General features: G+C 38.4%; 1 long non-coding RNA gene across 1 annotated transcript; it reads right to left on the bottom strand.

Moving 5' to 3' along the window:
• Positions 1-33,969: 33,969 nt before the first annotated feature.
• On the bottom strand, positions 33,970-55,534 carry LOC140251301 (uncharacterized). The gene is made up of 3 exons (XR_011903399.1): positions 55,411-55,534; positions 41,703-41,803; positions 33,970-34,103 (listed from the first exon to the last, which is right to left on the bottom strand). It is a non-coding gene; the product is annotated as an uncharacterized lncRNA (long non-coding RNA).
• Positions 55,535-72,089: the final 16,555 nt, after the last annotated feature.

The following is a 72,089-nucleotide window of genomic DNA, read 5'->3' as shown; positions in this document are numbered from 1 at the left end:
AAATGTGAACCCTGAAAGAACAGTCTATTATGTCAAATTACAAATTATATTATAGGGTTTTAAGTAATTGTTTGCTTACTGTTGTCACGCACATGTGGTTTATTGAAAGTTGATGTAATCATTTTGGCAAATTTCCACTGGCAAGAATCAGGCGGGGTTAACTCTGGAATCAGCTGTCGTGGGGGCTCGCACCAGGCAGTTAATGGATGAAAGGCTGCCACAGACACCCTTCAAAGTTAATTTGCGCAGACCCATTTTAGAAATAGTGCACTATGGCCCAACTGTATGAAATGTATTGTGTGTGTATTAGTATTCATAAAATTCATTAGAACCCTATTAGTTCAAATGAAAGAATTGTGCTGCTTTTGTACTATATAAATGAAATTCTTTGTGGCCAGCAAAAGGATATGAAGTGTACAGAAAATACATCGAAAATGTGTTTTGATTTTCTTGAGATGTTTCAATCTGACACAGTTTTCATCTGTCAGGAAGATTTCTGCTTCAATCAGATGTCAATTCAATTAAATATGCAAGACTATTCCAAAATAACCTTAACTTAATGGAATGCGTTCTCTCACCAGGCTGCATAAACATGGGTACACCCACATTTTTTCTTTCCCTTTCTGTGGTCCAAAACATTTATGTCAGACCCTGGAACATTTCAGTATGATGCAATGAGGCAGCTGGCATTTCTTTTGCAGAAAGTTTCTAAATTAGAAAATAGTAATAACTGGACTGATACTGAAGCATGGTACTCTTAACACATACAATTCTTTTCCAAACATAACTGTGTAGACCTTTTAATGGAGCAAGCTGCAGGTGTTATGCACATATATGAAGTATGTGTTTATGTACATGTAGAATTTTGAGAGAAACAAGGAGTTTAGTGAAAAGATCTTAACACTAGCTTTTGTTTATAGCTGACAGTAAGCTCCACCTTCTTTGTTGGTGGGAGCATAAGGATGGAAGGAGCCTGCTGAATGAGGTATCTATGAGCATAGATGAGTTTATGGTTTAATTCCAGCCAAATATTACTGAATCTAGATCAAATTTGGAAACTCCTTGGTGGAAGCTCTTAGATGGACACTCCTAGATCACAAGCATGTCTCACATTCGCAGCTGATAATATTTTAAGAGTTTAATTTTTTGAAGTTATAGCCTATATCTTTCAAAGTTCTGTTCACATTCAGTTTCCAATTTTCACCTGGGTCAAACAGCCCTCAGCCGTGACAAGCAGCTGACTCGCTAGTAATTCAACATGGTTATGGCCCATAACCAGGACTTCAAGCAGACTTTGTTCTCGTAACCATGCTTCAAGCTTCATTTCAGTACATTAATATCTGACAGTTCAGGATGGTTTGATTTGTTTGTACCATCAGGGAATGTGCTGCACTCTCTTTGGCATCAATAGGCAGAAAGGGACATAGAAGTCCTGTACTCGTGGGCTCACCTGGACTGGATACATTAACTGATTTGACTGCATCTGAAAAGTCCACCTCCCAAAATATCTGCCACTGGGCCAAATTCTGCTGTCATCAATGAATACATGGGGAACACAAGACCTCACTTTTAATATTATAGTTTTTTATATTACATGAATGAGAGAAGCCATTTCTCACTGTATGGCTCATGACGTGTGCCAGATTTATGTACCATTTGCCAAAGACAAATGTAACAGGGGAAATCATTTTTATAAATTGATTTGTTTCCCTGAAATACAATAGAGGTGTTTGCACTATAATTGCAACAACTCAGATGAAGGAACTTATCTTTTTTCAGAAAGAAAAAAAGGAATATACACGTATATGTATATAATATATATAAGAGCCTGAGCCTTATCTGTGTGAAAATGAAGCCAAAATGATTGGTTTATATTCTCAAACAAGCTATATACCTAGTCTCATGATCTGTACATTTAGGAAATGAGAAGCAGTCTTCATAGTCCTTTAACTTTGACAAATCTGATCGTTACTACTTCTCCAGTTACTAAGTTTAATTTATGATGCCCCCAGACCACAACAGAAAACTGGCTATTTTTAACAGATCTTCTGCAATGCATGAATTCTGAAATTAGGAGCTGAGAACTCTGGAGATTGTCAGGTTTCCATGATATGTATACACAAATATGGGGGTGAGTAAGAGGGAGAGAAAAGATGCCTCTAACATCTCATGGTTAGCATTAGCATTTTGCAGGACAACCAACCTACTGTAAAGTCTATTTGCAAGATCTGTGGGGTTCTTACCTAACGTTGTAAAACCATGGAAGCCTGACATATTTTAAATGAAATCCATGCAGCGTGTATTTAAAATAAGAATAATAACTACTCCAAAAAGAAATATATATATATAATAAACTGAAAATGAGCCTTAAAATGAAAACCTATATAAATTTTCATATGAATCCTACAAAGTCACTTTGTTATCAGACAAGTGCTAGTAGGCATCATTGTTCCAGACGTCCTAAAAAAGTTCCACCAAGTTACTTTTTGTTGAAAATTGAAAAAAAACATACCAATTCATGGTAGTTTTCAGTTCTTAGGCTCCCAGTTGGTATGCCTGCCTTGCTATGTGACATATATCATTTCTAACGGCTGGCTTTGTGTCATTATGCAAAATTGCTTTCACAGGATTTTGGACTGCCCAGACAATAACTACCATCTCCCTACAAGCAATGAATTTTACTGATGACAACAGCAACTGCATATGCAACCATGAGCACTGTGCACACAAATAACAGAAGTAGATACATACCATACTATTGTGCTGAAACCCGATGTTCCCAAACTGAGTGTATATATATACATTAATTTCCATACACTTATTAAAAACAACAATGGCAGCAAAACAAAACAAACAAGCAAACACCAGAGAAGAAGGGAAGACATACACATTAAAAACACATAGTAAAATCTATATAATGCATAACATAAAAAAAGATTAAAATGAGAGTAAGAGAAACACAGAAGCAGCATTAGCATGTATTAATTTTTGACTGTGAATATGAACATGCAAAATAATATGAGATTGGGAATAATGGAAAGAATCCACTGTTGCTGGAAATCTGACCACAAGCAGGACCACAGAAGTGAGGAAGGGATCTTTGGAAAGGGGATAGTCCAGCTGAATTTGAACATCAGCATACAGGTGGTAAAGTACAAAGAGGAATATCTGGGAAATAACAAGTGATGAACTTTATGGGTAGTGGTGGGAACAGGTTTTTAGGAAAATAAGTGTGGAAGAGAGGCAGAAACAAAGAATGAGGAAAGAAAATGGGATATGTGTCAATTCCATTCTTCTTTGGACTACACTTAATAAATAAATAAATAAATAAATAAATAAACCAAAAGATCACCTGGAAAGGACGTGTAAATGGAATACAACATTATATTAACAATTTTCTAGTTCTGTTTTAATCCATTTTCACAGATTATACTTACAACTGGAAGAATAGAAAGGTAGAAATGCAAGCAATATCTGCTTCTGCTCTAGTAAGGGGATTTAAAGACTCAGGAGAAATTCTCACATGCAATCCCCTGTACAATTACTTTTCAGAAAACTAACAAGATTTTGCATAAGCTCTGGTTAGAATAACATGAGCATTTAAAACCCTTTCTGTGCTCCTGAATCCCTGAAAGTCCAAACATTAAAATATTGAAAGCCCAGGAGAAATGAGCTTTCAGTTCACTCTACCCAGCAGCCTGGACACCTACATTAATAAGAAAAATAAAGCTTTAAATATCAGAGCAAATATCTCTGTGCAAACTGTGAGAAATAAAAAGTCAAACATTTTTTCTTGATGTATCTGCAATAGTCTACTTTTTGTCATCTTAAAGATTTATAGTTATTAGCATATCAATTATTGCAGGTGAAGGGATTTTATGATGCTCATCACAGAGCAGGCTCAGTCGTTGTCTTTCCATTTTGTGATGAAAAATAACTTTACTTAAGCATTATGCAGTCTTCATGCTTGTTACCTAGAACCATTAGGATTTCATCACTGTCCTTTTCTCAGTGTATCAGAATAAAAAGCCAATGAGTGGCTCTTGTGATTGTCAGAGGGAAAAAATTCAGTTCTTTTGCAAATGGTGAAGAAGAAACCAAATGTATATTCCAGCTAACTGTGAGCAATGATATATATGCCAGGTAATCCTTAACTCCTTAAAACATATTATGAGAAGAATATATAGATTTAAATGAAATAACTATTTAATAAAATATACATATTTAGGTAAGAAATACACCGTACTTGTTACATCTCTGTCCCACGGCGTGCTGTAAATAACTTGGTTTTTGCAAGGTTGCAGTTGTAGGGATTGGCAGACAAATTCAAGCCTGAAAGCATACAGCCTTAAAGTTATCTCCCAGTCCCAAATATTTTCCTTGAAGGGACCTTGCTTCTGAACACTGTATACTACATAAGGCAAGTGTAGTGCACATATTTTACAGCTGATACAATCTGACTTTGCTTCCCAAATTGATGACTGAGGCAGTTCTTTCAGCCATTTTTTTTTTCCTGCTATATCAAGTTAATACTGAAAGTGTTTGATACACTCTGTTATCCCATAAGAATCAAAGAGAATTACCCTTAAGGTACGCATTTTTGTAACGGATTGAATCTAGAAAGAAATAGGATTGCATTTGTTAGTTTGGCTTCTAGTTTGTGCTGGTTGAACAGATCCTGAGAAGGAATACTTCTTTCCCAATTAGCTAAACATTTTTTCCTACCCAGTATGAATTTCACCATACTTTATAGCATTGTTATGGCATACAAACACTAAGAGCAACATCTGTAGTAGAAACAGAGAATACCTACATAGCTAGATATTAATTTCTACCCCAATATGGAAAATACATATGAAAAGTCTACATAGAAGTACTGTTCCTGAGATTTCAGGGATTGTTTTTCTTTTCCTTATACCATGGTACTTCATCTAAATATCTTACTCTCCCTTTTGTTTTATCAAATGAGTTGCTTTTGCTGCTTCTCTACTGTTCATTGAGATGATTTCTGAAATGGCTTCGAAGTATTTTATAACTGTGCATATATAGACACGTACAGATAAACATTTTAAAATAGATTATTGTCTGTTTCTATATATTGTTGTTGTAAAACTGTCTGGCCAGGAACCACCTCCCACCAAACTTCTGCCATTCACAGTGGGTGCCACACTTGTGACTTTGTCCTTTGTAATTGTGCTGTTGCAAAGGAAAGTGGATTCTCTGGAACAATCAAGAAGTCCTGTGAACAGTTTTTATCCAGTCTAAAACTTTGGCCTTGGCATCATATTTCATGAGAATCCAAGAGAGACCAAAGCACTATTGGAGTGCTAGTTGGTCTGCTGCCTTTATAACTACGCAAGAGATTTGCTATGTCGTAAATTCAGTTTTGAATTTAGGGGGTCAGCTGACCAGCAAATAGAGTCCTTGGAGTATAAACAAAAAAAGATTTCAAAAAAGTACTGGGGAAGACGGACATTTTTCATGACCCTGCGCAGAGCAGGAGGGTTGTTCTGCTGCTGCAGGCTGGCTGGTGCTGGGAGCCAGGACATATGGGGCTCATTAAGTTCCAAACAAGTTACGAAAGTTTTAAGCAGGAAAGAGCTCTGTTTGAGGAAAGAAACATTTGCAAGGAGCCTCCGAGTCAAGAAAATGCTTTCTTCTGAAGCTTTTTGCTTTGTCACTTAGTACAGCCAGGAAAGGAAAGGAAAGGAAACTCAGGAAGTAAGTTTACCTAGACTAAATGTACGTTGTTAACAGCATGAAATTCTTCAAAAGATGGAGAATTCAGCCCTTGTTGGAGGTGGAATCTATTAGAATGTATGAATCATGGCATATTTCCTGTATAATGAACTGCCCGAGATATTAAAAGAAGAAAAAAAAAAAGTAGAAAATGTCAAGGTTTGTCTTAAATTTGCATGAAGAAGCATATGTATATAGGTATGTGCACATGTGCATATATAAATATATATATACATACATATAAACAATGATAAGTTTTATATTTCAGATGGAAGACTGGTTTCCGGTCTTCATCTCAGGTCTTCATCACAAGAAGAATAAGTAAATTAGTGAAATTAATATATTCATGAAAATGCAGCTGCTTAAACATTTTTGTACAGTCTTGTTCCCATCAGAAGATGTTGTCAGAAGCAACACATTGGCACAAAGAGAAAAATCAGACTTGATAATCAGCATTTTTCAAAATATATGTCATTAAACTACTCCAGAATCACTGCATTTATGAGAAGCAGAAAACCAGGGAACAAGCTTTAATTAAAGTAATTTTCAATCAGGATGGAAAAAAACGTCACAGTGTAGAAATATCCCAACAGCCAAAACACCTCACGAGCTGGCTACAGCCTAACATGTACAAATGATCAGGAGAAATGAAGGACATTTAATGCTTGACTAGTAGTAGCCAGCTCCCATCATCTCAGTCCACATAAAAGTCAAACCTGGCAATAGACAGTGTGGGGGAAAAAAGCCACAAAGTGGCCCAGTGTCTTCTCGACCAGCCTAGAGTCTTTGGAGTGATCCATTTGTGATAACTGCCATTACTCAAATACTACTTTAGGAGCTCAATTAAAATAATTTATTCCTTGTCAAGTTTTAACAAGAGACTTTCATTTTTAGTAGCTTCACTTTTTAAAAATCAATTATTTATATTTCAGATCAATTCCAAAAAAGCATCTGCATTATCATGATAAAAAGTTAATTCCCACAATACAGGCGAGTCCTGCTCATGCATCCCAAGTACTTCCAGCCTTACAGTTCAATTTCTATAGGCTGTTAGAACATCCAATTTTTGCTTATTATATTTCTGTGAAACCTAATAGAATATGACCCAGTTTCTTCCTGTACACTGATATACATTACCTCAAGGAATAAGTTGCCTGTAACAAAAACATCTTACACACCTCCTTGACAAAAACAAGCAATCTCTACGACTTCATTTCTTTCACTTGTAAGGTCCAGCCAAGAACCCACTCGGGTTCAAACATCTCTCAATATTGCACAGATTTAAGTACATCATTTACACAGAAGTCACATACATATAATTTCTTTCAAATTCCAACTTTTCAACAACGTCTTATTGATTTGTAAGAGAGGTATCTGACCTGAAAATCCACTTTGTTCCTCTGTGGATGAGATGAATGGCAGATTAAAAAGTAATAATTTCCTTAGAGAAAAACACACAGCTAATGGAGAACTTCTTGTAGATTTGAAGACTTTTGTTTTACCTCCTAGGGATAAAAAGAGAGAGAAAGAGAGAATTTATGAGAAAATATATTAACAAAAAGAATAGATTTGAGCAAAAAGTAGGACTTGGAATATATTGCTGGAATTGATTATTAACTCTGTTAGTGGGTATGATCTTAACTTTCTGTCTTAAATTGTGTTATAAAGCAGTTTCCTGGTGAAATGCTAACAGGGAAAATCTATCTCGAGTTATTCTCAATACTGTGGAAAACCATAACAAATACCAGTGCTAGTAATGGTAGTAATGTATATTAGTTGCTTAATCATATATTATATGGAATGATCTGAAACTTTGGCTAAACATAAATGTTTATTTACCTGTTACTTCTGAACATTGCATGCTCTTCCTCACCTAAAACTACCCTTAATTCTTTGGTTCTGCAATTTTGGAGATTTGCTGACAAAACTCTTGTCCATTATGATTACCTTTTCTGTAGGTAAGGGTATAAAACTGAAATATACATATGCAAAATCAGAAGTGCACAGAAGTTGATCTAAAAAATTTCATTACTAACTAGCAATGAAGCCAGATAAGTAACATTGGTTTTACAAGTTCATCTGTGCACTCAGGTGGACATTTATGACAAAAGTCAACTGAATGCAACAATTTTGTCTACACCAGAAATTTCTGCACATGGCATACATATGTATGTGTGTGCATGTATAGATAGATATATACATATGCATGCAGAGCAATTTTTGCTTTGTACATTGAGCTGTACCGCACAGGGCCTGCTGGAGGAAGCAGCCATTTTATATTCAGCTCGGATTCATTTTTTTATAGATTCTTAATTGTTGTCTTACAGTAAATTTCTCAAGGTTTTTCCTGGTTATTTGTTCTCTGCTTATCAAATGTAAAATAACACTGGTCTACAAAGGTACACATAGCTCATGAAACTTGAAAGGTTTTAAAACTATGCAAGACATTTCTTTTTTGCATTCTGGAAATGCTGGAACACATAAGAAAGATGTTTGAGTTGTAGAAAAGCATTCAAAGTGCCTGACATGGCAGAGGATGTGTTTATGCTGTTCAGGTACAGGTGGGTAAGGAGGGAGTATGTCTGCATACTCATGGCAGGAATACACAGCTTATCACAATGAGTTAGCAGAGTTAGCATCACTGCAGTTATGTCAAATAAAATAAAGAAAATGGCAGAAAAAGTCTAGTTCACAAATAACTATATCTCAGCTTCAAACACCAGTGGTAGATTTATGAAATGCGTACCTTTTGTTAAGGAAATAGTCTTTGAACCCGCAGTTTGGGACACTTAAGAATCACTGAGAAACCAGCCAATCTTTTCTGGAAATTACAGAACTAAAAGTAGACTTGGGTCAAAGTTCAAGGACTTCACAGTCTGCTAGAATTTGGACAAGATCTTGAATTAACCAGCTCCAAAAAAGAGTGAAAGCTCTGTGCGTCACTGAGCTTGTAAGCTTAGTCAGATTCATGAGCAGCGATTTTACTTCACCAGTTGCTGTGCCCTTTGTAACAAGGGGCCACAAAATGGCAAGATTTGGGTCTCCCCTGGGCCCCCAGGCTGGCAGAGAAAAAAGGAAGGAAGAAAACGAGAGCGCGGGCAGGAGAACCTTTCAGATTGCATGCAGCTCTCATGCAGTGTATTTGACTTATCTCAGTGGAGTGTGCACTGTAGGAAAAAAAACATGTCACTGCTCTAAAACTGTCTTTTCTAATTCAGTGCATCCATGTATTGTTATAAATCGGTTTCCCAAACACTGAAAGATACCAAGACAGGAGAGCAACTTTGACTGTTAGCCATCAACTCAGATAACGAAAACTTTCTTTCAGCATTAAGCTTCCAGTGTACAAAGAAAAAATAAGACTAAAAATATAAATAAATGCCTTCATATTTTGCCTAGGAGAGGGTTTCTTCTAAGTGCATATAGGAATGAGACATTCGCATTCATCCTGGTTCTGTTTCCAAGGGAGTTTTAAAAGCATCTGGAAGTCTACAGTACAAATTGCTGTCCTTTGCATTTCTATATTTCTGAGTCCTAATTATAGGATTGTTGGCAGATGAAGCTGTCAAGACAGTCAAGCTTGAGTACTTTGTATGCTAGTTTGGGTTTTGTTAGAGGTTAACAAAGAAGCATATTGAACACACTACATACCTTACACTCAAGCATCATATTTCAAAACATATTACCTATAGGTGCACACATTTCAGCAGGTATGCTGGCAGTTTTACTATAAACATCTGTCATGATGAAAGAAACAGAATAATTATACTATATTTGAACATTGTACTTATCCCAAGGTCAAATATATAAGCAAGGAAGTTTTGAATGAGTAGAGCATTTACAGACTCTGAGAAATGCTTCCTTCCTACATATACCTGTCCATATTAGTTTGTTTGCTGTAAATTCTTGGTCTTTCAGGATGAAGAGTTATTAGCACTGAGAATATAAACGAGTCTCACTTTGTCACCATAAACAAAATGCTACTATCTGTAAGCACCGCAGGGAAACAATAGGTACTGTCCTCATATTAGCATCTCCACATTTGACAGCAAAGATATATTTTGCCACATGGCTAAGTCTCGGGGCAGACAGCTTATTTATATAACTTTGGCTAACCAGTTTCCTTCATAAAGAATGAAACCTTCTCTAAATGATAATCTTTTGACCTCCAACAGGATAGTGATTTACAGAGCCGCAAAAACAACACTGTGTTTAAAAGGCTTTAAGACGCCATTTAAAGCTTTTACAGTGCAACAGCGCTTCTAATAATACACTTAGTGCTCCAAGTTGAGACATCGTGCTGAAGAAAGAAATACGTCTTTTACTTTTTAAAATGAAGTACTTACTCATGATATAAATATATTTTACTGCAACCTGTGGAAAACAGCTTGCAAAATATAGCTACATTTTCATAGTATCTGGTAATCAAACAAAGAGCAGCGAGGGCAGAGTGGGAGGAGAAAGGCTGCATGAGAAACCCCTGGATGTCTGATGGGAGAGAAAATGACATCCTTGATGTAAAAGCACTCTAACAATGTAAACTAGAAGGATGATGTACATAACCATTCTAGTGTAACGCACATGATTTTCACTTGGACAGATATGTTATTTAGATCCTGTCACGAAATGTAAGTCTTCATTTTCTTTATACATCCAAGTAACTAGATTTTCCACTCAGCAAAGCAGCACCGTTAAGTCAGCTAAAGAAACAGCATCAGATGTTCAAAGTTTAAGTATCCTCTCTGTTGCGGGTCTGTGTTATACTCGGCCAGATGGTTGTGGTACATTTATTTCTAGAATACATTACTCACTTTTCTTGTGATCATTTCTCCGTAGAAGCTGGCATCTACTCCAGTTTATCACCTTTTGTGTTGGAATGAGGAGGAAGCAGGACTTTATACTGACGAATTTCTTTATGCTAACAGCCAGAGGCAAGCATTTTATTTGTTTGTTTGTTTAATGTGGGGAAAGTTGGTTAAGATTAGAACAGGGCAATTCATTGCATAGGAACATCAAGCTCTCATTTTTAGATGGTTAAGAGCCTCACCCACAGATCTATAAAGTCAGGTGAAGATTTGTCTGGCTTGAATGTTACTCAGATCAGTGTAACAGAGAAGGAATTGTTTGTCACTACATCAAAATGGATTTCTTGAACCCGAGCTTTTTCCCTTTCCAGTGGAAGATATTATTTAGATTCTGACAGGAAATAAAAGATTTCAGTTTTTTATATGTTAAAGTAACTAGATATTCTGCACATTGCCTCACTTTGTGGACCACTTTCCAGGACATTTTCTCTCCCAGCTGTCAAAATATTTAATCTTTTGAATTAGCATTTCAGTGAAGTGCTATATTTTGTTTCTGCAGTTTTGAGAAGTCATACCTTGGTCATGTAATAGCAGATTTCTGTGTTTATCCCAGGTTTCTGGGATAAACCATGGCTTTATTCAGGGTACTCAAAGCCCAAAGTTCTGTGATTTTCAAAAGTGCACTGAGGAGCTCTGGCTGTAAGTTCACCTTCCTATGTTGGACATGTGGATGGAATTATCGCTTTCAAGCTCTAGCTGTGCCTTTTGGGAAGAGAATGAGAACGGATGAAAGGAAAGAAAAATACCTTGCCAGCTGGAAAGAAAGAGTGGGTGCAGACATGGGGATCAGCGGAGCTCAAAACAAGAGCAGTTAAGGGAAAGGGAAGAGCCACTGTTTGGTGGGTCACCTCCAGCTTGTGCATTTTGAAACAAAACTGTCCTGAGGCAAAGAGAGCAGGAGAAGAAAACAATGATGGTAGCTATCAGGGTGTTGCAGGTAGCCAGCAGAAAGGGGTTCCCGCATCAGCACTCAAGACCAGTGAACAGAGAGCAGCAGAAGCTGGGAAGAAAGCTGCAGGGGGATTGATCTGCTGCTGGTGCTAGCTGGAATAGCAAAAAGAAGGAGAGAAATCCCTGGAAGCAGCAGGAGAGTTGAGCTTGGCAGGACAGGAGGAGAAAGGACTTGATAAGAAGCTGGAGCTTTTCCTTTGCTTTCCTGATGAGTTGAGCTCAAAGCAGCAGCACACTTCTGCTGCAGATACTTTGAGATGTAAAAGCTTACTGAAGTCAACAGACATAAAACAAGCCTAACAGCATGATGCAATTTTTGTGTTCCAGCTAGAGCTGGCCGTGACTTTTTCAACTAATTATAATTTCAGCAAAATATGCAGTTTCACCTAAATTAGTAATTTTGGCTGCAGAAAGAGTATCTGCTCCAATCTACTTCATTTCTCAAAACATCTGCAAGATTTTCATTCTATTTCACTTTCTTGCCAAATGGAAGTAGACTATTCTCAAAAATTTTCATGCATAGGAATTGCTGTCAGAAGACCAAAAGAAATCCAGTTCCCAGACCTTAAGTAATGATGTTCAAAAACTTTTATTTTGTTTATTCTTATCTGCTCCCTTCACCCCAGTGCTAGGAAAGGAGCACCTGCATAAATTAGCACTGCGTAGTGTTGGCCAATGAGTGGGTAAATTTGTCATGGAAGGGAGCAAGGAAAACATGGCTACTCTCCTACACTTGGCTGAAAGTCTATGAAATAGAAGCATGCAAAACTGAAGAAAACTAGAAGATGGATTGTAGTTGTGGAAGAGCTTCTGTAATTTGTTTTCATATTGATTTATCAGTACATAATATTCATTTGGCTATTGCTAATCTCATTTCCCTAGACTCCCAAGACATGCACACACATTTTATAGTAGTACTTTTTCATTTAAGACATATGTGCCAAAGTTGAAAAACAATTAACCACTCTGAGAGAGAAAGGAGAGTAAAACTGTGACTCTTGCTCCTTCATCTGCTTTAGTTTATAGCAGTTTACTTTTATCTATAATTTTCTTCTTTTTATTTTCATCATTTCACTGCTGCTGTCACTTACTGCTCTGGTGATCTCCTGATAATATTCAATCAGGACATGTATTCTTGCTATGATCAGTATAACAGTGAGCATTAGGTTTGTTTTTATAATCTTCAAATGCTACAATCATTATCCACCACACAGAGGCGCGGATCACAGGAGGATGCATTTATAAACTGCTAATGCAGATTTTTGGTTAAACCTGAGATTAAGTTGTATAAGATCAGTGGGATTTATTTTTAAATGTTTTAGAAAAGTTGGGTATTAATTAGGCTCCTTAGCAGAGGTAAATTAAATAAATATATCATGCAGTGGCTTCTCACTACACCAAAGAGAACTGGGAGATATTTCAGAACTGTCTTAGCAACCCAGGAAATTTTAGCTCTTAAAGGTAAGATTTTTGAAAGATGTTTAAATATCCAACAATCTGAATGATCCCTATAGGAAACTTTGAAAATACCCTGAAATCAATGAGTTAGGTACCTTCAACGCAATTGAATTTCAGCAAGAAATAGCAGTCTAGCTGAGTATTTAATAATAAAAAGCTTAAAAATATATTTATGCCTGGAAGCTTCATTCATTATGAAGGCATGAACTGGGCCTCCAAATAAAGCACACTGAAGAGTTTGCATACTATAAAACAATCAGATTAATTTTTTGAATAACTGGATGAGTGGAGGACAGAAAGCAGATGTTAGAATGCAGTGGTACACCAAAACATACCATGCCCTCCAACCAGTGGACTATCGTGTTGAGGCAAGCTCTGTAAGCACGGAAACAGTCAGGATGGCTAATGCAAACAAGGAGCTGAAAGCAGAAATGCCTACATCAAAAAGGGAGGCACTCAGAACCGTTCCTCAAATAGGAATAACTGGAAAATTCTCAACTGAAAATTCTTAAAGAACTGGTGTAAGAAAATCTTTGTATTACAGAAAAAAAGTATGAATCAGCCCAGGCTATAGGAATAATGCCTAAGAAATACAAAAACTGTTTAACACAAAAGGGCAACAAATTCAGCTGTTGGTGATATCATGATCAAGTAAGGATGGTAAGTCTAGTCCTGGAATTTACCTTTTTTTAACAAAGAGAGTTCAAACAGAAGAAAGTTCCATTCTCCTTAGCATCTCTATCTGAAAATAACTTGTGTTATGAATAAAAGAGTATATTCTTCTGAAGAGAAAGAAAGCCTGTCGTATCCCATGCAGATGTGTTATTACAGTCGACACTTTACCTTATTACAGCAACTCGAGTCCTTTATTCCAGGAAAATATAAAAGCAGGATTCAATGATTATTCTGGAGACAGGAAGAAAGGGGTAAGAGGCACAAAGGACAAGCTCTGTAGAACTTCTTTTTTATGCAGCATATTTTCGTAGACAATCCTTTTTAGGGGGGTGTTTCATTAGTGTAGTCAGCTGGTCAACTGGTCTCTTTCTGAAGAAGCTGATATATAAAAGAACCAAGAATGGAGCAAGAAAACCTTGGGGAAAAAAATGTTAAAGCTTTTATATTGTCATGGTTTTGTGCTGTCAATATTCTACATCATGACATCATGTGCGGTATGAACTGTTTTGGTGGTATAAGAAAGTGTAATAGAGGGTATGTGGAAGTGTAACAGGGTATGTGGAAGTGTAATAGAGGGTATGTGGAAGTGTAATAGAGGGTATGTGGAAGTGTAACAGAGGGTATGCGGAAGTGTAACAGAGGGTATGCGGAAGTGTGGAAGGTTCATGCTCCAGATCTGTGGAATGGCAGCATCCCGAGTACTCAGCCCTTGGAGGAAACTACATATCCCAGGGGACAACGTGGCCAGAGATGAATCACCAGAGGAGGAGGACACACATATAATCTCGCTCCCAGGCTGGAACGTCCCTCTTTTCGCCCTGTCTATCGCTTTGGAGCGCTCCATCCCTGCTGTCTCGCTCTATCAGCAACGTTCCAGCCTGTCGCCTAGAGATTGCAGTAGGCCCCCGGTTCTCCGGGACTCTTTTTCCTCTCTTTCTTTTTCTCTGCCTTGTTTGATATAGTAGTTGTAGTTATATTGTATCATATTGTGTCTTGTATTTAGTAAAATAAGTTCTTTTCCTTAGATTGCTGCCGTTGTTTTTGTTCATTTCCCCTTCTAGGGGCAGCAGCCTCTATCACGGATAAATCTAGATAACCCGATTACATTATCTTGGTGGAGAATGCGGGCAATCTGATTCGATTAGATCTGCTGCTTTTTTAGCTTCCAGAACAACTCTCTTTTTGCTCTCTAAAAGCTTTGTTACAGGAGTGTTATTTTTTCATAGCTGCTCACTGAGAGCGTGACCTTGAAATTCCAGACGAACTGTCAACAGTCTGAGCTAGCTGCTCACTCTGAGCATTACTATCTTGCTTTTGTAAAGAAAACAAAGAGATTTCTTGCTCTCTCAGAGCACAGCTAGTTAGCTCTGACTTTCACAGGGCCTGCTAGCTACTATCAGCTATGAACCCACTCTTCATTCCAGTCGCTCTGTTTAGGGGATTGAAAGCAATCATGATCCTCTCAACATATTGTCCATACGTGCTTTCTTTTTGCGGAATTCTGTATCTATATAACCTAATAAGAACAGTGATGGAGACACCTGCCTGGTACTTATATGCAGTGTGGTATAATTTAATTGTCGGCACATACATTCCAGATGGAATAGCTAATTTAACAGACACCACGATGTTCAATCCAGTGTACAGGCTGTACTCTCAGATTGTCGTACGCTTTTCAACAGCCGAGGTAATATTAATTCTTGGTCTCATACTCATGTTCATGTTATCAATATCAGTGAATGTATATGTATTCCTATACATTCGTTCTATGCAAAAGTCTCCTCCAAAACCAGAGAATGCTGACTGGCAGGGAATATGGAAAGGTTTAGGAAAGATCTTAGAAGCGTGGGGACCCGCAGTGTCGTGGGATTTCACTATTGAACACCTGAGGGACCCTGAGAAATTAAGTGAGTACTTGGGTCAGAAATCTAAGGAGGTAAACATTATTTGGGGTTTGGCTTACGCATACCGTGCTCTGTATAATACTATTCTGGAGAGAGAGAGTTTCCGATCTGAGATTCAGACCAACAAAGATAATATCCAGGTCGACTCTAATCAGTCACGGGAGGCATCAGTAGCAATATCAGTCGCCCCTGTGGAAGGCAAGAAATGGAGACGGGTGTCCACGCGTCTAGAACGAAGAGAAGGAGGAGCAGAAGAAGAGGAAGCAGAAGAAGGTACCTCGTCTGGATCGGCACCGAGAAAGGCAAAAAGAAAGACTAAGAGGCGTGAAGAAGAGGCTGATGAGGAGGAGGAAATTGTTTATCGTCGACCTCTAAAGCTGACTGAGATCCAAGGCTCAAGAAAGGAGTTCATACGGCGTCAAAACGAAGGTGTCCTTGCCTGGTTGCTTCGCTGCTGGGACAACGGGGCCCACAGCCTGTCACTAGATGGTAATGAGGCACGCCAGCTAGGAAACATTTCCGGAGACACAGCTATCGACAGAGAGATTAGCAGATGTTCAGATGGAGATGCCACCCTCTGGGAGCGACTCTTAGCAGCTGTGAAAGTAAGGCACCCCTACAAGGCAGCTTTGAAGCTTAACGTTATTAAATGGGATACAATCCAAAGTGGTATCCAGTACCTGAGGGAAATGGCCATGGTGGAACTGTTGTACAACCCTGCGAATTTAAACGAACGTGATCCTGAGAATGTGAAGACCGATCCTGACATATGGCAGAAACTTACAAGTACAGCACCAGAGAAATACGCGTCATCACTGGCAACAACGTGTAAAGAATATGTGGACCACAACAGAAGGCCCGAAGTTAGTGAACTGATTAGGACACTTCAATACTTCGAACATCAGTTCTCCCCACTGTACACCGCCACTATTTCTGCCATCTCACAAGTAAAAGACCGGCTGGATGAAATGCACGAGAAACTATTTCCATTGACCAATCGTGACAAACCCATACAGGTATCAGCAGTGTCCAATGAAGATCAGAACGATCAAGGAAGTCTACTAAAGGAACTGATCAAACTAATTAAAGGTGATGAACACTACTCCTCACCTGTAAGATCAGAAGTCTCGGCAATTAGACGCACACGCTTCCCAGCTCGAGCAAGGAATAACAGTACAATTCCACCACGTGTTTCCATGTGGCGCTACCTACGTGACTGTGGAGAGGACATGAGGAAGTGGCATAACCAGCCTACTTCTGTACTGCGAGCACGGGTGAGAGAACTACAGAATAGACCAACCACCAGTAGAGCTGCTCCGGTTATCACAGGTAACCAATAGAGGGGCCCTACCCTCAGTCAGGGGAGGGACAGGGATAATAGAATTTATTGGACTGTGTGGATTCGATGGCCTGACACATCGGAACCACAGGAATATAAGGCACTGGTGGATACTGGCGCACAGTGCACTCTAATGCCCTCCAGTCATGAAGGGACAGAACCAATCCATATTTCTGGAGTGACTGGGGGCTCTCAAGAGTTGACTGTGTTAGAGGCCGAAATAAGTCTCACTGGTAAAGACTGGCAGAAACATCCTATTGTGACTGGTCCAGGGGCTCCATGTATACTGGGTATTGATTACCTCAAAAGGGGGCATTTCAAGGATCCTAAGGGCTATCGATGGGCCTTTGGAATAGCTGCTGTAGATACAGACAATATTAAGCAGCTGTCTGTTTTGCCTGGCCTGTCAGAGGACCCGTCTGTTGTGGGGCTGCTACGAGTGAAAGAACAGCAAGTACCAATTGCTATAAAGACAGTACATAGACGGCAGTACCGCACTAACAGGGATTCCTTGCTCCCCATTCACGATTTGATTCGTCAGCTGGAGAATCAGGGAGTGATCAGTAGAACTCATTCCCCTTTTAACAGCCCCATATGGCCAGTGCGTAAAGCCAGTGGAGAATGGAGGCTAACTGTAGACTACCGTGGCCTGAATGAGGTAACACCTCCACTGAGTGCTGCTGTGCCAGACATGTTGGAACTCCAATACGAGCTGGAGTCAAAAGCAGCCAAATGGTATGCCACCATTGACATTGCTAATGCCTTCTTCTCCATTCCTTTGGCTGCAGAATGTAGGCCACAGTTTGCCTTCACCTGGAAGGGTATTCAGTATACTTGGAACCGTTTGCCCCAGGGGTGGAAACACAGTCCAACCATTTGCCATGGACTGGTCCAAACTGTGCTGGAACAAGGTGGTGCTCCCGAACACCTACAGTACATTGATGACATTATTGTGTGGGGCAATACAGCAGAGGAAGTTTTTACAAAAGGAAAGCAAATAATTCACATTCTTCTACAAGCCGGCTTTGCTATTAAGCGAAGCAAAGTAAAAGGGCCTGCCCAGGAAATTCAGTTCCTAGGTATCAAGTGGCAGGATGGACGTCGTCACATCCCAGCAGATGTGATCGACAAAATCACTGCCATGTCTCCACCAACTAACAAGAAAGAGACACAGTCTTTCCTGGGTGTGGTGGGCTTTTGGAGGATGCACGTTCCAAACTACAGCCTCATTGTAAGCCCCCTTTATCACGTAACGCGGAAAAAGAACAATTTCACATGGGGCCCTGAACAGCAGCAGGCTTTTGAGCAGATAAAACAAGAGATAGCCCGTGCCGTGGCCTTGGGGCCAGTACGGACGGGACAGGATGTAAAGAACATCCTCTACACTGCTGCTGGAGAGAAAGGTCCCACTTGGAGTTTGTGGCAAAGAGCCTCAGGAGAGACCCGAGGCCGACCCCTGGGATTTTGGAGTCGAGCGTATAAGGGGTCTGAAGAGTGCTACACTCCAACTGAGAAGGAGATCTTAGCCGCATATGAGGGGGTTCGGGCTGCTTCCGAAGTAGTTGGAACTGAAACGCAACTCCTCCTGGCACCTCGACTGCCAGTGCTGAACTGGATGTTCAAAGGGGAGGTTCCTTCCACCCATCATGCTACCGATGTCACCTGGAGCAAGTGGATTACCTTGATTACACATCGAGCAAGAATGGGGAACCTCAATCGTCCAGGAATTTTAGAGGTAATCATGGACTGGCCTGAAGGTAAAAGGTTTGGAACATCACCAGCAGAAGAGGTGTCACGCGCCAAAGAGGCCCCACCATACAATGAACTTCCGGAAAACGAAAAGAATTTTGCCCTGTTCACTGATGGATCGTGCCGCCTTGTTGGGAAACATCGCAGATGGAAGGCTGCTGTGTGGAGCCCTACACGACAAGTTGCAGAGGCCACAGAAGGAAGAGGAGAATCGAGCCAATTCGCAGAGGTAAAGGCTGTCCAGCTGGCCCTAGACATTGCTGAACGGGAGAGATGGCCAGTGCTTTACCTCTATACTGACTCATGGATGGTGGCCAATGCCTTATGGGGATGGCTGCAGCAATGGGAACAAAACAACTGGCAGAGGAAGGGTAAACCTGTTTGGGCCGCTGAACTATGGAAGGACATTGCTGCCCGAACAAAGAATATGGCCCTAAAGGTGCGTCATGTAGATGCCCACGTGCCCAAGAGTCGAGCAACAGAGGAACAACAAAATAACCACCAAGTAGATCAAGCAGCCAGAATTGAGGTGGCTCAAATTGACTTGGACTGGCAGAATAAGGGCGAACTATTTCTAGCTCGATGGGCCCATGAGACCTCGGGCCATCAAGGAAGAGACGCAACATATAAGTGGGCCAGAGACCGAGGGGTGGACTTAACTATGGACACTATTGCGCAAATTATTCATGATTGTGAAACGTGTGCTATAATTAAACAAGCCAAGAGGATGAAACCTCTCTGGGAGGAAGGGCGATGGCAGAAGTATAAATATGGGGAGGCGTGGCAGGTTGATTATATCACCTTGCCACGATCTCGCAGTGGTAAATGTTATGTGCTTACCATGGTAGAGGCAACCACTGGGTGGCTTGAAACATATCCAGTACCCCATGCCACCGCTCGAAACACCATATTGGGTCTTGAGAAACAAGTCCTGTGGCGGCATGGCACCCCAGAAAGAATTGAATCTGATAATGGGACACATTTCAAAAATTCACTTATAAATACTTGGGCTAAAGAGCACGGCATTGAATGGATTTATCATATTCCCTACCATGCACCAGCCTCTGGTAAAATTGAACGATATAATGGGTTATTAAAAATGATGTTGAAAGCAATGGGTGGTGGAACATTTAAGCACTGGGAGAAGCACCTGGCAGAAGCCACTTGGTTGGTCAATACTAGAGGATCTGTCAATCGCGATGGTCCTAGCCGATCTAGTCCCCTACACACCATAGAAGGAGATAAAGTCCCTGTTGTGCATGTGAAGAGCATGTTGGGAAAAGCTGTTTGGGTCCTTCCAGCCTCTGGAAATGGTAAACCTGTCCGTGGAACTGTTTTTGCCCAGGGACCTGGGTGCACCTGGTGGGTGATGCAGAAGGATGGGGATGTTCAGTGTGTACCACAGGGCAAACTGATGCTGGGGGAGTGCAGTCAGTAATTCCATGTATCTGTGTAACCATGATGTAATAATGTAGAATAAGGGGTGGAATGTCATGGTTTTGTGCTGTCAATATTCTACATCATGACATCATGTGCGGTATGAACTGTTTTGGTGGTATAAGAAAGTGTAATAGAGGGTATGTGGAAGTGTAACAGGGTATGTGGAAGTGTAATAGAGGGTATGTGGAAGTGTAATAGAGGGTATGTGGAAGTGTAACAGAGGGTATGCGGAAGTGTAACAGAGGGTATGCGGAAGTGTGGAAGGTTCATGCTCCAGATCTGTGGAATGGCAGCATCCCGAGTACTCAGCCCTTGGAGGAAACTACATATCCCAGGGGACAACGTGGCCAGAGATGAATCACCAGAGGAGGAGGACACACATATAATCTCGCTCCCAGGCTGGAACGTCCCTCTTTTCGCCCTGTCTATCGCTTTGGAGCGCTCCATCCCTGCTGTCTCGCTCTATCAGCAACGTTCCAGCCTGTCGCCTAGAGATTGCAGTAGGCCCCCGGTTCTCCGGGACTCTTTTTCCTCTCTTTCTTTTTCTCTGCCTTGTTTGATATAGTAGTTGTAGTTATATTGTATCATATTGTGTCTTGTATTTAGTAAAATAAGTTCTTTTCCTTAGATTGCTGCCGTTGTTTTTGTTCATTTCCCCTTCTAGGGGCAGCAGCCTCTATCACGGATAAATCTAGATAACCCGATTACATATATAATATGTAAGGGGAGCTGTAAGATGAATTTAGTAATAAAGAAGTGAATTTTAAAAGAATAATCACGTTTCACAAATTGCTACATTAAGAAAGACACTTACAATGTCTCCATTGTTAAATTTTAAATATTATTGAACTCTAAAGCCTGGCCCAAAGAACCATATTGCAAAGAATAAGGAGGGCATTAAAACATTGAGTTATGTTCAGATTTCTTTCAGTATTGCCACTATTTCTTTCTAATAACTGCATGAGTGTGCAAAATTACATATGTGCCACGGGTTAGTAAATGTACCTTTTATTGTTCCACCTGAATGTATATGTAGAGATATACCCAGGTCTTCTCACATACACTTTGCAATTATTCTGTACACAGATCAGAAGCTATCAAAAGGGAAATTAATGAGCAACATTATGGAACAAAACTAAGATGCTGATGACAGACAAATTTAATATTGTTGGAGACAGAGAATTAATTCTTGTCTTTGTACTTCCAGAAAAAGCTAAAGGTCACATCCCGAAGAATGCAAAGGTGAAATGTTAAAAGGTTTTATGATAATGCTAATGCAGACAGGCAATTAAAAGTATCAGAGGTTTGCAAAGCTTATAAACTCAAGTAAATTAAAAGACAGGATCAAGGAGAAAAGAACACAAGCTTTTTGGTGGTTGTTTAATCCCTAGTAGTGTGAGCAACTCTACATGCCCAAACAGGGTTAATAATTTAGAACTGATAGTAAAGAAGAAAATTCTAAATGGATAGCGCAGACCTATGCACTCAGTAACACTAAAGGTGAAATATTGATAAGAAGTGAGATACTTACACATAATTTAAAGCTATTTGAAACTGCTGAAAGCAGCATGGCTTAGGGAAATAAATCGTTCCTTCAGTGGCATGTGTTCTGGCCAGAGCGAAGAAGAATCGAGTTAGCCTGTGGGTAAAAGCATAAGGGAATTTTAAGGAGCCTTTGAATTATTTCTAATCTATGGTACAACTTCTCAAATTTGAAGCTCACAAATTGTTTTCAAGGCCAAGACTAGGACATTATCTTGGTAGATGAATGAAGTATTCAATGGGCATGTTCTAGCCATGACCTGTTAGCAATTCAGTCAATGTTACTTCCTTACCATTGACTTCTATTTCACATACATTATGGACCCATGAAAGATGTCTGAATCTGGAGGAGAAAACATGCTATGAATTTTACAAGCAATGGGCTTTTGCATGGACTCGTGATAGTCATGTGATATACAGTTTTGAAGTAAGTATAAAATTTGTGCAGATAAATTCAGGAACTGTTCAGTTCCTCAGAAAAAGTGAAAGAAATTCAATGGTGAATAAAAAGACACATATACTTGAAATACACTACAGCATGAACAAGAACAAATGTAAACACAACAACATAGCAAAAGCCCTTGGCTCAGTCCACCAGTCAGTGTCATGAATTTCATGATGGCTGCTGTTAAGTTTTCTTCTTTTCAGTGTTTATCGTTTCATCTTCATTTGTTTAGCACCTGCATTACTAGACCCATGCTGGAGATCCATGTCTTCACAATGACCTCTTCTCCATGAATTCCAGATAAAGATACTACAAAGATGTAGGCTTGGCACACTTCTGTCAAAGCTGCAACGGGACTTAAAAATCAATATGCACAGAGTGACTGTTGACTTCACAATGCAAATATTCACCCTAGAAGAGCAGACAGTATTGGACAAGACTCTGCCTGGAATAAGCAGGTGATGTTGGTGATGTTTCTTGTATCCAGCATAACAACATGAAGCAACAGTCTTCTCTGCTAGAATTTTTTTATTTTTTATATTTAATAAAATGTTCTTTACTTGAGGCACAGAACAGTTAACCTGGCATGCAAAAACAAGGTGCATCTGGTATATAGTTAGTATCTTTTCAGCTCAGCAGTGGCTGGCTCAGTAGTTCCCCTAATATTCCTGTTGTGATTCCAGCAAGAGGAGAGAAACTGAAGGAAAAAAACCCACATAGCTGCCTCTGCTGAGATTGCCATGAGTGAAATCTGCTCACTTGATTATTTGTTCTTTCACAATAACAGCATAAACATTTGCATGTGGTTTATTTGTCCAACCAGATTTCCTTTTCCATATTTTTGACAAATATATCACAAACAAATTCACTTCCCTCCCTGTTTATGTTGTTGGATTTTTTTTTCTTTCAGTGTTAATTACATTTGGGCTTGAGTTTTGGTCTTGAGTGTTAACGGAGTTGTCTGTTTTCTCAGAACACCTTGTCTCCCAATAGCTATAGATCTTGCTTGTTAGAAGTATTTGTATGTCTTAACTGCATGACAGACATTAAAGAAGCTGAAATTAATGAATTACCCTCATAACAGAGAGTTTATAGATATCCCTGAAACAGTGTTATTTAGAAGTACTGTGTTTTCAAATATATTAGATCGGTTGTGCTTCTCCTAGAGCGAGGTGTCATGTTTTTGTCTATAAAATATGGAAATTGCTTTCAGGTCTGGAGCTGAAAATAATACCTGGGTGATATATTCAAGACAGTGTCTGTACTTGTGTCTCAGCTAGTAATCATGTTTTATAAGGCTGTCATTATTGCTCTTGGCTTGAGCTCTGTTAATATATATGTATTCTTCAAAAGAGAAGTACAATACAACAGTTTCAAGTCTTGCAAAGTAAACTATCATCCAATGCCTTGGTATTAGGAGAAGGAAAGCAAGCAATGAAAAGACAGGGAGCTGCTTCTCATTAACTATTGTAAGATGTCAGCAAGATTAAGGTGTCAGGGTATAGAAAGATGAAGAAGAAAAGAATTACTTAGCAAATAGGCATAAATGAATATAAAATGTGAATGGAGGGTTCTAGCTTCTTCTAAGGGTAAAAATGGGCCAGTAGACATTACATTGTGCTGCAATCAACTCATCCACTTGATTCTGACCTTCATCCTCATAGGTGAGAGGAGCGAGAGCAAAGTGCTGCCACATAGCCAGTGATGGGAACTTTCAGAACCATTATTTCTGAAAGCAAATGAATATTCAAAGGCCCCCTCGACATAATGAAGGTTAAATCCTATGTGGGGTTTTGCAGGCACATGCAAGTGCTGTCTGGTGTAGCTCTAAAAAAGCCTGACTTCAGTTTGTCTGTGAGCTGCTGGGGGGGCTGCGCAGCCATGTTAGTGCAGGGCTGAGCTTGTGCTTGATGAACTGGTGATAAAAGAGAGAGCATTACTTTGCCATCTCACTAACACAGCTACACAACGGGTGACGGGTCTGACAGAACAAAATATCATATAGACATATATACACACAGAGAAATCACTTGGCTGCAAACTAATACACAACTGACTCTTAGAAACCACTTTAGGTATCACCAGCCAATGGCAGCTAATCACAAGCTCATATCATTTAAATATCTGTCAACTTGCCCGGAAGATATTAAAGTTCAACAAGTGAACAGTGTTTACCTGCCAATGAGAGAAAGACAGTACCATTTTCTCCAAAGGAAAGTAATTCCAGCCAGGTATTGCCATTACAAAAACAGCTTTTCTTTGTAAAAGTAAAAAATAAAAATTTAAAAAAAATTGAACAGGCCGGCATAAACAATATAGTAAAAACATGGTACCACTTCAGAAAAATATTGTGCAAATTATGGACAGTATTAAAAGTTGTTTTTACTTGAATTTAATTCACAATGGTCAGTTACAAGTAGAATGGCCTTTCCATGCTTCGACAGCTGCTCCACAGCCATGGGCAGGCATTGTGTGAAACCTGTATTTCTAAAACCTAGAAGCATTTCCTGTGTCTTGCACTGATTTAAATTGTGAGCCAATTTAGCCAAGCTGATATAAAACCCAGTATGATTGTTTGAATCAGATTTATGCAGATAGGAAAAGATGCATCTGTTTCCTCAGCAACAGTTTCAGTCCAGAAATTGCGCAGGAAAAGCATGTTAGGTTGTATCCAGCCTTCAGAAATAAAAACTACAGTTTTGAGACTGAAGCTGGCAAAAAAATAGAATGTATGAACACATTGTTCCTAGCTGACTCTAAATCACAACTTTTAACACAGATAAAGTTAGCTTCCAGATAATGTAAAACATCAACAGCCAAAACAAGCAAACAAACAACAAAAGAAGGAATATAGCAATATCTTACACATGGCATAAAATATTTACCTCACATTATCATTACACTTATACAAAATCTTATGTCTATTCCTACCAGTGCCTCCGTGGTCAATGTGTATATCACACACAAATTTGTTTGCAATTAGTGAGATGCTGTTTGCTATATGGCTGATAACATTTCTGCTGATTGCAGGAAAGAAAGGGAAAGCTTGATCATTACAGCTAAGCTCACGGTCCACTGTTTTACAAAGGTGCACATTTTGCTATACTTTTTCTATTTGCTAGGTTTGGAAGTGTCCCTCTCTGTCCCACTGCATTATAAAAGCTTTGCTCTATTTCCCATCTGCCATCTTTGAGAGATCAATTGCAGAATATTCATCAGTGGAAATGCAAGGCTTTTTGCCACAGTTTCTCTAAAATCCATCTCCTCAGTCATATGCAAGCTGAAATGGATCTGTTTTCACTGGCCTTGGCATTGAGCCTCTGAGCTCTCCCATGAGCTCTGTTCAATAATTTAAGAGGAGTGGGAGTGGGAAACAAATTATGTGACTATTAATTCCAGTTTTCTTGTTCAGACGCCAGTACATCAAAAATAGATCTCACTAGGCCCGGGCACTTTGTCATGTTATCTGGAGCAATACTAGTTTGTGAATTATGTCTGGTCAGTTTAGTGTCTCTGTTTGGTCACATTAATCTCTTTGACCACTGCCTTAATCACTGAACTCTTCCATCTCATTTTTCATCTTACAGAAAGAAGCTGTCTGACTTTTTGTCTAGCGCCTGGCATAGTGACTGCTCTGTTGGCCCCATAGTAGCTAGAGGAACCCAGAGGTCTCCTGGGCGGCAGCAGGACCAGCCACAATGGGCACCATCTCATCAAGTCTGACTATCTCATCTATTCCTTAGCGACCATGCAAATACCACAATAACCCTAGGTGGTGTCAGCTGCTCCATTTGACACACCTCAGAAAGCTAACAACTTACTGCCCAAGAAGGTAACAACATACCCAGGCTCCATGAAGATCAAATCATTATCAGTCCAATGACAGAAAATAATTACTAGAGAATTCTTTACTTATATGTGGGAGTTACATCAGCCACAAGATGCTTCTCTGTATTTTCACAATGACAGAAGAGCCAGCAAAGTGCATTGCATTTACTCTTTGTTTATAATCTTGCTAAACCCATGTTGCAGCTACAATTTTGAAACCTATTCTTATGTATGTCTATATTTCAACATATAACTTTATCAAAAACCAGTAAGTTTTAAAGTATAATTTTTAAATAAAAATTACATTTAAAATAGATATGTTTTTCTATTAAATGTGTGCAATTAATACAAACAAAAATATATTTCTAATATAGAAACCTATAAAAGCTCTGGACTAGAGACAAATCTATCTGCTTCTGCTCCAAAAGCTGAGAATAAACACAAGTGCCTACACACTGTAGTATTATATCAACTCCCTAGATATTTTAGAAACTAGCTAGCATACAATGCAAGAAATATTAGGTTGTTTACAATATCCAGTTATCTATAGGTCTTTAGAATGACACTTCATCAAAGAAAATTTCTACTTTTTGTCTTTTTTTCAGAAAAACATCTCAGATCATTGGGTTTTATTTCTGCCATGGGAATGTAGTTCCTTGTGAAAACAAGAGTTGTAGTATTGGGGTAAAATAAGGACTAACATTTCACTAAAGACAGAAAGAAAGCCTAACTGTTCCCTTCTATCATGTCCCATTTTGTCAGCCCTTTCTATCATTTCTCTTTTATAGTTGTGTCTGATTTTTTAGCTTCCATCCTAAAAACAAGTTTGTTCATGTTGTTGTTGTTGTTGTTTTTCTTCAGAAACTAACCAAATGGATGAAGTAAATTCCCATGAGGAAGCAGTCCCAATTCATTAATATATTCCTATGGCTATGGATTTCCTTGAGTTTCTGAAAAAAACAACAACAACAACAAAAAAAAAAAAAAAAAAAAAAAACTGAAGATGATAAACGTAAAATTTCTAGGGAAACTTAGTAAGAACAGAAACATGCAGTTAGAAAACAGTCTCCTAAAGATATGTCACAATTTTGAGAAGTGTGTCAAGACCTGATTTTGCCTTACATAGAAGTGATGAGATGGTTTAAAACCAGAAATATATGAATAAGTTGTACAGGAATGACTTTCCACGACACTGAATATTGAATTATGTGCATTCATATGCCAGTAAGTTGGTACTATTCCCAATTAAACCAGCTACCTATGAAGAACCTACACCATCTTTACAAGAGGGACTGAAGAAGGAGAATCTATTACAGATGCTGCTATGTTGCTCAAAATAGGACAGAAACAAATTATACAAGCACTAAAATCTTTCTAGTACGTATATTTTCCAACACAATATGATTTGTCCCGCTGGTTTCTGAAAAAAAAAGAGTGAAATATCTTGGAAAGAGTGCTAATATTTCCAAGAACAAATCATTTTTCCTGGACATGGCAGACAGCTTTTGAATATCATAAGCAGACCAAAGCAATTGGCAAAAGTTGGTTTTCCTCATGTATTGGGTATGGGTGTTCCTTCTGGCACACTAATATGTGGGCCTTACAGAACTCAGTGTTTCACCACAAAGCAATGCCTGCAATGGATATAAGTAAGAACCTAAAATATGGATTAGGGTCACCTTCCAAGGAAATAACTATGAAGAGGTGAGCTGTGAAACGAGTATTTCCTTGTCTAAAGGTCAGCTGTGTTAAAAATAGTGAGAAATTTAGAGACAACTAAGTTCATATAGTGCTCATTATAGCGCTCAAGACAATATATAGTCCATCAGGACAATAAGCCTCCAAAAGCTCTAAGACAGCTTTTTCTAGGAGTTTAGTTGCCAGAGTTTCTTTCCTCAAGGTAAGCTCTCAGCAAGCATTCAGATACTGTTTAAACACTTCTGAACTTCCTGTGAAAAGATAAACCATAGGTCTAGAGACAGAAATAACAAGGGTCAGTTCAAGACTAGTAGAATATCTTAAGCTTTCTATCATCTTTGCTTAGTACAGTCAGAGAAAGTATCACCTTTCTGCATAAAAGGTCATAACAACCACTGCGTTAGTGCCCTGCTATATTGAAGCTACGTCTGACAGCATGCACATGCCAACAGAAACAGGAATGATATAGTGAGGAATAACTACAGTTATGAAAGGGCACCATTTGTCACTGCTTGAGTCATTTGGCTCTGTCAGTGATGTACAAGTGGAGAAAAAATTGCTGCTGAGTCTTGTTGTCAGTGCCTATAACCACTAAAGCCAGTGACAGAATAAAAAGTGTGACCATTATAGGAACATGCATTATAATCTGGATTTTGCTCTGGGGAATTCCTTCAGAGAACAGGTGCAATAGAAACAGGAAACTGTTACTCTACCTGCAAAGAATTCTCTTGAAGGAAGGACTTGATTCCAGAGTCCAAGCAGCATGTTGTAGACATTCATGCTCTTTGAAGAAGACTTGTCTGTGTATAGATGCCTTATCTTTGAAGACACAGCAGTAACTGATGTCCAAAGCAAGACTGATAGATCAAGATTTTCTCATTCATACAACATACAGGAACCTAAACTGCATCTAGACACAGACATAACAAGATTATACCACAAGTGTCTGCACCCTTGCACTCCTATCTGCTTGCACAGGTTCTGGCTATGCTAGGCAGGTTCCTCAGACTTGTTGCTGAATTTTAATGAACAAGCATCCTTCTGACAGGAAGGCTGTGACAGATTAGTAACAAGTCTAATGTTAATGTGATTCATACTTGACAAAGAAATGCATGTGCTAGACCAAGTGTATATAATCTCTTTATTATTATTATCATGAAATAAAGGTATACACAAGCTAAAAGATGTTACTATCTATCTCCTTGTTACCCAGAAAAATCATAATCATTCATTAAATTCACTGAAATAAAGGAGCGGTTCAAAGAGACACGCAGGAACATTTTAAGGATGGCTAGGAAGATGTAGTAGAAGTATGTGTGGGCAAGAGACAATGACAGTTCCTGTGGAGTCATAAATGAGATCACAAGCATGGTCAAGGATTGATGAATGACAGTCGCCTGCACCCTCCATCCTGGCACCTAGCATTGTAGTACTAGGTTCCTGTGATTAGAGTAACTTATGTCATCTACCTTTGATATGTAGAGGGCTTATTTCAAGAATCGTTACAGCTTAAGCTGTGGTCATCAGTTATTTCAAAAGAAAAAGTCCCACGGTAGGAATTATAGCTGAGGGTCTAAGCTCACAGTCACACACAAGGGCTAGGCATCATTACCCACTCATGATATGCAGTATGCTTAAGACACTTGTGGTATCAGCTGATCTCTCCACTTGGCACTGCAGTTTATGTGGGACAAAGCCACTTAAGTAGTTTCTATTTGCATAGCATCTAGTACTGTCACTGGTGTTGAAAGCACATAATACTATTAGTACATTGCATTATATTCCTAACTGAAGACCTAAATCAAACATATCTGAAGTAATGAAATTAGATTTGACCAATACAATGCACATCATTACAGACACGGTAGAATAGAACACCTCATAATGTATGAACCAATTATAATGCCGTTACTGGTATTTCAGGAGGTAAGAATTTTGAGAACCACCCATTTTCTCATTTAGTCCAACTGGCTGAATAAGATTGGTTCTATCACATTGGCAAGGTGAATCAGGTACTGACGTTGATTCACCTTAGTCGAAGTGACTGTGACATTTGTTATGACAACAGCAGTGTCTGCTTAGCTTAGCAGCAGTTACAGCAACGAGTTCTGTAAGATTTTGAGTGAGTTTATTAATTTGATATGAAATGCATTAAAGAAGCACAGAGCATTACTTCGTTTCCTCTTGGAACTGCAACTGGGCCAGCTACTCTTAGTACAAAGGTAATTTAGTCAAGATATTTGAGAGCCACTTGGCTCCGTTTCTAAATTCTTCCCTTTGTCCTTTGCAAAGCTCTTTGAAGTGTTAGTCTGCGAGGTGGATGTTGTAATGAGCCTATTTCTAAGAGGATCAAAGTAGAAGAGCTGCCCAAAGCAGAATCAAAGATACACAACAGAGAGCCCCTTAATGAGCAAGAGGGACACAACTGACTTTTCCCCAAAATAAAGCTCTAAAACAGGATTTAGATTAAATATTTAAAATCAAAAATTATTTTATTTTTATTGCCAGCAGAAAGGGAAAACCTCAAAGCAAAGAGAAGATTTCTCCAGCTAACACTGCCAAAATGTAATGACAGTCATTTGTTCAATGCTTCACCACCATTTAATGAAGTCCACATACCTGTGGCCTCAGCTAAAGGTGGCAGACCCGGCTGGCTGGTGCAGGCAGGACAGCAGCCCCTGCTGAAGCAGATTCCTTTCCCATGGATATGAAAATAGAAAGCAAACATGAGGCAGGAAGCTGCGGGAACACTGCAGAGCAGGCAGCTTGGGGGAGGGATGTGGGGGTAGGGTGGGAGAAAAAAAAAAAGAGTGGGTGGGAGAACTGGACACGTAAATTATGTGCCAGGAAATGAATTCCTTACAATGTCGCTTGCCAGAAGCTAAATTCTAGCAAATGTAAGCTGTCTTTTTTCCCTCTCTTATAATATTTCCACAGTTCCTCTGAGGGTCAGGGAGGAAGAAGCAGGGACAGGAAGAGGGGCGACTCAATGTTTACTTACTTATTGTGTAACTGCAGAGCTATACAATCCAGCTTGAACATTAGAAGGCATGCAGCTCCCTAACAGTGATGAACAAGAGAATATCCTGCTTCTCATTACACATGGCTTTTCAACTTTTTCTTTATGTGGGTACAGGCATCCTTCAATATGATATAGGACTGAAATACCAGAAGAAATGTGTTTCAGTTCAGAGGCTGGATGTGCATCTTGCACTGTGTTCCATAATGAAAACAGCTTATTTTTGACTTGATAGCTATCTGTGCAAATATTGCCTCTGCTTGGGTTTGTGTTTGTTTAAGAAATCACCTACTGGATTTGTCAAGACTGCAGAAATGTATGCCACTGACCTATGCTTAGCTTGGGGATAAATTGAGAAGGCTTGTATTTAAGGTTAAACCTCTACGCAGGTTTTTGTTTGTTTGTCTGTTTTCCAGAATTTAGCAGAAACCATCTGGCAGAAGGTTAAAAATACTCAGGAATAAACCTTCAGCTGCTGAGCAAAGCACACTTCTAACTTATGAGAAATCAATGATATGTGATGCAGGAAGCAGAATGCCTGTAATAGTACTGGGCATTAAAAAGGCTAAGCAACCCAGGCTTTCTTTTTTCTTCCCAACTTGCACAACCCTAAACCTGTATATTTCAGCACAAGTACCGCTATGGACAAAACAAGTACCAGTTTCCTTGAAGATCTCTGTGGGTAAAAGCACTGGACACCTCCATGTGCAGATAATTTTTAACTAACTGTAAAACTGCATTCGTTCTGGAAGTCCATATGTAGCAAAACTTCTCTCTTCTACATTCCCATTTCCTGCTCCAACAATTTAAACCTCAAAAGAATATACAGAAGAAAAAAAGACAGCCTTTGCAACTGCAGGTAGATGTGAGATAACACAGATACAAGAGCAAAATGAAAAAGGAGCTATCACGCTTTTGAACTTAGATTGCTGAAGACTAATCTCCAGAAACAGCCAAGTCAAAGCCTTGATACATAGGAATCTGTGTGCAGAAGATGCAGGGCCTATATCCTTCAGCTTTCATCAGACGGTATGAGATATGCTTGATTTAAGTAATTGCCCAGGACTGTCCTATCTCAGAGCCAGTTCTACACTGTGTCTTAAAGGTTTGTTTTTAAGAGAAACTTATTGCCTAAGTGTTACATTACTTTTGAGTATAGTGATTTCTGCTGATTTCTTCTGCGTCAGTACCAGGTAAAGCCTACATTACTGGATTCAGGAAACAGCCTAACTCATCAAGAGTAATATTTACATACTGATGTTCTGCTTCCTATATGGGCTGGAAGAGTCCAGAAGATTTTGTTAAGCACTCAGCTTGCATTCTATTGATGTATTTTCATTACTAACACAGATTAGTTATATTTAAAACAACTTAATTTAACTGGGAAGCAGAGCTCTACGCACTCCATATACACGAGTACTTTCTTAGCAGCACTAGTTCAAACAGTTTTTGCTGTACCTGTAATTTGGCTACATCTTGCTATTGGAAATCTGGGGCATGAAATGAAATGGATGTTTCTGTGATAACCATATGATTAGCTGGTGTCAAATTCTGGCATATTGCTCTCCCAGGATTTTCATGCATCAGTTTAGTTAGACTGAATCTGAGCTATTTGCTGCAGTCTTGCTGATTTAATGCTGCTAAAATGAGAAGGAAAACGTGTAGCAATAGGTGCTATGGAAAGTGCTCCAAAAAGTCTTCCACATCTTCCATAAAACCAATTTGCAACTTTCTCACATGTGTTTCTCTAAATACAAGTTTTCAGTATCATTTCTAACAGCTTTCAAAGATTTCTCTGATTAATCAGTATTCATCAAGTCTCTTCATAGTAGCCCTTTCCTATGAATATAGTTACTGAAGACATTTTCCTCCAAAGAAACCTTCATTCTAGGCAAGACACAAGCATGATTCCAATAGTCAAACTATGGCAAGGACCTAACTGGAGCATACAGGACCATCAAGGTACAGTGGGGCTGTCAGATATTTCCCTTGAAAAAATCATAACAATAATTACCACAAACTGTACACTTGAATACTAAGTATGCTGATCTTTCTACAGCTATCCCACATGAAATCTTACTGACATTACGGTTATTGATTGGACATAATTTTCATATAGTAATAAGGCACCTAATGATGATACTTGAATGAATCTCATATAATAATGTCTTCATTGTCAAAATCATATATGAATAGCAGCAACTGAAAAACAATGCATTTTGGCACATCTGTGCTACCCAGAATCATGAACTGAAATGTAGATCAACTATAGCCTAATGTCCTGTCAAATGATTTTCCAAGACTCCTCATTCAAGAAAATTAAGATGGATTCCACCTCCTTATGCAGTGACAAGTATTAGTTCAGATCTCATGGCCTCAGGGACTCTACGTAGCTTCAGTACTCGCAACAAGTCCTTTAGCCCCCTTTTTGAAATACGTGGCCCATCTACCCATTATAATACCATTGCCATGAGTCTGTAAGTGTTTCACAAAAGAAAGCCATACTGGAAATGCTGAGGAGGCTGCTAAAATGTTGTGGGTTGTTTTGGGGTTTTTTTGCATCTATGAGTTTAAACTACCTTTGGAGAAGTGGTTAGCTAGCTCCCTCTCTGCTGTTAAGAATATGTTACCAGGCAGCCCAAATACAACATCAAGACAGTAATTATCAGAAACAAAGAAATCTGTCAAAAGTGATTACCGTTGGTTTTCATTGCATCTGATCTATACTGAGTCTGACTCTGTATGAGAATTAGTTTACTAAATGATTTGTTTGAGCTTTTTAAAAACATTTCACTTTTCAGTCCTAGTTTTTGGCCATATGATACTGCATAAGCAGTTTACTTTTAATACAGCAAGGTGCTAAGTACTTTGACTCTTTTTAGTTAAATTCATAAGCACTTTCCTTTATGAATATTTGATCACACCCAGCATTCTTGAGTGGATTAAACTCGTAGTTATAGCTGGCATATTTTAAAACACATTGTAAATCTGTCAATCTGAGCATCAAAACTATGCTGCAGTCAGTTTGGACCTTATGTATAAATTATGAGCTATATGGCCAAAAGCAGTGATTCCATAAAACATTTTGAAATTGTTGATATGATGTGCTTTATTTAATAATTTCCTTTACACTGTAAAGCATTGATTTAAAGATATGATAAGAATGTATTCTTGCATTTTACTTGTATTCTTTCATCTTCCTTTTTAGAAGGATCAGTAGATTGAGTATTCAACCAACTGATGGTCAATGGGTCATCAAGTAGACTAGAAGGGTGTACATACCTGCCCAGTATTAAAAGAGCTAGGACCACAGTTCTGGATGCCATGGAGCTGAGAGGACTCATCTGCTGGAAGTATGTGGGTTCTCATGCCCTTCCCTATGGCACTTCCAATAAGCAGTCCTGAGACAGATGGGTCACTGGTGTCCTCCAAGCTCAGTATTTCTTTCTCTCTTAAGAACACATAATGACAATACAAATAAGAAAAGAAGAAAAACATATAACTTATCTGCTCTTTTGTGTAAACTTGCCTTTCTTTTCCTGCTGTAATAATAGGTAGTGGAGAAGAATACTGAATAAACATCTTTGTGACTAACAATGATTTTTAATGCGAGGTCAGAATTTAGCCCAGATGCTGTTTTTCTCTTTTCAAAAAGAAGAAGCATTTTTTAAGGGGATTAGTACTTTCAGTGTCTTGACAATGTGAATCACTCCTAGGAAGGGAAAACAAAGACAAAAAAAAATGCAACAACAAACAAGCAACACAATAGCTCTTTTATGACCACCATCAACTAAGAAAAAAAAATAATTATATTTTCCTTTCTTTTCTTCATTTGCATACATATTTATTTGTAGAAAGCAAAACACAACCATATAATCGTTTAAATTCTTAAAGATATGAAACTTGGATGACTCACTGGAAAATTCTCAGAAATAATCTTGATGAAGTGGTTTTATTCATCTCATTCTGCTTTTCTCAAGGGCTGACATATGCATAAAAGGGGAACATGATCCCTTGCACATGTTCTCCATGAGGACTGCGTGTAGCACAATCATTAACTTAAAACAAGCTTTGCTGACTCTTACTCAAAGGCACTGCTGAATCTAAGCCAAAGGAATTTAGACTGGCATTTCTCCATCTACACTGTTCAGGGAATAGGGTGAAAGGACAATCCTGTTTCACTGCACCAAGTATTGCAGGGTTCCAGTGGACCTCTGTGATCTGTCCCAACACATCTGCTGTGCTGTTTGGGGCATTTAAAAAGCAACCTTTCTTTATTGCCGTGATTCAGGCCGAGCACACACACCAACAGAGGGAGGGACCAGACAGCTGGGACTGCCCACTACACTGGGCACTGACAACACAGCGAGATCCTACCAACACCAATCACCAAAAACAACAGTGACCCTCTTTTTCTGTCAGTCCCTCACACAGTGAAGCACACTGCAGTTACATCATGCCATATATGTGTGAAAGAGATGAATGGAAACCACAGGACAGTCCCAGGAGCTCCCAGAGTGGCAATGTTAGCTGAGAGCACAGGAATGCATCTGGGGGGAGTACAGCTCTCCTGGGTTCTTCAGTCATTTGGCTTTGCACTCCACTGCTTCTAGTTGTTCCAAGGACTATGCCTCTTATTTTGGCTTTGCCTACTTTCCTCATTTGTCAGCTCTAACATATGGTGCCAAACCGTGACTGAGAAGATCTACCTCCAAGTTGAAACAAACCAAACATACAGAATACTGTCTCAGAAGCAGGGATTAAAACCATCCTTAGGTGATTAGTAAACCTGGTTGCTATTTTGACGTCTTAAAGAAAGCAATTTACAATGATCAATAAACTGACCAGCAGCACATTTTGGGGAATAAAAAATCCAGTCTTTATGCAACGGTTTATTCTGTAACAAAAATGTGTTTTGTTTTGTTTTTAATTCAAAAAGAATCTGTCTATAATAGAAATCATCTTGGCTTATATCCAAGCCAAGCAGTTGATTTTTCAGAAGAGTAGTATTCTGCTTGGAGCCCATTCAACCTCTTTCAAAAGCCAATTGAGCTTCCCATCGTGTCTCCTGGGAAATGTAGATTTGAGTTTTTCCCTTTGACAGGTCTATCCTGTCTGGTAAATGTCCCAAATGCACCAACATCTTTTTTCTAGTTAAAAATCAAAACTGAAATATGGAAGCAAACACATGAATGCTATCTGACAGGATAATGGAGTAAGGACAGAGCCCAGCTTAGTGGAAATGATTAATATCTTATATGAACAAAAGAATAATTACAATGGGTCAGATAAAACGTTAATTTAGTACACATTTGTGCTTCTGACAGTGTTGGTAGAAGAGGCAAAAAGAAAAAAAAATATAATAACATTAGAGGTTAATTGTTTCTTCTGGCTTATTGTTTCAGCTCCCACAAATGTGCCATTTCTGGGACTTCCCGACCTAGGGACTGCATCCAGAGCACTGTGCGTAAGATCTACGTTATGCATCTTCAAATGAATATTTCAGTCCGTTGTTTTAAATCCATTTATATATTTTGCCTTCAGAATTTCCTGCAGCAATAAGAGCTTGTATTTAACTATGCATAGTGTGAAAAAAAAGTTTTCCTTCATTCACTTCAAAACTTCTATTTTAAATTGATACTGGGTGTCTTCCAATACTTTCATGAGAAACAGAGAATAATGCTTCCCTAGCTACCATGCCAATCAAAATTTTGCAAACTTATACCATAACCTTCTCATTGTTTCTCTCTCTATTATCTTCTCTTCCTGTGGAAATGGTCCAGATCTTTGATCTCCCCAGCCCTCTTGCATATCCCGTGAACTACAGCTCCCATAAGTCTCCTTAAGTAGTTCAGGGAACACAGACAGCAAATGAATTAAAAACAAAAAATTCCATCAGTTCTACACAATGTTGTTGATGACACCCTTTCTGCGTATTCTCCATATTTTAGTATTTTAGTTTTGCCCTACAAAGGTATGAAAATAATGACAGAGATTTAGCAAGCTTTCTAGGAATCAGAATAGCTATTTCATTCCGTTTAATCAGAAGTTTTCCTGAATGCAGTTGAAAAGTCCGTACTTACACATATTTTTCTGATCCACACTGACATCAAAACTGAAGTTCAACATGCCTCACAATTCAAATAATCTCCAAAAGAAATTATTACAATTCCAACTTGCGTGCATTACCTTCCTTTCTTTTTGAAGCAAAAGGAAGTGTAAGTGGAAAAATATACATATATATATGTAAAAATAAAATAAAATTGATGTGGTCTTAATATTCTAGAGGAGAATAAAGGTCACCTGGTAAAACAAGGTACTATCCTGTAGGTCTAAACAAACACAACTGATTTTAGTGGATTTGCCCACATTTAACAGAAGAAATTATCAAGTGGTGTTTTCCTTTAAGGATTACTTCTCTAAATGTCATGCTGAGGACAGATATCTTTCAGAAACTTCCAAGTTTGTCAGACTAATGTTTGACAGTTATGCACATGTGGTACTACAGAAGGATTATGTTTAAAAAAACAAAAAAAAAAAAAGTTGAAATTGCAAGCTGAAATGAAGTTGCTGAGGTTCGACGTTGAGGCATCAGGGCTGTAAGTCATTCTCAGATAGCATTACTAAGATAACAAAAATGCACATGTTTATTTTCAAGGGCTCTGTGTGGAGAACAAGCACGGCGTGGCTGTCATCCGAACAGCCTGGTTGCCTGCTTGGGCGATGGTTTTCTATTCTGAAGCATCCCCTCTCTCCACCAGTCGCAGTCACTTGCCCCCTTTGCTCTGAAAATAAATCAATTTCATCTGCTGCAGTTTGATTTCTTTCTTCTCTCTGCCTCAGTCCCTCAGTCCCACTCCCTCTTTGAAAGGCTCTTTCCACGGCACCATATGGCAGCTGGGAGAAGGGTAGAGCAGTGATCTACCTCTTAACAAAAGAAGCTGTGGTGTCAAAAAGCCTCATGAATGCATGAGACACATTCATGTATAGAAAAATGCCTGCAGCTCTGTCAGGAAGGACTAAAGAGAAGGCTGATAGGCCTGACATTGCTTTCGAGTTAAGAAAGGCAGCAGTTCTCTCTGAGGCTCATCCCCTGCCCTCCCCCTCCCCAGTTTCATGCCAAAATCCTATTATATCCATTAATGACCTGAGACACAAAGTCAGTGCGTGGCAGAACAAGAAATTAAATCAGGCCACTTTATTTACTCCCTACCACTCTTTTTGAGATAGAATCGTACTACCACAAGAAAAAGAAAAAAAAACAAACAGGCCTTAAGAGCACACCAAAAAACAAACAACCAAGTGCTAATCCAAAAATAAATGGAATCAAGCACACTCCTGTACACTGCCTTTGTCTACAGGTTTGCAGCAAACTTTCAGGGCAACACTGAAAAACCATTTAAAGCATGCTGTCTTCTGGGTTTATTTTGCTTTCCTAGCATACTGAAGCTGCTGTTGAGACAGACAAAGGACTTTGAGGTTGAAAAATTAGTATTAGTAGACCTAACATATGTCCTCATTTAGCTGCTACAGAAGTACTACACATAAGTTTTGAACGTGAGACAAGTGGAAACTGGCACTTAAAAATCATGCATTCCTTTCCCCTCTTCTCCCTCCTATTTTGCTTCTTCTTTTTCTGTTTCGGAGATGTTTGGCATGCTTCAGGCAGCACAAAGGTCTACAAAATAGGGGCATAATCTCTACACATAAACTTAACAAAATGGAAGGCTGCATGCATCTGAAACACATTTCTCACAAACGTTTTTCATTACTAGAGGAAAGGAAAAACCACCACTCCTGTGCACCAGAATGGAGTGGTATGTATTTATGAAGAATTTTCTTACTGAGCTGTTACTGAAGTGCTAGTTAAACTCTCAAACTAGAGCTGCATTTCTACTGCTGTCTCTTCCCCAGAAAGGCCTCAGAAATCACAAAACTCATAGTCCCTGGGGTTATTTAAAGGAACCTGGGCAAGCTTCCAAATGCTGGTATATGTGACCTTTACAAGTATTCAACAATAACAGTTTCCTATGAAATAAATCAATGAACATGTGTATAATAACTCAGCAGAGGCATGAAAGTTTCAAGCTGAATTTCTGTCAACAACACTTGAATCGTCTCCCTACAATCAGTCCAGAAGATGTTACTTGAATGCAGGGTGTATATCATTATACAAAATCTGTTTACAGTATCTCTCCAGTCTTCCTTCTTGGAATGCACTTAATGTATAGCTATTGAGCAACATTATGCATCCATGTATGTATTAAAGCTGCTATTTATAGGCCCATCATGAGTCACAGACAATGGAAAATGAGCTAGTTTCCAAAATAAACTACAACATCAATTTAAAAAAGCAAAAGTTCCTCTTGAAGTGGCTTTGATGGTGTCTTACTTTAAATGAGCTCTGCTATATGCCAAAAAAAAACCAACAAAACCAAACCAAACCGAAAAAAAACACTATTATAAATACTGCTCAGGAATGCCTCAGAAATGGCTCTGGGGGGTAATGTCCGTGATATCTGATAGACTTAATAAAATTTAAATGCAGTCAGGCTTGGTGTTGGTCGTTCACCTCCCTCTCCCCCCCAAACCCCCCCTTCCCCCAGCAGCGGTAACAGGCAGATTTTAAGCTCTCATCTGCAAGTGTGACTTGTGCTGCTGCCTGCTCAGAGCGCTGGGAGGCGAGGAACAATGTCGCTATTCAGGCTGGCCAATTCACTGCAGCCACATCTGTTTACATGGCCTGTGCCCACCTCTGAAAAGGCTGGTCCTCCCACCGCCATTCTATCTCCCGTGGTACTGAATGGCTGGCCGTCTGAAAGCCTTCCTACCGAAAATCTGCAGTTTCAAATGTGTTTTATGAGACCAAAGCTGAAAGACAGACTAACAATAACATTTGCACGTTTCTATAGTCTGGTTTGAATTTTATTGTCATCTGAGAAGGACTATAAAATTGTCCCAACTACGAAGGTTAAAAATAAGTCTGACACACAGGATCTTGATGCTGAACTTGTGGGGCTGAATTTTGCACTTACTCTTGGTTACATATAGCTTTGAAGAGTCTTTCCCCTAGAAATATTATGATTGAAATATGTTCTGATACAATGACAGTACTCACTGAAGGAATGGATTTTTATGAAAAAGAAGTATTTTTGCCATATGTACAATCATGTTTAGAGTCCGCTGCTTTATGTTCTGCACTTCATAAAATAGCATATGTAGAAATATTTTGAATACAATAAACATCAATGAATGTAGATACCAGCACTGCAACTTCCAGACTGCATCACTATGCACTGCAGATACATCACAGAATGCAATATATTTAAGGAATTTTAAAATGGCTGAAGATCAATAGACTACTCCCATGTCTGAACCACGACTTTAAGTAAAGAGAAAATAGTATATGGCCTTTGGAGAGCCAAAGGAAGCCCATAGTAACCAGAGAAAGCAGAAGCAATGAAGTCACGAGTCTAGGGCTGATAACTCTCTGAGTGACAGTGTGTGATCCATTTTATTTTTTTTCCTAACAATGTATAAATCTAAAGAAAACATGTATTCGGTGTCAGCATGATTAGTTTCTATTGATTAACTGCATTCAATGAACTTATAGCAGGATTTTCTGAATAAGAAGTTCAGGCTCAAAGAATCACAGAATCGTAGGGGTTGGAAGGAACCTTCAGAGATCATTGAGTCCAACCCCCCTGCCAAAGCAGGTTCCCTACACCAGGTTGCACAGGTAGGTGTCCAGGTGGGACTTGAATATCTCCAGAGAAGGAGACTCCACAACCCCCCTGGGCCACCTGTTCCAGTGACCCGGGTCAAATGCTTGGAAGGCAGCTAAGCTCACCACTATACATAGGCTCATACTCCTGCCAAAGCTACCACAGTAAACATACTGTAAAAATTGCTAAGACTGCAAGTATGCTGAAAATCATACAATGGCTGACATGATGGTAGATGGTATCAGAGTGTGTCGTAGAGACAATACAGAAAAAATCCTACAAGATCCAAGGGAATTCACAAAGAAAAGTTCTTAAAGGAAGAGAAGATGCTTCAATACTTGTGAAGTATTATATGCCAGAAAATGAGGGAGAATTAAACAAACAAACAAAAAACACCTGAAGAAAAGAGACCTAAAAGCAGATTACGGGGTCTCGGGTGATTTGCAGTGAACTTGTGTGTTGCTTGGTGACTTGATATACAGGCCCTGCTGAACACACAGTTTAGTTTGCAACTCCCTCCTTCCAGATGTCCAACTGTATTCAAGATCAGCTAACACTACCTTATGTATTTTCCTCATGTTCTTTTTCTACATTAATTATTTTAGTGTGATACAGTGAGAGTCTGGGAGTAAGAGGATCTGAGCAAAAGTTTGCTTACTCAGTATTGAGCTTTCTCAGCAGTGGTTGTCACATCATTTTGAACTTCTCTTCCATGATTCTATTCAATCTAAGGATTACTTTTTGTGCAAAGTAAGGATTTATTGAAAGGTTCTGACAGAACCACAAACTGTTGTTCAAATTGAGCATTCCTCTCTTCCCCTTTCTTCCTTAATATAAATGTGATGGCATAAATATGAATAAGCAAAAGACAGTCAAACCACCTGTCTTGGTTTTCAGGTTTCTAAGAGGTGCAAGCACCTTGACTCTTCATAATGGATGCTGTAGCTAAGCAAGGAGGGACTGTCTATGTGCCCTAGAGTTGTACAGATTTGCAGGTCACTACCCATTCCAACTTAAGGCTGCAGTGGTATCAGTGGTATCTTTGGAAGTAAGGAAAGGGACAGTGCTATCTGCTACCAAGCTGCAACCTAAACAGTGTTAGTTTGTGGCTTATGACAGTCAGTGGAGATTACCAGCCCAAACGTTGTCCTTCAGATGTGCTGTTGTGTCCAAATATCACTGTGCAGCTAGTGCTTAAGTACTGCTATCAGAGACACAACATGCTAGAGAGTAACAGCAAGTACTACTAGGTCAGACCAAAAACAGTGTGGAATTACAGGCAATATGGTCCCACTCTGAGCTCACTGGGAGCATCACAGACTTACCACAATGACGTCCCTGAGGGTAACCTCTTCTCCGCTGAAATCACAGCAAATTTTGCTCATAACTTCAGTGGGGCCAAAATATTTTCTTGAAAGGTCAAAATCTGTGAAAGAAAATTAATGTAACATTAAGAGTTTGCCTGAACATATAAGAAAATATGTATTTTAGCATCTGAAATCATGTATTTGGTGGGGGAAAAAAGAAAAAAAAAGGCATCAGAAAGGAAGTAACAAAGCAGAAGGAGAAAAACAGTTTTATCAAAGCTGAGCAGAAAATCAGATCATTAAACTCAACTAGCATTTTTATGTTCTGCATTTATCTTGCATAAAGGCTAAATTGTTACTTCTATTGAAGAAAAGAAAGAGAATTTAAGTCTAGAGCTAAAAGTCAGCAGTTTGACCAGCTGAAAATCCAAGCTGCAGATGTATTTTTGGAATTTAAAAAGTGCCACACAAGAACAGATGGGACTGTAGTAAGAGATTCATTTACAGACTCCAGTACCTTTTTGCCTTACTTTTTTTCTCCTTAAATATATGTATATGTATATATTTTACTACAGTCAGTATTACTAATTTCAATGTAGAATATGACTAATGGTTCTGATTATTGCTTTTCATGCTCTTGAAACACAGAAAACCTACGGCACTCAAAACGAGGATTTGAGTCTATCTATTTACTAAGCAAGTACTACAGATATAAGAGAGAGAAAAAAACCATCTTCTAGCTCATATCCTCAATAAATGACTTAAAAAGTTGTCTTCAGTAGTATATAGTCTGCTAAGACTTCCTAAAGAATTTTTACTTATTACCCCTCATGCTGGTGCTTTTCTGGTATGAGTGTGTGCTCCTCTGTGAAACTAGTATGTTTAAAATGTGGCATTTGTAGGGGTTTTTAAATGACACCGCTTTTATTTCAGAACAGTGTTTTGTTCCAAAGTTTACAAAATGGACATAAGCATAATGATGTCTGTTAAAAGAGCCTGAAAGAAAACTGAAGGTTCTCAATGTAAAGCAAATGTTTTCATTTCATCAACAACAAAAATAAGCGCACAAATCTAACAGAATTCTTCTCACAGAGATAGTGCTATGAGATAGTGACAACTTTCAACATGCTGCCTGTTGCTGATGAAGACTCTTTAAGCTAAATTTGTCTGAATCCTTACATTACTAACTCAGATATTTGAACTTGCTGCTGGAAGAGGAGGGGACAGGAGGAAGGTGAAAAGACCATATAGCATTGTTAATCCCTTCAGCCATCTGGTCACTTAAGGCCATGCTTTAGTTTTTGCTTATAGTGAAAACCTATTCCTTTCATTCAGTTCCCTTCCTTGTGTCAATTTATCATTGGCCTTTTTTGCTGTGTTAGGATTTCTTGCAGTTAATCATAGCGAGAATCAATTGTCTTTTGAAGCCACAGTAAATATTAGCACTGAAAAGAGATTATTTTTTTTACTCATTTCTTCCCCCCTCCCTCAGCTTGATGTGATTTGTAAAAGTTGCTGGTATGTTTTTATGAAATGGAGCTTAAAACGAGGATAACTTTTCCTTTAGCAAAGAGGAAAATAAGTAATTCCTGCACCATTTCTGTTCAACCTGAGAGAGTTCTACTCGATGACAGATACTGGTATCCCCATATCACAAAGGGTTCAAAAGAAATGAGCCTAGATATCACCTTATAACTTATCTATCAGAGGTAGCATTTGCATATTCAATTATCTAAGAACCAATCTACACCTGTAAGCCACAAGCCTCTCAAGCCTCCTAAATTTGCATCCATACGGTACAGCATACTGCATTAAGCCTGCTCAAACAGTTCATCATTTTCTAGGCCGTATATGAATTTTTGATCTATTGACATACACGGGTCCATTTGAAAACAAATCAATTGCGTCCCTGCCATGAAGAAGCAGTGAGACTTCACAGCTATTTGACTTAATTAGCTTTCCCATATACTTGACAAAATTACTCTTCAGGACTTTGCACTTAACTTCCAGTGAAATGCAGTCTTTTCCTCTATTGCTTGTCTCATGCATAAGATTATTTTTACATTGCGGTCCCTAAGGTAGCTGCAAAGCAATTCTGTCATAAATGTGCTGGCTCGCTGCACTCAAAGTAAAATCATGTTCTTCTGCATTCTCCTTCCATCTATTAATTAATTCTTTGTAGCGCTCTTCTGGCTAGATGGCAGCTCTGATTTGTGAACCTTTCTTTCTTGAATAATTTATCTTTTAAAAAAAAGAAAAAAGAAAAAGGAAAAAAGAAAAACAAAAAACAGTCCTTTTCACTGTTATAACTGTTTCTGAACAGCAAAATTAGAAGATTGTAAAGCATAGCAAAGGTAGGAAAAGGCAGATCAAAACATCTGAAGAATGAGCAGGACCAAAAGGCTGAGAGCCTGAGTCATTTTTAAAGTGAACCAAGGAGGAAGACAGCTTTCTGAGAAGGATACGTGAGATTTTAGCCATTGTTTCAGTTCCTGATCACTGAGCCTCACTGACACATAGCTTAGTTAGAAAGGTAGAGTTACACAGCTATGCCTGTCTACCGCATGCTAAATAATTCTGACATACAGAAATTCTGAAGTTCTGGAACAATCCTTGAGGACCGATGGAATCAGGGCACCAAATTTTGTCTCACAAGGCACAAAGGTTCAACTTTTTGTCATCAAAAGGAAAACAAAGGATAAGTGATATGATTAAGAATATACAAGCCATTACTAACTGAGAACATCCCACTGCCTGGCCAATACAGTGCATGGTAACACATCTGTTGGAAGCGACAGTTTGAAATAAACTCGGTCTGTTCTTTTTTCTATTTATTCCTGCAAATACTGCAAATAAGAAACTACAATTAGATAGTTTCTACTGCAATAGCACCAAGAGGTCCTAACGAAGGTATCACTCCTTCATTTCACAAGCTGAGATCTACAGAGCTTTTGGGATCCAAAATATTACATGTACTCAACAATCCTGAATAAGGATTCAATGTTATTGTCTCTGCCCCTGCATCTAAGCAGGGCCTGCTCAACTGCACCCCTTGTACATCCAGCTGTGATATTCATTAAGATTTTTTCAAGTTTCTACTCCTGTCACTACAAGAACAAAGCCCCACTGAGCTAGGGTGAAATAGCAAGTCACAGCTGAAGAACAGGACAGCCTCTGGAACAAATAATGAATTAACTGTATTACTAGTAATGTCTCCAGGATACCTATACTCTATAGCAAATTTCTTTTAACTCATAAAAAGTAGTACTGAACAGCTGTAAAATTAAGATTATCGGATAACAAAAAGTATTAGAAATAACAAATGCTTATTTTATAAGGCATGAATGAGCCACTAATTGACAAGAGCTGAAAAAAACTTCTCTTGTTGGCTGGTTATTCGGCTGTGGATTCTGCTGCTCTGCCCTGTGAAGCATCTGGTACTGGCCATTACCAGAGATCAAATACAGGACCAGATGGTCTGTTGGTTGACTCATTATAATGGTATGACTGCTGAAATGTAAAAGCTCTTCACAGAACCAGAAGGAGACCATTTAACTCTGAATGCCTCTTAAAAAAAAAAAAAAAAAAAAAAAGAAAAGAAAAAAAAAAAAGAGGACTTTCGATACCTCTGTGAATCCAAGGGAATAACAATCCAACTTACCCCAGTGACACTTGCATAAGAAGTCAAATTACTTGAGAACTTCTCTCACTGTGGAAGATTTGGCCTCAGCAAACCTTTTGACTGCAGGGCTTATATTATCACTAAATCAGGGACTCAAGGTGATTTGGGAAGCTAAAGCTGAAGCAGCAATGCAGTAGTGTAACCTGGCAGGACATTACCATATCATCTTATTAGGATTGTGCTGGATTCCTGCATGCTAATTAGACTGCCTGTGATTTAAAAGAAGAACACAATTGCATCCTGCAGGATTATTTTGCACCAGAGAGCTAAAGGACTAGTAAAGGTTAGGTAACTGAAGGAATCATATCCAAAATGGAAAAAAATATCCAAGATGGAAAAAACAAACAAAAAACCAACCCCCAAAAAACAAATAAACAGGGCCTTTCTGACATCCTAGGCAAGAACCCATGTTCCAAATTTAATTCCCCTTAAAATTATTGTGACAGTGATAGTTATGGTTTTGACAGAAGCACTATAGTTAACATTAAGTAATTAAGTAGCCCCATATTTGTCCTTATTTTGCCATTATCAGCCTCTAGAATAGCATCTCTTCCTCTGTTTCAATCTCTGTAAAAGCAGATCTCAAAGAGCCTGGTACTGAATGTGCCATTTACCTTAGCAGTGGCGGAGTACAACCATGAATACAACTGTCCTTCTGCATACAGGATTTTCAATACATTTCTTTTTTGTATTCTCTACTTCTTACCCCTTTTAAGCTTCTGTTAAAAACTCTTTCTGCTTTGGTTGCTGTTTTCTAAATTAAAATACCAAGAGTTTTAAAATAGAATAGTTGAGTTAGTTATTATGTAGCCAGAGTAAGTATTTGGAAAGATGCTTTGAGAAGAAAAACAAATGCAGATTTTTCTTCCTTGGGTTCAGGAATAGGATACGTGGTTCTTTGGTCATCACAGTGATTTATAAAGGAGAGCTACTGTCTAACATCATAAACCTTCAATATGCCAAGCCTACATAACTACGGTTTGCATCTTAAGATCTTCCAGCAAGAGCCAAGAGCTTACCACCATTTTTTCCCTTATCTACTCCTGCTACCCTTATGAGTCCCAAACACTCTGAGAACATTTCGTGTGCAAAAGGAGCCTCAGTCTAAACTGAAAAACCGAATCTCCATAAAAGAAAAACTAATTACAAAATCACACTCTAACAATATGAAAGAAAGGGGGAACGCACTATTACATTAGACATGAACAATGATACACCTAAATTTAAAAATATCAACATTATGTAGAAAAATTCAAAGTCTTCAGCAGTTGTTTTATTTTCTTTTTGTGAAAGGAGAAGCTTTTCTGAATAGCAATGGCATTATTTTTTTAAAAAAAGAGGAAATGAGACAGGAGCTGTGAGGCATGCCAGCCTTCTTGGAAAGCTGTGCTGATCACATGGAAGGGCTGGGGCTGGGCCAGCCGTACCGTGATGCATCCTATTTTCTTTCAGCAACACAGGGAAAACGTACATATGAGGACACTGTAGATTCACACTCAAACCCAATCACTCCTCAGTACAAATTCAGATGAGAGCCAAGAAAAGACTTAATAGAAAACACAGAAAAGTGCATTTACTCTGAGATTTTTCCTACGGGTTCTCCTTCCCTTATTAGTTCACTTACTGGATGGATTACATTTCCAATTTTCAACTTGTGGAGCTTAGGGTAGACAAAAGTGATTGACACAGTGAAATATGAAATAATAGGTCTTAAAAACAGCTAGTACCTTAGATGGAAATGTTATCAAACTACTTCATGCTGGATTCTGTCTCAATGTATCATATTTCATTTTCAGAAGGCATGAAAGAAAAAGAGATTGAGTATGAGAGAAGGAAGGAAGGAAGGAAGGAAGGAAGGAAGGAAGGAAGGAAGGAAGGAAGGAAGGAAGGAAGGAAGGAAGGAAGGAAGGAAGGAAGGAAGGAAGGAAGGAAGGAAGGAAGGAAGGAAGGAAGGAAGGAAGGAAGGAAGGAAGGAAGGGGAGAGAGAGAGAGAGAGGGAGAAAGAGAGAGAGAGGGAGAAAGAGAGAAAGAGAGAAAGGGAGAAAGAGAGAAAGAAAGAGAGAAAGAAAGAGAGAAAGAAAGAGAGAAAGAAAGAGAGAAAGAGAGAAAGAAAGAAAGAAAGAAAGAAAGAAAGAAAGAAAGAAAGAAAGAAAGAAAGAAAGAAAGAAAGAAAGAAAGAAAGAAAGAAAGAAAGAAAGAAAGAAAGAAAGAAAGAAAGAAAGAAAGAAAGAAAGAAAGAAAGAAAGAAAGAAAGAAAGAAAGAAAGAAAGAAAGAAAGAAAGAAAGAAAGAAAGAAAGAAAGAAAGAAAGAAAGAAAGAAAGAAAGAAAGAAAGAAAGAAAGAAAGAAAGAAAGAAAGAAAGAAAGAAACTCTAGAAAAATCTTTACTATATTCATTAACTATCATGGCTTCTCCAATAGATCAGGGGAAGTATAACAATTCAAATCTTCAGTGGGATGGCAGGAGGCTATTTGGAAATCTATGGCCCAATATAGTTTTTCCAATACATGAAAAATCCCAAGAGCTGTAGCCAGGAACAAGAAGAATTCAGGTGCACTTCCTATTCCTTAGATGGAAAATTGAAGTGGTACAAAGAAAAAAAGTGAAAAATTGGTAATATCTACTTTTTTTTTTTTAATTTTTCTGTGCAGCCTTTTCAAAGGGAACATGATTCTGCTTTTCTACATCATAGTCTGCTTGCCATTTGGGACTCAGTGCCAGTCAAGTGACCAGCGTTCTCAGTAGCAATCTTTCAACCAATGATCCTGGCTCTTGCTTTATATAAATACAGGGGAAGCTGCATGAATTTCTGCACTTCACATTCCATATCAGCTCCCAAGGCTCCTTCTTCGGTTGCTTAGAAAGCCTAACAGAAAACATATGAAGTTACTGGGTACTTCCCAGTTTTTCAGAGACAATGTCTTAAAAATATATGATCTGAGGAGGTGACTCCTTCACCTCCTCAAATTAAGGAAGTTTTCTTTCCCACCCACATCATCACAAAAGTGAATATTTTTCCCAAAGTTTCTGTTTTGCTCTACAGCAAATCCATAGAGTTAAAATATCATTTGAAAATGAGCGTTCCTGGTGTGGCAGTTAAAAGACTGTCAGGTGTTTATATTCTTAAGGAGATGTGCTTATTTTCACTGAGAAAATTAGTTCCTCTGTATGTATTATAACATTTGCCACATTCTTGTAAGTATTGTTTTCTGGTGAAGTCATGATTAGTTAATTAGAGATGGTCATAAAACACTGATTATTCACTCATACTCTTTGTGTTTTCCTACCCAGCTGTGCTTTACGAAGCTTTAACTGAATATGGCTCTTCTGTTTCTGTCACTAGCAAACAAACAGTTGCACAAGAAGGCTTACAAGCAATCTCAGAAAATATTTTCACTGCAGTGTTTGTTGATGTCTGCTCACTTGATTAAATAATAGAAATCTCTGCCCTTAACCAATCCCTGTTTGCCCCCTAGAGCTACAGGTTTTCCTATAGGCTTTCAGAGAAACTAGGCTTTGGATTTATCAGAGGCCCCAAACTGTAACCTGAAATGGCCCCCTGCTTTCAGTGAGGCTGTTCTAGTAGGTTTTCCTCCTTTCTTATACCTAGGAAACTGCACTTAGCAGGGGATCATGCCATGAGATTTGGACTGCGACTGTCAGAGGCAGTCAGTCAGATAATCTCGTGAAACTGAGGGTGATAAGAGAAAGAAGAAAAGAAGCAAACTGAAGTTTTACGAAAGTAAAAACAGAGTTGCTACTATACTGTGGGACTGCTTTATATGAAGCTCAGCCATTCAGTTAGAGCAGTACATTTGAAAGGAAGGAGGGAGCTGCACTTTAAGTTCTTTCAAAAAAGAGTTATGCTTTAATTATTAAAGCAGTGCTATCATACAGAATGCTTATAGGGAATTGCTTAATTTTACGCTTTTTCTTTGGTGATTGGGGACCGCATTATAAAATATAAATGTGTTATTTTATTTCTTGAATGCGCTTTGCAAAGGACCCTTTCTTTCCACATCTTTTCCATTCTGCCCTCCTTTCTCTGTGTTTTTGTTCATAGTTGTAGGGCTGTGGGGGAGAGGAAGTATCATCTAATTTTTTTAGTGAGGCTTTTCTCAGAATTGTGCCAAACGCATTATTAAAAGGGATCTCTCCTATTTGAGTTCTCACAGGAGGACTCGTAAATAAGAAGCAAAGATTCTATTACCTGTCCTCATTCTGGGGATGCAATAGCCAGAAATGTATAAAACTGTATGTAATTTTCAGCTAAACTTCCTAATGGGATACGTCTGCAAGTGGCTGTCATTTCCTTGCAGCCTTTCAGAACCAGGGAATCTATAAGGTATTACATAAGAAACTGGTGTTCTTGGCTTCCCTGATTTATAATAACTTTAAAATAGAGCTTATAGAGAAGAAGTGAGACAACCGTCACGGAAATTTCTCTGCAAAAAACACTGTTTCATCATTGACCCATCTGGAGCGAGTCTTCCAGATTTGGGCAAAAGCAAGTCGGCTGAGATCATAAAGTTACTGAAACTCTGACATTACTTAGGAACTGAAGAACCACTTTCAAAAGGGATCTGTGACATGCCTGGACTATAGCATAAACTTGGATAATTGACACTGGGGCCCAGGCATCTGGGCTAGCTTAGCAGCAGATGTTCACAGTCACTTTCTAAAGCCATCCTCGTGCTTCTGTGTTCTGGTGCTGTGCTTCTGAGGGGATGTTGCTAAATTTCTGTAGATTTCTCCTGCATGTTGCAAAGCTCTGTTGCTCTCTGCTTAGCCCCCAGACTGTCTTTGTGGGGACATGGCAGGGAAGGGAGGATTCGGAGGAGGTGACTAGAGGAGTGTTAATTCTTGTTGGTTTAATATGCCTCAGTATCACAGAGCAAGAAAGCACAAACAGGAGCAGAACCAAGGTAAGCCAGTGAGACAGTATTATTCCCTGTTGCTGGCATATAACTCAAGATATGAGTGGGAATGGGGGAAGCAAAACTAAAAAGAGGGCTCTGCTAATACTGTGGTGACCATTTACCCCTAAGGATTTCTATCTTATTGGAAATCAAAACAGTTTGGCTGCCTAATCCTCTGAAACAATGTCTCCAATTACTCTAAATTCCTCTGAAATTTAGGAGGGCTGGAAACGCTATTCATTTGTTTGAGAAAATACAGCTGTTAGGGTATCAGAAGGGTAAAAATGAGGAGCTAGAGCTAACTGTCTCTAGAATTATTCCTTCAAATCAGAAACAGGGAGAGATGCCTCTTATTTCCTTCTTACGTATCTTTTATATTTATATACATTTCTTTGTAGTAATTTCAGAATATCTCACTCCTGGCAATTTCAGAGAGAAAGCAGGGGAACTGAATCTACTCAGATGGCAAAGATTTCAGACATGTTGACAGCTTGTTTCCTTCTCCATCTCTGTTATAACCATTAGGGGGATCATCAAGGCAAAGATGCTCAGACTATAAAAAAAGCCATTTCTGTGACGCGTCAATCATGAAACTATTTCAAAGGAAAACCACAATTAAAAAACTAAGAAGACGGGCAAAAAAATAAGGTAGAGATCCATTGTGATTAGGGACAGGGAACATTATACTACGGTGTATAGACAACACTGCAGAAACCTGCGGTTTATAAAAACAACTGGATTTCTATTGAAAGTCACCAACAATCAGGCCCAGCCATGAAGGCATGTCAGTTTACAAATGAACACAGCTGCTGCTGATTAGAAAGGCATCCAGCTAGCCATGTGCATGTCTGTGCTTAAAGTGGTGGGCAGAGCCTGCAAGACATCATATGCTAGCAAAAGCAGAGTATTTAAATAAAAAAAAGGGGGAGGTGGGGGGGGCTTAAAACTAAATGTATTATAAAAAGATGCATTTAAAAAAGCATATCCCTATTAAAAGATATTTAGTTACAACTTGAGGCACGGTTCCTCCATGTAACAGGACAGATACGTTTTGACAGCAAAGTGTTTTGAGGAAAAATAAAATGTGCAGCCACATACAAGTTACTTGCTAGACTGCACATTTCTGTACGCACAACAAGGACAAGAAGAACCCCCTTGGGTGACTGTATAATGTAACTTTGCCACTCCATAGCTGGATTCATTACTCTGCACAGTATTCAGCAAAAATGAAATAGCCTCTGTCAGCACTGGAGACAGTGTGATTTCATAACAAACTTACTTTGGAACAATAATGTGCTTGTTGTGAAACTTTTGAGCCTACTAACTCTTCTGTGCCTGAAATAATGTCTCTGTACCTGAACACATCAGCAAGGCATAATGTGGCTAAAAGCTGAACTTAAATATTTGGAGTATTTTGGACATGCTCATAGGAAAAAATTAGATAAAGGGTATTTGTTACTCTTTTAAGAAGGAGAACTGTTCTTTCTCAGGACACCTCAGATTATATACAAGAGCCTAAAAGGATTCTTTACCTTCAAAGATCTGAGAAGCATTTCCAAATGTCAAGAAGTAGAGGGATAAATAAAATGACCAGGTTTTATGCCTCAAGAAAGAAAGGGTACTTACATATTGGCAGTTTAAGTATAAAAGTCACTACCATGAGAAGCTGTGGATGCCAAACTAAAATGAGGTGCATAAAGGAACTGGACAAATTCATGGGGGAAAATTAGTAACCATTAAACAGTAACTTTTGATTTTGATGAGTTGCATCTCCTTCTCTTGACATTTCCTCAGTTTCTCTGCTCTTACCTGCCTTGCCCTCCTACCTCCCAAATCCTCCTAGCAGCTGTCTGAAGCAAAGCAGTTTTCCTTCACCCTGTCCCAAAATTTCTACCTGATCCACATTTCAATTAAAAAATTCGCTACAACTACAAACAGAAGAGAAAAGCTTGAAATAAATGTGTCAAACATGAAGTTTGCACGGTAAGTTGGCTAACTACAGGTGTGCTAGGGAAGGGACCACCATGTCCCTTCTTTCTCTTTATACCTTCTAAAAGCATTCAATACCAAACAGTTTTCACTGGCAGATGATTGCTGCAGGATGGATCAAGAAATAAAATATATAAGTGCCATTGCTTTCTCTAAAATACCCAGTGTATCAGTTTACTTAGAAGTTTAACTGTTGCTTTTTTTTTTTCAGCCATCTGTAACGTGCAGTTTACAGTGATGCCTGACTGCAAGAGACTGTCAAAATCCCAGTCCTTATCTCTTCTAAATGGACACAGCATCACATGGAGGTTGTCTTCCTGTTATACTTGGTCCTTCACTGAGGCTTCAATCATCTTGTGTTGTGGTACTCAGCTGTCATCACTCCATTTCAATGTGCCTGCCTCTGAGTGCTGCTGTATCAGACAGCGCGTTACTCTAGTGCAGTGCTTTGAGGGCCTGTGGAATAGCCAGTGTGACATAAGAGCACATTTAATAAATGCAGTTGAATTTAACTTAGCTATGCTGAGGATGATTTCAGATTCCACTCCTCGGCCCACTCCATTCAGCTGTGTAGGAAGTATTAGCTGTTTAAAATTGTTCAGTATTGCTATGGCAACCCTCACTCTCCAGCAACTTCTTACCAGACTACACAGAAATGCGTTCACTTTTCAGGTAGGCTGTGCACCACTCACCAGATCTGGGGCTTTCTCCCTAATGAAACACACAACTAATCTCAATTACTTTTAATTCGCCTCATGAGCACGTACCAGTTTACTTCGTAAAGTTTGTTTCATTACCTGGCCTACTGTACAAGGCCAGATATCAGAGACATGCACACAAATCAGCTGGTTTAAGTGCAGTGAGGCCAGCTTCACATATATGATTCAGTGGTTCCTGCATCAGACCTTACTGACGCTGAAAGTAATTTCCTTCTGTACAAACTTGGGGCGAAGGGCATTACAGGAGATTAAAGCAGAGGAGGAATATCACACACTTGCTGTGTTCATCACACAAGGAGCACTGGAAGAGGGAGCTGGAGAGTGTGTATCACCATGACTCTGTCTTGCAACATTCACAGACTGTGCCCTTCAAATATTTGGATATATGCTATATGTGAACCCCTGCGCCAACGTATGGTGTACCCATAATTGCCCAATGGCTAAATATAACAAACTGTGAAGTAGCTCTTTATAAGTCAGCAAATGGTTTCCTGAGCTGGCAGGTCCAGACTTTAGCTGCAGCTACCCAAATTCTTAATGGCTTATGGTAATGTCTGAATGTTGGGGGTTGGAACTACATGATCCTTGAGGTCCCTTCCAACCCGGGTCATTCTGTGATTCTGTGATTCTGTAATGTTTCTGTGAACCAAAATTCACCTCTGTTACATCTGTGCCATTGCCTCAAGTGCTGTCACAAATCAACAAAGATAAAACTCCTGCCTACAACTCGTAGACTTATTTTCCATAAAGGGCATAAAAATACATAGGAAAGAACTTGTGAAGACTCTTCTCCTAAGCACCTCCTATATTAATGAGGAAAAATGACAAAAGACTGAATGTCATCTTTCTTACCAAGGAAAAACAAGAAAGGTTATTTGCCAGTCATAGAAAGATGAGACTGTTCCCTTGTCAGAACTGTAATCATCCCTCTGAGGTGTAGGCTGAAGGATTGTTACTACTCTGAGCAGGAAAGGAGTATCCAATTGCCCACTGACTGCACCCCCATTATTTGGGACTTCTATGCAGTGAATTACAAGCTCTTATTCTCAGTGCACTGTTTGAGTTCTCTTCCCCACCACTAAAGATTTCCCTGAGTTTTCTTTCTGTAAGCATAACCCAACACAAACGTTATTGTAGCTTCTCAAAGGGTAATGGCATACTCGGCCCATCATAGGGTTAGCAATTACAGCTTCCTCCCTCACAGCTGGAAATGTTTCTGCAGCTGTCTGAACTCAGAGCCAGCTCAGAACAAGAAAGTAGAAGCTAAAAAGCACTACAAAAAATGTTGTTTACCAATGCCATGGAGAAACAGTCATCAATGAGCATAGGCAGATGTGAGAATGTATTGATTAGCTCATCCACTACCACAGATTTCTGCATCAGTAAAACAGAAAAAAACACTATTGTTAAGTGATGGAACCAGATTTTTAAAAAGACATCATCACAGTGGTTCTCAGAGACTGGGATAAAGTTTAACAGTTTTTTCCAGATCAGATTTAAATGCATGTGAAAAACTATTGCAACCAGGGCTCTTACTTGGCCTGGTGAGTAGATGACTCGCATCCCAAGCAGAGCTGGCTGTACGGTTTATTTCATTTTTCTGCTTGTTGTTTTGTTCATAGTCATTTGAGAGTGATCTAGCTTCAATAATGGGAAAACACTGCAAGAAAACTGTTTTCTCTTTCAGATGTTTTCATTATTGGCTATTCTGTGACCTGAAAAATGTTCACAAACATGCTTGTGACAGGATTAGCTATTGCAAAAGCCACTTCAATAACACTTGGCTTTAAAAAAAAATGCCCCAAGACTAACGTTTCAATAAATGACAAATGTGTCCTTCCATACCTTCCTAAATACAAGCACATTTGAAAATCTAACTTATAATTTTAACATTTTAGTGGCTGCAGTTCACCACCCCAGGATATTGCTGCCAGCGATATTCCCTGAGTCATGCAGCCTTCTTTTCCACTCTCCTAGGTGGAGATGCAAAGAATACCTGTTATCTCAGCTAATACACATGCCTATCACATACAACCTCAATGTGATCAAATGATAACTCAGTTGCGCTGCAGAGGGAAGGTTTGTGCCTTCCTGTCCCAAAAACATGAAGCTGCTGCGGTAAGCAGCCTGCAAGAAGCCCAGCTCCTTCACTCCTGGTAGAATCACACTGGAAAATATCGTTCAGCAGCAACAGTCAGAAAGGAGCGTGATAAGGGTGCAGCAGCACCCTTGCTCACTGCCAGTCTTTCCAGGCATTGATAATGTAACTAACCCCTTTTCAACATATGTCTGTAAATACTCAGCACGTTCTCACCTGCACCTCATCAGTTGTAGTCACATCTTCCAATGCCTTTCCTACAGGCTGATGGAGTTTGATCAAAGGCAATTGTTAGAAATTATTATGTGAATTCACTCACCAGTGAGTGTGTATTGAACGATACTGAAGGTCACAGCACCAATGCAGCCAAGACGTCTTGAAGCCTGGCTGATGATATGCAGTCCTGTTCACATTTCTCAAGTGAATGCACCCATTTTGAGTCTGAAAAAAAAAAAGGGGGGGGGAGGGAGACAATAATTTGGCACTGGGCTTACAAGAGGAGGATAGAAATTGCATCGGTCACAGGAAGTACTGAAGGAGAGACTGCCTCCCACTCAGAGCAAGCAAGGTCTGATTCCCATTACCAAGAAGGATGCATTTACTTCTTTTTGAACTGCAAAGATGCAGACCATCTTATCCCATCCCCCTATAAGAGTGATGTAAGGAGTTTATTACAGCACAGTGAGTTTTGCTGCTCTGATTTATTGGAGATGCAAGAACAGACAGGCAGACTCAAGATAGGAAATAGCACGTATCACCCACTCTTGAGTTTCCTCTCTGCAGCTCCACTAAGTGTTTTTTGGCATGCACACTGGAAAAAAAAATATTCCATTAATAATCTGGACTAATGCGTTAGCCCAATGCATTGCCTTCCAAGAACTGCGAGATCCAAAACATGTTTTATTTAGTCTAAATATGGCTCCTATGATCTGCAGTACTTCCTGGATATTTGTATATGCGTGTCATTCTATAGAAACAGGTACAGACATGTGGTTTGCATTTTCCTTTAGCTAATTATTTTTTCAGAGATTCAGCACTAGAACCGATCAGAAAAACACTGACAGAACTATGTTCTGTTGGGAAATGCAAGTGTCTTCAAATGGGGGGGAAAAGCACTAAATTCATCACAAAAATTTGCATCAAAACCTTCATTCTGATCCAGCAAGGGATCAGACACATTCTCTGACCTGCGTTTCCAAAGGCAACAATTTGCATATCAAATACTTGCAACTGCTAAAATGCTTGTGAACAAGAAGCTGCAAATTATTCACAGAAGTTATTCAGCAAGCAAGTGTGAATGAAGATGTTGCACAGTCCTGTGATGTGATGGCAAGCCACTTGAGAGCCAAAAGAGCAGTGAAAATCTTTGCTAATTATTACCCTGGCCTACAAACTTGGACTAAAGGAATGCACTGTGATTTGAATGCACCTCTCTCTCCTTTTGTTAGCTGAATATTGCCATGAGATGTATTTTCCTCTTTAGAGTTTTAGTTAGATTCCACAGCATGCTTTTAGACTGTGCATGAAAAACATCATGAAATAATCTGCCACCTTTCTTTAACAGGCCATTATTTGCAGTCTTCCTGGGCAGCTCTGAATCAGATCTGTCACTCTTGGCAAACCGAAATGTTAATATCCCTTTGATATAGAAACTGCATTTCTGCCAAGCTGGATGAAACAACTTCTACTGGATGCCCAGTCATTAGACTGCTGAGTATTAGGGTGTCCATGAAAACCAGGAAAAAGGCCATACCTGGAGAAATTCCAGGCAATCACTATTTTTAAATGAAAAACTAAAAAGGTCTCCATATGCAATCACTAAAATATAGCAAAAAAAATTAGCAGAAGAAAAAAATGATGCTGCATTTTAAAAACAATAAGCAGGAGTGGTAAATGCAGTCATCTCCACACAGAAATATGGATATTCTCATTAGCTAGATTAAGTTTACTTGAAAGAGAAAGAGTAATTCCCTGGGAATACACACCAAAAAAAGTCTTTTAATATTTGAATACAGGAAACACAAACTAGTATTTTTCCTTATAATATAGCAGAGTTTTACTTGCAGCTTTTTACAAGCATTTTTATTAAGACCCGTGCAGGTTCGAATCACTAAATGTCTGTGTATTTTTTTTCTTTTCCAACTCTTATGGAGGAAAAAATCTCTGACAATCCAGCCTTAATGATTTGCTTTACATGAAGAAAAACAAAGTATCTTCTCTAAAAAAGCAAGTCTGGTTCCCAGAAAGCCCATCTACAAAGAACTTTGAATTTAGAATTACAAAGAAATGATGCAAGATCTCAAGAATGTCATCTAATTTTTTTTTCAGTTCAACTGTGGATAGGTAGAAGTTGCCAAATGTGGTACCCCACAACTGGCATCCAGACAAATTGCCTTTGATGTACACATATCAGTTTCAACATTTCAACTGTTTTTTCTTCTAACTACCACTTTGGTCTAAATAGAAATATTTTAAAATTAAATCTTAACTTTCCTTCTCGGCTGTATTGAAAACTTACGCAGTGCAGAAATTTGCAGTTCAGACAAGATGGTGGGTTTTAAAGGAAAGAAACTATGTGGTTTACAGTACAGCCAAAGCATCAAGCAAACACTCACGTTCTTAATTTTTAGAGCAATGACATCAGATGGATTGGGCCAATTTCTGTATTCTCAGTTTAACTGCTGAAGTTCTGGTGGGTGGAGTTACATAGGGCGGAAGGAATTGAAGCATCTGATTTATTGCTTATTGTTTGGATTAACTCGACTGTAGTAAGCTGTTAGTATAAAGTGCATTGGAAGGATGCAGGAGGTTTGCTCTTGGATCTTGTAACAGTCCCACATGAGCCATCTGCAAATGATCAAAAGGCGTCAAGTAGCTGAGAGCAAGAGAAAACCTCCAGGAATTTATTTAGGTCTTCAACTAAACAAAACTTTATCAAAATTGCAGTTCTCTTTTTATTTGAATCTCCAAGACCTTTCTTCCTGTAATAAACAAATTGCATTCCAGATCTGACTGTATGGCCAACCATAAACATCCTTCACATCCAGTCAGGCTCTGAACATGCAGTTAAGTTCTAGAAATGCATTTATAAACAAATATTCTCAGATATTCTCTAGACATTTAGAAGTGAATGCTTTCTGAGCAGGAAATGCTGGGAGGTCGGTTTCTCTGCTTTTAAGACACTAATAGGGAACACATGGAAAGGATGTAAAGTAATTCCTGCATTGTTTGAAGTAAAAAATTAAATACCGATGTGTGCCAGCATAGAAGTGATACATAGGGAATAACTGCTGAGTTAAGGGGTAAAGAACTAAGGGTAGAGGTAGAAGAACAATTTGATTCAGATAAAGTCATCATGTTTTGAACAGCCCTTTTAAAAAGCTTCAGATGTAGCTGAACTTCCTGATGTTTTCTTGCCTCCTTCAGTGCCAACCTCCCTTCTACTCCTATTTGACCCAGTGCAATTATTGTTAGAACCTCTGATATTTCCCCATTGTCCATATATCCATGACAAAACAGACAAATAGCCTGATCCTACTTTCCCACATTCCATAATGAAGATGTTAGATATAATCTTACTACTTATTTGTTTAACTTAAAGGTTAAATTTTGAAGTTTAAATTTCATCAGCAGATAAATGTGCTGTTTTCTCTCCCATAATCCCCCGTCTGCTCTCTGTCTTTGCCATGAACGCCTTAAGCAGGTATTCAAAACTAAGATGTCAATGTCTTGTACCAATCCTAGTTAGAAATTTACAACATTAATACACAGTGGAGAGATTTGAACGTGTCCGTATCTGTTAGTATTATCTATTTCTAATGCATTGCATTTGAAAACCTATTAAAATTCACAACTTACTGCTCAGTTACTGCACTACCAAATTAAGACCATTACATGAAGATTTGGAGTAAAAATGTGCAGCTTCAGTTTTTTTGCCTTTCTCTACGCTCACTTCTAAAACACTTGACTGTTCAAGAAACTGCTCCACCATTTGTAACTATTTACAATTTTGGCCTGAAATCATCACACACTTCTTTCTGTGGGATTAGCACTGCTTTCTAGCTATTCATACCTTCAGCTATTTTTATTACAAATGCTTACTATCCTTACCCTGAAAATCAGAGCGGTATGGATTCAATGCAATGAAGGCAGAGCACAAGTGACAGGAATTTTATCATTCTAAGATTTATATCATTCTCACAGAGAATTTTAGTATTCCTCTAGGCTTCTCATGAAATAGCTCCATCCACTGTTGGCAATTTTACATCACTTTTTCAATGGAAAGGTAAATTTTAACAGATTAAGAAAAACTGCAATGGAAAAGACAAAACATATGTATGTGAATGCATATGCTTTTCTCAACATCCATGAACATTTCTTCCCAACCTTAATGTGTCAATATTTGTGCAGACAGCATGCAAAGGAGTAGTAGGATGGAAAACATGAAAGGGGTAAAGTCAGTGTGAAATAGCAAAATTTATCCCAGCAAGCTCATTCCTCTTACTTTCCCCCAGGCAAAGCATGTTACTTATCACGAGAGCCCAGCATAAGCTGAACTAGCCTAAGGAAGCCTTCATTTTAGTGGTCAGTCCTACAAGAACATGATTCTTTGCTGCAGGAATCTGAACATCTGGTAGCAGAAGGTGCTAATCATCCTATTGGATCACTGTAACTCTAATCCCTATTATCCAATGCAAGTTCACCCAATTTCTTGCCACACGATTTAACTTCAAAATGCATTGTATGATAACAGTATAAAAATATTTTATAATTACTGATCTATATACGTCATTTTTCCATTGAGAATCACTAATGGATATTGTGTTACTGCCATGTAACAGATAATACTTACTGAGTTTATGTCAAGACATTTTGCCTGAGAACACTCTCAGACTGTTTACAGCACAGTTAAAGAAAAGAAAAAAGAGACTTATTTCTATACGCTCCTGATAGGTGTTCAGAGAAAACCACTGTGAATGTCTGTTAGTGCTGTGTTTAAGCTCCTTTTTCACATTAGCTTTCCAAAAGCAGCAATTAAAAGTAGAAAAGCAGAAGAAAGAAAGCAAAAGAGCAGCTGAAGAAAATAAGAAAAAGAGAAAAAATTGAAAGAGGCATAGGGCACAGAAATAGAGAAAGAAAAGTGTAAAATCAAATAGAAAATCTCCTATTTAAGTGAAGTCAAAACATCTGAGGGCAAAAAAGAAATTTTTAAAAACCTGTAACTAGAAAATTGCAAACAATGGCTCCACCCCAAATATGGAAAGATGCTCATAAATAGGAAACATTTACATTAGGTCCATTAGGTGAGGTGCCCAGCAATAATAGTGTTTGTGCTTACAGCCCTAACCAAAACAAATTAGTCCCATCTTCATGATAACAGTTCCTTTTTGAAGCTTCTTTCCTTCCCTTTGTTCCTTACTCTTCCTTGATTATTAGAAGCAGATATATATATCAGGAAAGTATTCACTGCAGAAGACCTAAATCTATCCTGACAATTTCAATCCTCAGTTCTTTTCCACATTAGGTTATTCTTTAGTTTGTGCATTCCTTAGGCATTCATATACAAGTAAGCAAGGGTCATCAGACCCATATAGCAAATGTCAAATTCTTCAATGCTAAAGAAATGGAAATATAGTATCCTGCTTCTGAAAGAATAGGGCTGAGGGCTAAGTACCATAATTTTATTTCAGATCCTGACATTTTTCCAGAAAGTCAGATGTCTGAAAGAGTCATCAGTTCTGACTGGTTACTGAAGAGGCGGTTGTGAAGACATTCAAAGCCTTTCAATAGTGAGGCATTCCTCTTCTGTCATCAAGTAAGATTTAGAAGCAATTTGGTCTAGATAGATACTTCTGTCCGTTGATCTCTTGGAATAAGACAGCCCCTAGTTCCTCAGAAATATGTTTGAAATGTGAATTCTTCACTAAAGAAAAGCATACACTGACTTACAATCGAAACAGTTCTTGAGAGTCTGAAAGGCCTTTTCAGACTTGAAACCCTGCAAAGGGAAATGCATTCTTCGTTAGGTCTGTTAACAAGGCTTCCTCTAAGAAACCTGACGCAAAAGATCTACAAACGGAGTAGCTTATCTCTGGTCCATAAAGTCTATCAAGTGACTAAGAAGATCCTGCTGCTTGGTTTTCTTTTTATTTATACAGATAGCTGTTATGAAACTAACCTTTCCCTAACATGTAGATTTTGTCAGATGTCCAGTTTCAATGACAAATACTTGCGTGAATGCCAGATCTCCACAAAATTCTATTAATGGAAATATATCGACCTAGAATGAATAAAAACCTATTTTGTCCTATGTGTTTATCACAGCCAAAAATGCTTTCATATATATAAGTAGCTGGTGATTCAACTCAGAGCAAAGGAGCAAGGTGTAAATCAGAGAGAAAAGCAGGAGCCAGAAACTCAGTAGCAGGACAGAAGTCTTAACATAAAAACTTGCTTTTCTCAGCTTGATTAACTCAGTAAACTAATTTTGCCCTCCTCTCAGTTTCTGGAGCATGTTGGCTCAGAATTAAGTGGCATCCCTCTCTAAACCATCACAACTTTTTGTCAGATATATACTTTCCTAGAAGCTGAGGTAAAACTCTGTGTACTATTTCTTCTGGAGATGCACAAAAAAAAAGTTTCTTGCTATGCACTTTGAGTGCCTACTTTCGGTTTTGCTCTTCCATGCTGCTTTTTCTTGAGCCAATGCTATTTTGAGGTTTTGTGCCTACCCTGCAGCTTTCACCCTCTTATTTTGTAGCTTCACACTACTCTAGAGGACAATTAGTGCAAATTCTGCCTTACTGTCAAAACACGCTTAGGCACACGTAGAGCAAGCCAAACTCAAGAAGCAGTGTGGAAATGATGTCTGAAGGTACTTTGAACTGGGAAGTGTTGAGCAGCTCCTGAGCTGCATGTGGGTGGTGAGAGATTAGTACTTGGTGACTGCTTGTTCTCAGAACAGTGTGATGTAAGCATTGCCAGTTTCACTGCAAACCCACAGGAATTAAAGTAAGGAAAACTGAAATGATAACAAAAGTCATTTTTCCTTCCTTAATGACTTGAACTTTAGACAGTGAACTATAATCCTTCACAAAATCTCAGCACTGCACTTCCACACCACAGGAGTGCGCTTGTCAGAGTTAGTTAACTGTCAAAGCACAGGCTGGGCAAAGGGAAGAGGGGAAAAAGCTGAACTGAGGAATGTTATTGCAGAAATGCCCTTGTTTCCACCTCTGTTTCCACTAGAGTTGTTTACAGAGTTGTGCTACAGCTCTGCTGAGGGGAAAAATAGCTGAGTTTTCAACATGCAACCTATATAAATGTCATTTCCACATGTATTTTATGTCCTTGATTTAAAAAAAAAAAAAAGTCAGAAAATTAGAATACCCTGAAAAATTACTCTTCTGTGCTGTAAATATACAGTGCTTAAGCCATGTTCAGTAAAAAGGCTTCCAGTCAGCACTGGCAGAGTCCCTGGTAAACAATTAGCTGCTAAACAGAGAGGAAGATATGTTACACATGCCAATTTGCATGTAGGCACATCATACCCGTTAGCATTTCACTAAAAGCTGTGAATTTATTTCCCTGAATTGTAAGTAGGCTTCATGCCAATATGTAAGATAGATATACAGCATATGCATTCATATCACCTATCCAAGTTATCTTAACCCTTTAGAGTCCCTCATGACAACTGGAAGTAGTATTGCCTATCAGTTTAAGCCTTACCTGCTATACCCCTCCTGACTTCAATATATTTCTGCTTCCCTTTGGAGGCTGGTTCAGAAAAGTAAGACTCACTACAGGAACTTAAAATGTATAGCAAAAGTCCATTGATCCTCTCTGCTTCTCTTATAAAATCAAACATTCAATAAATCTGTGTAAATAATATGCAGTATTTGAGTGCTTTCCATAATGCCAGATAATAATATGTGACTGCAGTTAATTTACTGGATTTGGATTGCGTACAGCATTTCTCAGGGGATACAAAAGGAAAATTATTGAAATCAGTGAAGTTTAATTTAAAAAAGCCTTGCTGGGATTTGAAATCCCATAAGAGTTTGATTCAATAGGACTTTGCTTCAAAACTCTCTTCTCCCTTCAGATCAAAACTCTACCATTTGCAAATAAGACTGAGACAGATAATATTCAATACACTGCACTTGGCTGTGCTAAAACATGGCAAATATGACAGAAAATAAGTACTTGAAGCAAAAGAAGAAACAGATCACATTGAAAAAGAAGTACTGAAGTATGTTATAATTACATGATTCCGAATAAAGTCTCTTGGTAGACTACTGAAAAACAGCAATGAAAAAATAATAATAATAAAACAAGCCAAGAAATGTTCACATTTTTTTCAGAAAAGACTGACAAATTTTAGATGCCATCCCATTATTATTTTTTTTTCCCCCATCACTTACTAACCCTCACAAACCAAACAAATCATTTCCTATTCCTTGGTTTGGTTCCCCGAGCCTGAAAGCTCTGGGATATTTACCAGATACAAGCTTCAGGTAGGCCTTACAGCAAAATTATTTTAAAAAGCAAGAAACAAACAAAAAAATACCTAAAAACCAACATGAGAAACACAACTTTCCACACTCAGAAGAGATGGGATGTGCTAAGCCCATACATTCAAACTTGGGATTTTTTACTTATTATATATATATAATTACATTTTTTTATATATATTTATATACTGACTTTGGTGACTCACTGTCACTTACCCCATGGAATACCAGAAACGCAAGTGTTTTATCAACACAGTGAGCAACCCAGTAGTGTTCAAACAGTTTTCATTAGTAGCATGTATGATTATCTCCAAAGATTGTTGTACAATTGGTTCCCAATTCCAGACCACTTTTAGATGAACAAAGCTCAGAGATGTACAACTATTTCACAATGCCTACATCCTCTTTGCTATTAGGCTACTATCTATGATGCAACTTACCATAAAACATCAGAATCTCTAAAAAAATTGTTTTAATCTTTCCCCTTCCTTCAGTGTTTTCCTCAGTCTGCAAATGTAAGCTTTCATACCAGTTTTTAATACCCATTTTTGAGGGAACATAAGTTGACCAGAAGGGACAATGAAGACTAGGAATGACTCGAACAGCCCTGAAGGGCATGATGATTACTTCCAGTATGACCTCCTACAATGCCAAATTCCTTGCATTCCAGTAACTTCACAGAGAGAAAGCAACTAGTGGACAAAAGGACATCATGGAGATAGTAACTAACTGTTCTTGGAGCTTCCTTTCCCGCCCCCCCCCCCCCCCCCCCAACCCCAATCTCTGCAGAATACTCAAACTAACAAAAGATTCTGAGGTGGGAGAGCTGAATCGTAAAATGGAAGAATTCATTCGAAAAATGGAAGACTGCATTTTTTATTCAAATTTGGCAAAAGGAATGGTTTTAGCTACAGTAGTTTAACTGAGGAAAATAAGAAAGCAATAAGAACATTTACCATTCCAAATATCATATGATCCAATCTTGCTGCCACTGAAGTAATTTCCAAACAAGGGACACTGGTCTTTTTTTTTTCCCCCCCCAATCATTCAGTAAGAGAAATGATGTGAATATGCTCTGATATATAGTCTATATCTGATATATCTTATATATAATCTATAATCTGAAAGCAGTTTACCTACATTTACATACATATGTGCATGTGTGTGCTTTTGGACCACTAGCTGGTCAGTTTGAGGGGCTTCAGCATAAGTTAGTCCGCTGAAACTTAACTGATATGAGAGGGGTGAGATTTCTGTAACATATTAAGTACTACGCACACATTTTAATCTATAATATGAGTTTTGTCATATTCTTAAAATATATTCAACTGTGTACATTCAATTCCAGTTATCATTAAATCCTCTGTATAGCTGTCAGGAACTGCTGTCCTAGCATTCTGTGGTCAGAACATCAACTGATTCACCTTGGTGGATTCACCACAATTTGACTTTGTTATGAAACTACAAAAGCGAGTGTATATGCCAGTGTTCTGATACTGAGCAAATGAGAAGAATAATTAGGAAAAAAAAAAAAAAAAAGTTAAAGATTGACAGGCAAAACTAAGTTTTTATATAACTTTCTTTTTAGAAAAAGTGAAGAATTGAGCACCAAGGTACAAGGAGAAATGTCAGTTTAAGAAATATGTGGAAGAGAAATTGTCGATGGTTAAGATATTGGATAAGGGGGAGAAAAAGGGTTGTATTAAAAGCTGGAATTGGCATGATGCTTTTGATATGTTTCTTCAAGGATCACTTGTGACAACCTCAATCATATCTTATATATATTATGTTCATTAATCACCTTGACAGTAAATTTCATCAGGATACATACATTGTAAATTCAAAAAAGGTATTATTCAGGGGAAAAAAACATCTTGAGGAGTAAAATTACAGAAAGGAGATGAAATGCTTTCATAAACAGTAAAATGTGTTGCAATTAGGTATTCATACTAGTTCCTGCCTTATAGAGCATATCTTTTTACTAGAAGAGAAAAAGAGATGTGTTGGGCATATTTCAACAAGTTACCAATGTAGGGAATATAAAAAAGAAAGTTAAATGTAGTTCTGCTTACTCAAAAAAAGGTATTTAGAGAAAAACAGGGAAGTGTTTATGCCATGTATGAAACATTGCTGAGTCCCTGACTGTTATGTTCTACACCTTTCAACAGAAATATTGAGGAAAGATGAGCTCATACTGAAGAAGAGTCCCTTCTCAATACAGTATTTTACTATCTAAGAAAGATAAGTGCTATAGTTTGAGTTGTGAATCTGTCTGTGAATTCTAAATAAAACCTCTTATCTTGTTTATTCATAGGTATGAGGTTCAGCAATAGCCATTTGTCCCCAGGAAATTCCATCATCAAAGACAGATATTTACTATATGGCATGCTGTTGCACAAGATGAAATAGATATTTACGGGTCATTCATAAAAGTAAGATTAGAACTGGAGAAGTTTTCTAGGCCTAGAACAGTGTGATACCAGAGCAACATTTCTATATCAGCAGTGGAAGAAAAATCTTCTTGCTTGAAGAGGAAATTTGATCAAAATGTTAAAAAGATTCTAGGACAAACTAGCTTGCAATTACAGCAACTGGAAATTACATCTGCAATCAAATGTCCAGTGCACTTCTATAGACCATATTATCACAGTACATACATCTTTTTGCTTTGAAACATACTACTTAGTATTTTTCAATTGTAATTTAAGAGCACAAAGTGAAATAAAACATTCTTATTTCCTCCTTTCATTAGGATAATCATTCACATTAATCATAAAGACAGTGCTTATACTGCTGCTTTGATTCTGAAGAATAAAGTTCATAGTCCTTGAATCCCAAAGGTTCTATGAGTTTTTAAAACTGAGAAGGACTTAAAAAATACACAAATGTGCAACAGACTATAACTACATGTGAATTATGTTTTGACCTTGCAATAGTTAAGCACTTAGTGCACTGCAAGAGTCAACATGCAAATGGTACTAACAAGTCTAGCAGAAGTTACTGATGGACATACAGATAAGCATGTGTTTAAAAACTGTACCAAATCATTACCCATATGCAGAGCCCATCTACGTGCTGCTACTTCAGTGAGTTATACTGTGTGTCTGGAAGGTTTTTGTTTCAGTGGTTTTCAAGAGAAAGGGAAAGAAATAATAACAGTATTTGTAAGACATTTCTATTTCTTTATCACTTCCACTTCTATATTTTTATCAATTCCACTGGACCAAGCAACTGCAAGTTGCATACACACTGTAGAAAAGAAAACTTCCAATAGTAGCTATACTTATGCTGATCTCCTATGCTGTGAACTACAACTTTTCTCAATACATGAAAGTGCATTTAAGTGTTTTTCCTTTTTTTTTTACCTGTATTTCAGCTTGAAGTTACAAATACAGACACTTTAGCCTTCTCAATTAATATTCCTTTCCAAATATTTGTAATATATGAAGTGAAATAAATTGCACTGAAATAAATGCACTTTGGTGAAGACACAATATAAAGCAATAGGATCTCATTGTTACCTGAAAATCCTTTACCATTGCTAACCGCTGTTTAATTTTTGTCCTCCATCTTGTTTAACTGTTTCACAGTTTGGATATGTGCCTGAAGAAAAAAGGAGGGTCTTACTCCTTTCTGGGGCAGTTCATTGTTTCAAAACTCTTTTTTACATTTTAAGAATCCCTGCAAGAGGCAAAAATGTTCTGAGCTCTGCCAAAATAAGCATTAAAAGAAAGGAGGAAAGAAAGGGTGACTGCAACTCAGCCAAAAGTAATATTATTAAAGAAATCTTTATAGAACTGCCTGGCCAATTCGTCCTGTTCTGGAGACTCTAGTCATGCTTCACTCTGGCAGAGCCTCCTACCTGACCGCACGTTGTTCTTTGGTCTGCATCCAAACCCTGCTTATGGACACTGGAGCCTCTCCATGGATTTGAGTGCACTTTGGATCACGGCATAAAAACAGCAGTCAGGTAATTTAAAGGCTTGCTGAATAAGGCATTACTTTCAAAAATGGATTTATGACTGAAAACTTCAGACACTAATCAACTATTCTTTATATATTCTAAGACAATGAGAATACAGTTTGTCCTGTCTTGTATTTAATGGTTGAAGTATTTTGTTATTTCATTTTATGTGAAGAACTAAGGCCCAAGATGAAAAATGCTTCTGAAAAAATGGGAACAGTTGGATCCCAAATGGATCTGGAAAATAAATCCCTTTCTTTAAATAGATAGCAGAAAGAAGTTGGAAATTATGATGAATAAAATATTCAAATGATTTAAGAGAAAAAAAAATAATCTCATTTTTAACAGAACAGACTGCAAGTGCCAGAGTTCTAAAGGTATTGCCAATATGTATGGAAATAAAAATGTTCAATACCATACATATGAAACAAGCATTACTAAATTAGCTCATAGTGTAATCAGGATAGAGTAAATTAATATATACTTTAATTCACATTTTGGATTACACTGGAAGGCAGGTGGAACTTCCAAAAGCTTTCAGCACTACTTTAACTGCAATCTCTTAAATCAGTAAGAAAACAGACTTTCTCTGAAGAAAATAAAACCAGTAATCATTGAGATCTTCTGGAGAAACTGTCTCTGTAAGCCAAAAGTGAAACTGAGTTTGTTACTTTGCCTTAAAACACAGACCATATGCTTAAAGAACGACCTTTCTGACCAGTATTAAATATAACCTCTTTCTGAATATGCTTTGGGAAGAAAGCAAGAGTCTTTTTTTGATACCATATCTGAAAGCAGTAAAAGGGAATTATATTCTGTTTTACTAAACTATTTCTAAAGTAGGAAGCATACAGTGCTATCTGATTGCGTTACTTACAATTCTGGAAGTGTTGCTGCTTTAGTGTTTTGAAATATGGAACAGACAACCCAGGAGATTATTAAACACTTGGATTTGAGACATTCCTATGAATTTCAGGCAGGCAGCCAGAACTAGTGCAAGCGAACGGTAAAACGTTAGGCATTTTTAAATTGCCTTAAAAAGATATGTAACTACATAGTTGAAGAAACAATGTTCACTCTTCTCTTGTGTTATTAAAGATGAACTTTTTGTAGTAGCAGCATCCTGATGCATAGCTGCCCTGGGAGATACTTCCACAAAGGTCTTTTGTGTAACCTTTTTTTTTTTTTCTTTTTTCTTTTTTTTTGAGCAAGTTACTTGTCATACAGTGGCTTCCTTTGATATCACACAAAATGCTGCCATAGACCTGTTTTATGCAACAAAAATCCCCTCTTGTATTCACAAAGTCTAACACATGTTTTCTCAGTGGTTCAGCTAGCCTGTGCCTCAGGGTTAGACAATCTCAGCCCAATTCCCAGACAAGATTTCTACCCCAGTGAGTGACAAGTTGCCAGACTCACTGCTTTCCTCCAACATGCTGTCTTAATGGAGAGTGAAAGGAGGAGGTCATATCCTGGTGCAAGAGAGAGAATGAAGCCTTTACAGTACATTATTTTTCCTAACAAAAAAAAAAGGCCTCCCACAATCTGGCAAGTATAATCTGCTCAGATACAAGATAAGTGTCAAGATCTCTGATCTTAGCTGATATAGCTAAACTAGACAGCCAGTTCAGTAGATCCTGCAAACAGCACAATATTCATAAAGTGAGCACGTTGCATAAATAGTAGTGCTTGTATTTGCAGATCTATTTCATCATGTTTTGACTCAAAATACTATAATATAGGTAGTATAGGCACTGGTGACCTGTGTCTGCCTTCTATTTAGTGTCACACTAAAAAGTCTGTTATTTCAAAGGTATGACTTGGTGTACTATTGACCTGTTCTAAATACTTGTCTTATTTAGCAACAGAAGGGATGGATCTGTGTAAATGTTTTGTGTTTTGATCCTCCCTTTCTTTCTGTGAAACAAAAAAACAGTTCCTTTATTCCATATAATATATCTACACATAATACTTTCAAGGTTGCATTTTCAACTGCACCTTGCACTCACCTCACGCTGATCCTACTGGGATCAAAAACAGCCACTATCATTGTCTGGAAACCGAATCAAACCAATAACAACCAACTTTAATAATTCTGTTTTCAATATTATTATATCATCTCTGAATAATAAAGAAGGTTGTAATTAAATTTCTTTACATCAAACACGTATCTAGAAAAATGTAGAAAAATGTACATAGCTATGTACAAAATGACTAAGAAAATAAATGATTCCTTGAATCAAAACTCAAAATTCATTCCAACTTTATCAGATCACGTTATTCCTTCATGAACAGCTTACACCTACCTAGAGATCTTATTCATGGATATTTCACAATTATGTTATTGGTTTTAACAGACCAAGAAACTGTCAGATGTATTTCTAAAGTCAGGAATCAAATGAGCCAGTTTGCACTCTGATGAAAGGAAGTGCCAAAAGAAAAGACGCTCTGCCATCTTGCAAATCCAGATTAAATATCATAGTCTTTTCAAAATAATAACCATGTGAACATTAAATCCCCAATCAAGCCTGAACAAAGTCTCTTCTGAGGATAGTTAGTCAGGGAGTTGGTGGAAAAGAGGATAAGCTGACTGCAAAAGCCATCAGGAAAAACGAACAGTGAATCTGCCTCATGAATAAACACAGTTTACCAAGAACTTGTCTGGCCAAGACAAAGCGAAGCCTTCCTCCCCACTCCCTCCCCTCCCCTATACTGACTGCAAAATGCTGCAAAAGGATTGTAACAGAGAACCAGAAAAGACTATTCCTTTGCCTGCTCTTTCTACAGCTGCAAGTTTCCTACCTTGTCACACAGCTGAAGCTGAAAGTCTTAGATGAAAGAAATCACAATTCCTCATCTACTTCGCTGGGGATGGCAAGGTAGCTTTTGCTACCTTGTAAAACTTCACGTGGTCTTTGAGATCCTCCTGTTACAAGCATACATTCAACAGAAATTTGTTCTGAGGTGCAAAGCTTGAAATCTTTGACTGCTACAGTACCTATGCTGGCAAGGTCCCATCTCCACCACTCTCCACAAAGAACATCCAGATCTCAGCAGTCATTGAAGATGAAGTACCCTCGTCATTTTTACATGCAGATGCATATGAAGCTAAATGGCATGTCATATCTGTATTTAAATGCTAAGGAACTAAGAAAAAATATTCCTAGCATGGGCTGAAATATGAGGCCAAGTAAAAGCATTCACTGACTCCAAGGCATTCTTTTCCCAAAACCTCCAACCTAACTACTGGGAAAGAGTGGCCAGAGAACTGAAGAGGGGCTGTTGCAGTTGTAGCCCATTCATAAGATGTCAGTGAGTATAACTGGGCTGAAGGAGTCAAGTCTGGTCAGAGAAATGGTTGCTGTTCAGGACCTACAGAATCTTCACTAGCGTCATGCATGAGAGAAAATTGGCTCTGATGAAAATTACATGTAGAGGACAACATAAAAATGTACTGCCTAGATAATAATGGCATAGCACTCATTTTAATTTCTGAATGCCTGGCTTTCTCCCAGAGCTTTTTTTCTTTGTTCTCACCTGAATTCTAAAGGGCAAAGTGAGCACCAAACAGGCAGACTAACAGCATGACTTTATTCTAGAATGCAGAAAGCAGGTGCTCCAGGGTGCTGCCTGTTCTAAACTCAGCATCTCATTTATTATAAACTTACACAATGCTCCTCTAGGCATGCTGGACCCAAATAATTCCTTAAAACACTAAATGAATAGAGACAGCTTTAGTACATAAAACAGTGTTTTTACTTAAGGTGAAGCAATTGAAAAGGTCTGATATTTAGTCTCACGTGACCTTTGTCAAGGACGGTATAGAGCATGCCTTTTTTGCCTTAATAACTTGCTGTAGCCAGGAGTCTTTGACTTTGATAAAGGTCATTCGGGTCCAAAAAGCTGGTTGCTTTGCAGTTACCTTTATCTCAAATAAAAAAGGCATTCTTATTAGTTGTTCTCATTTGGAGCATTATTTTTAAAAATGTCATTAAGTTCCAAGAGGAACTTTTATGTTATTCTGTATCAGACAGTCTTTTCTATTGTGCCTGCTAAATTCTCCAAAGCTCTCCTCTCATCAAATATGCTGGCTTCTGATCAGGGAAATCATGTGAGCAGAGATTCACTGATGTGAGTAAACAGAAACAAATGGTGAAGCAGAGTACAAACACAATTCTTCTTTTTTTTTTTTTTTCTTTCTTTTTTTTTCTTTAATAACTCATTCATTAAGCAATGGAACTAAATGGAAATGTGGGACATTTGTGTGTGTAGTCACACTGTAGTTAAGATAATTAGGACCAGCTGTTACTCTCTTCTTTTTTTTTCTGGAAGAACATAGCATTGCACAAAGCTATCACAGCAAGAAGACAGACATGAGGAAGATGCTGAAGCATGTTCTTAAAGCCTCAATAATTTTCAGTGCTATTCAGAAACTTTCACATTAAGTCTGTGAAAGCCAATGTAAAAGATGACTTTTTAGAAAATAATACCGTTAAACTTATGTTCAGATTTTCACCATGT

The sequence above is a fragment of the Excalfactoria chinensis genome, chromosome 4 (genome assembly GCF_039878825.1).
Source record: "Excalfactoria chinensis isolate bCotChi1 chromosome 4, bCotChi1.hap2, whole genome shotgun sequence".
Taxonomy (NCBI): domain Eukaryota; kingdom Metazoa; phylum Chordata; class Aves; order Galliformes; family Phasianidae; genus Excalfactoria; species Excalfactoria chinensis.
The sequence above is the reverse complement of the archived record's forward strand: the minus strand, read 5'-3'. Positions and strand labels throughout refer to the sequence as shown.